This window comes from Equus przewalskii, chromosome 4 (assembly GCF_037783145.1).
Source record: "Equus przewalskii isolate Varuska chromosome 4, EquPr2, whole genome shotgun sequence".
Lineage (NCBI taxonomy): Eukaryota > Metazoa > Chordata > Mammalia > Perissodactyla > Equidae > Equus > Equus przewalskii.
This window is the reverse complement of record NC_091834.1, coordinates 96431488-96500050: the sequence shown is the minus strand read 5'-3', so window position 1 is coordinate 96500050 and position 68563 is coordinate 96431488. Positions and strand designations below refer to the sequence as shown.

Sequence of the window (68563 nt, the reverse complement as noted above, 5' to 3'; positions counted from 1 at the left end):
TTCCAACTAATGTTCTTTCCAAGAAGGCATGTGATATTTGTGCCTATCCCAGGAAGCATTTCAAGACCATAATGGAGCCGTAAGCTTTCCTGCACTCCTATTCATTTGCCAGTTTTAATGTTTTACTCTTAAATGAGGCCAGGTGGTGTCAGAGAATTTTCCTCCATGTGTCAGCCTCCTTGGTACATTCTTTGCACTTTGCCTGAACATCATCATCTGTTTTCAGCTATTCTTTCTCTGTATTTGGGAGAAACAGTCAACTATCTAGTGGAAATCTCTGGGCTCCCAGGTTTCTTGTGTCCTGCTATTCCTAGTCTCTTGCTGGCCCTTCTTTACTGCATCAGTTTACTTTCTATTGTTGTCTAAGTCCCAAGGCCAGCAAGCTCTCTGATGAGTATCGGCCTTACAGCTAATCTTCAACAGCTGCATTTATTGGAAATCCGTCGTATCTCCCCTTCATGAGATCGATCTCTGATATACTTAGTCCCTAAACCAATGTCCCTTCCTGATGTTATAACCTCACCTAATGTATGTGCCTAGCAGGCCAATAGGTAACCAGATATGGCCTTAGATGTTGACTGTTTTTGCTGATGAAAGTAGCACACCCTGTCCCTTCTTTCAAGACTACTTCACTCCTATGTTCTATATTCCTTCAAAGCTTTTGGACCCCTGCTTTGCTTCCATTTTGAAAAGGATTTCCTTCTTTGACCCACATCATTGGGGTCAGTCTTCCAAGTGTGGTAGAGAAGGTGTGGTGGGTGATCCTTAACTTTTCAGAGATCTTCTAACTACACACACACACAAAAAACTCCACTAATTCAAGTGAGCTAATAGAAATGCTACTTATGCATTTGGATTCTTGTGCATTTGAATGCTATAAAGAAGAAGCATTTCTTTGGTTGGAAAGCTTGGGTGGTTTAAGTTATTGTCAATGTTCTGTCTTCTTGTTTGGTGGTTCATTATATTAGAAATAAATACAATAAATGAATGAGTAAATTAAAAACAAGGTATATACATTGACCAGTGATGACAGTATTAGGAGCCAAGGATTATGTTAATACAAATGTATGTAACTGAGGGCCATTAAAGTGTTCTATTCATCTGAACTAAAGAAACTCAAACATATATAACTATTTAAGAAATATGTACGTGTAAGTACTAAAAATTTCTTTCCATGAACTACCTAAATTTTGACATATAACTCACTTTCACAGATTGCCAAAATTATTTAGTATAATTTGAGATCTGAGATAGTGCCGAAAGGGTGGGAGGACAAAAAAAGAGGGCAAAATGATCAAACGTACAATGTAAAAACAGATCAAGGGGTCCAGCAAAGGCCCCACAGGGCAAAGACATGTGCCTTTCCTCAACACAACCTGTGTCCAGGGCCCAAGTACACACAGTAGGCTGTACCTGTGCCTGGTCCTGATCTGTGAAGTGTTGCGTTAAACAGGAGCCAAGAACCTGAAAAGAGGTCATAAACTCTTCCCTACCCGCCATCAAGGTAATAGGGATGGGAGAGGCAACTCTCCCAAACTGTTAAAAAGGAAACAATAATAAGCCTTAATTAAGGCTGTTGACATTTAATCACAGGACAGTTGGCACTATGAGCTTGTTTATTGGTAACAAACTTAAAGCAGGCTTAAATCTCAGGTCCTCATAAGAAACTCTGAGATCAACTATCAAGGGGCAAACAGCTGACTCAATGTCACTGATGTTGGAATGAGTTTAGGATAAAGCCCAGTGGATCTCTGGTACTGGATAAAGGAGGGCTTTTAATGGGATGAGGAGGAGAGGATATCCTCAGGGATAACAGATGATGTTATTAATGCCCTCCAGCCAAAGACCGCCAGGAACATCCTGTAGTAGAACAAGTTGGATTTATTTCTCATTTCAGCTCAGGGAAAAACCTCACACCCCAGGCAGCTGAGAGCATGCAGTAAAAGGGTGTTAAAAAGAACCTATTATAGGATTTGGGCTTTGGGTGGATAAATTTGGGGAGGGTCTGAGGAAATAAGGCTTTGTTCTGGATTGGATGCTGTCAAGACGCAAAGGCAATTCTATGATTATCTCAGTAAATCTCATCTATAAGGAGGGCTGACTAAAGGTGTAATGGTTTTTCTAAAAAAAGCAGCAGTTACCTTAGACAAGAGAGAGGGATGTTTGGTAATTTGTGGCTGCCCAGAGACCTTGTTTTTGTCTCACTTTATCGTGGTCTCAGAGTCACTTTGTCTGAGGTTGGTGTTCTGTGAAATTATGTACAAGAGGAGAACAACATGGCCCAGCAGAGAGTATCAGACAAGTTTCTGGATCGCAGGGGCTGCTTTTTTTCCTTTCTCATTCTGAAAGAATAGAGGAAGAGCCATTGTTCCTCTCACAGAAGATTAAAATCTGCACTTCTCTTGACTGAGCATAATGGAAAAATTGAGGAAAAAAGTGAATATTGCAAGGTACACAAGAGGTACCCAGGGAAAGGATGGGTCCCTAATGATCCCCTAGACTTGGTAGACGTCTTGGTTGTAATCCAAAATGAAGACGAGACCTTGTATCAATACTTATGTGTCACTTCGTTATTGTCTGAAAGTCCCCAAATCCTTCTGAAACGTACATTCCCTGAGCCATTCCTAGGAGGAAGAGGAAGTAGGAATTAGGGTAACAGGTTGCTTTTACCTAGGAGGAGTAACTATATACCTCCACAATCTGTGTAAGTGCACTTGCTAACTGCTATAATTGGGCCACACAGATGGAATTAAAATTTAAAACGGAAACTGAGAGATGCCTCCATTAGATATATAGTTCTTTGATGAAAGGGATAGCATAAACCATTTTTGCCAGTGCTCAAACTTCCCCCATTGAATTTATGATCTCTGTGAGATAGGAGATTAAGGTAGTAAAGTTCTGTGGCCTCACCCAGATTTTAAATATTTTTTTCTTAGCACAAAACTAGATGAAGCCCCTAGAAAATACTTTCCCAAGTTAAGTTAAAGTCCTTCCTGTTTTATCTGCCCTCTTTTAAAAATCTTTCATAACATGTTTCTTAAGTATTCATAAAATCATAAAATTTTGGCTTCTGTAAGATGCATATCCCACATTTGGGCATCATCTTCCAGTCTAGTTATCAAGTCACTAAAAAGTTTACTTAATAAGAATTTCTTGAAAACCACCTACAACACTAGTTACTGTTATAGGATCTGGAAATATAAGATAAACATAATAAAGCTCCTACCATCAAAGTGTTTATGTTCCAGTTTGAACATAAATGAAAAACAAACATATATCAGGTATGATAAGTACCTTGAAGGTGTATAAAACTAAGAAGTGATGGGGAAGAGAGAGTTCTGGAGTAGGGGACTAGACAAGGGGTATATTTGCTATTTTATGTAGGGAGGAAAGCTGCTCTGATAAAGTGACGTTTGAGCAAGTTCTTGAAGAAAATGATGGAGCCAACCAGGCAGATAATTTAAGGCAAAGAGTAAAATGATACCCAGCCTGTTGAGAGCAGCATGACAGACATGAGTTTCATCCCTGTAATAGTCAGTAGCTACTTTCTCAGATGTAACTCTAGATCACAGATTTCTGACCTTAACCTTCTGATAGGAGCCATTGACCTAACAGAAACTCACAACTTGTGGATCTCTCTCCTCAAACTTCAAAGTGAAGGCACATTTCACAGTAAATTTTGCAGCTTCTCCCCCCTTGAAATTTTTCTATAAAAAGTAAGGGGGGCTCTTCTCAGTGGCTGCTGTGGCCTCTACCAAAGGTACTGAATGGAGATATGACTATTCTTTTATATACTCATTTCTGGGCCTCTGATAGATCCAGTAACAAATGAAATTTGGAACCGAATTCATAAGGAGAAAATTGATCTGGAAACAACTGACTAAATTTGGACAGCAATGAAAGTTTTAGTCTCATATATTGATGTCCATCAGGACAAATGTGTAGAGAGTAGTGGGAAACTTAGACTCAGTTATTCTTGGCTTCCCACTCCACATCCTCCTTTCCCCCATTAAGCTGAATGATGTCCATTCGACCTCAACACTAAAAAACCCTTTAGATCACAAGTCTCAATATAAAACGGAAAGCCTTGAGAAGGAAGACCTTGATGTCACAGGAACTTTGGAATAAATCAGTTTGGAAATAATTGTTTACATTTGCAGAAAACAATAAAAAATAATGTTACTGGCCCCATAGGACTAGGAACTTTGACAAACTCTTTCTCTATAGGAATGTTGTAGAGACACTGGCCTTCCATGACTCCCAATTGCCATATGTTAGCCCCTCTGGCATCTTGATATCTGCAACCCTTGTGAGTTTGTGCCTGAAGATACATAAACCACACTGGTGTGGGTGCAATTATAGGAAATTGGATCTGTTCTGTGCCTACCGAGGGGTCTGATATTTCAGAGCCAGAGGAAAGACATCCACTCTAAGACTTGGGCTGTCAGCTCCACTTGCTCCTGGTGACTGAAGTCTTCAGTACAAAACCAAAGTCTGTATCTGACTTGGAGATGGGAGGAATTTAGAAATGTAAGAAGACCCCTATCGTTCCTTACTGGAGGAAGAAAGTTTCAGCATGGATCACCCTGGAGTGGTAATGCTATGTTCCAAGACGTCCCCTGTGATTGGAATATTACTGGCTCCTACCACATATGCTCCACACACTTAGGATCCAAAAAGAAAATATAGACCCAGGTTAATTTCACAGGTACACCAAAAGAGAATTTAAAAGCTTGTATAACTCTGAGTTGGGGCTGGCCACACGTCAAGAGAACAGCAAACTCCAGCTTCACTGCTTTAAATAAATAGGCAGGCAGGAACTTGCCCTTGGAGATAGACCATGCTATAATTTGAATAAAGGTTATCATACATGCACTAAAGAATGAAAAATGTAGGGGCCAGCCTGGGACATAGTGGTTAAGTTTGCACACTCTGCTTCGGGGGCCTGGGGTTCGCAAGTTCAGATCCCAGGCCTGGACCGACACACCACTCATCAAGCCATGCTGGTGGTGTCCCACACACAGAAAAATAAAGATTGGCACAGATGTTAGCTCAGGGCCAATCTGCCTCACCAAAAAAAGAAAGAATAAAAAATGTAGCTGATGAGGCTTTCACAAATACTCTCAAGTTAATTACTTTGCCCTTTACTCCCACTACAACACAATTTCAATAAATACATTTGAGCATTTTAACGTAAGGAGATAAAATTATAATAGTACTTGTGTTGACCCAAATCCTCCAAGAGGCAGAAGCCAAGATGTGATCAGATGTAAAGAGACTAAGGGAAACACCTATGAGAGAAAATGGAGAGGGACCCAGAGGAGGGTGGGAGAGCCATCAGACTGTGATGTAGGTTTAACCTTGTGAAGCAGAGAGTGGAGGAAGGAAAGGCTTACACTGCAATGTTGGGTTCAGAAAGTTGGCCAAGGCCAAGAGAGAGTCCTTGAGCCAAAGTCACTCATCAGAAGAGTCCTGTGTCTTCCAAGAATGGGGCTGCCTTAGTACCTCTGCCATTCTTAATCACGGGCCAGGAGAAGCCCCTGGGCAGCATGGCCTTGGCACCAAGGATTCCATAGGGCACCACCTGGGGCCGTCTGTCAATTACATACCCACTCCCTGAGTTGGAGATCTAAGCGGAGCATTTTCACGGCCACCAGAGCACTTATTCTTAAAACAGCTGTAGACACCTGTTCTGGATCATCTTAAATAGTGACTTAGTAAACCTCCCCAGTGACTCATACCAGTAAATGCACATAGCTGGATTCATCCACCTCTATTCCTAAATTAGAAGGTGCTTAATCCTTTCTAGATTCTTGAGGCCCCTCAAGGAAAGGATATATAGGACCACATTAAATTTAACTCGTAACTAAAAATAATTGAAGGAGGCCTGTGACTGTTGATGCTCGCAGATAACTGGAAAGCATATGTATGAAGTAACCCTTGCATTTTGCTTCATGAAAAACTGGAATTACTGCAGGGATTTCCCTTTATTTGACAAAAATGGATGATGTACCACTGGTAACAATCACAATTCTGTTATTCTGCATATGCCTCTTGCATATGCTGGACAATTATCCATCATAGTGTTTACATTTATTATGTATAACTCAGAAAGTTGCTGTGCAAAAGGTATGGATTAGCATGCTTGCCTTAAGCTAATACATATCTATCCTTGGAACTGAAGATGACTTCATTGTCCCCTGAAAATGGGGAAAGGTGGATTATCGGAGCAAAATTTGGATTTGGTTAGAAAGGACAGCGGAGGTGGGGTAGGACATAAATGTTGAGGAGGTAATCTCAGTGTTTCCCACATGGCATTTCTTAAAAACCTTCCTCCAGACTATAGACTACAATCCAAACTCCTTAGTATGACAGCTAAACTCCTTCAAAACCTGGCCCAAATGCCTCTTTCAGAGCCAGCACTGTGCAAGTCCTGTTAACAAGTTTCAGGCACAATCAACATTTAGTCTTTCTCTAATCAAGCTTTTCACATTCACGTCCCCATGCTGTAGACTATGATAGAGCCTCATCTTCTGTGCCCTCCACTCTTCTCTGCCCACAAAGATCACATATATTTTTCAGAGCTGTTTTACTGTCATTTTCTCTGTAAGTTCATCTCTGATATCTTGATTAGAAATAATTGCTTCCTCCTTTCTGTTCCCTCGCACTTAATTTGCAGTCAATTTTGGCACTTACATAAATCCATCTGATGCTACAGTTGTCTCACATTTCCTCTCCTCTGTAGACTTACTGACAGTAGTATCATCTCCATGTCCTGGAGTGCCTCATAGGACATGTGCCCAGTGAGAACGTGCTGACTCTCATGGAGTAGTCTGTTTTCTCCTAGGTGGAAGGAAGGGTCTGAGGTCTGCACAGGAGCAATGACCCTTTAGTCAGTCCCATGTGGGTCACCATCTGTCACTTCCTAGGTTTTTAATGGACCTTTACACTGTGCCCTTGGTTGTTTGGTTTCCATTCTTCAGTCAACTCCTGCTCCCAAATGCAGGTACCTTCGTGATGGCAGGTCTGCTTCTGCTCTCTGACCCAGGAAAAATCACTTTTGTGGGAAGCCCTTTCTTCTATCAACACCAAAGTACTCTCAGGAGTGTTCTAGAACAATAGTAGTACTTTACATAAAGAGTGAGATTGCCATAGGTAAAGACTCATTAAAACCCAAGAGCACAAACACACAAAAGAGACTCTGAATTCAGCATTTGACATGGAACTTTCCTGACCACTTCATCAGTGTCTCTCTTCCATTTTGCTTCCCGAAGTTCTGTTGTTTCCTAGTATGAAATTCTGATAGGTCTTATCCAAAGTACCTCCCTTGTGTAGGCTTCTCCTTGCTCTTTCTTTCTGAAACCTGACTGCATTTGGTCCTCTGCCAAACAGGTTTCCAGTAGGCCCCGAAAGACTCAGTTATCTACTCACTAATTCAACGGACATCTCTTGAACATTCACTATATACATGTTAATTTATTTAATATATATTTATGTATTTATTAAGAAACTAAAGCTTACTGCATGCCACTAATGAAACCAGGAGGAGGACCAAATGGTGGGCAAGGGGGAGAGACTCTACACTCATAGCATGAGAGCCTATGAGAGAGACCAACATCAATCAAATGATCACACAAATACATGTAAAATTACCTCTTGGATAAGAACTAAGCAGCAGAGGGATTTGGTGTAGTCAGGAGGAGGATTTGGTGTAGCCTGGAGACTAGGAAAGTCTTTTCTAGGGAAGCAATGACTGAGCTAAGATAAGAAAAAAGAGTCATTTTCTAGGAGAAGGAAATTTCCCTTTGGTAGCAAGGAGTGTTGCACATTGAGTAAACTTAAAGAAAATCCATGGAGCTAGAGTCCTGGGAGAAAAGAGGAACCACAGTGTTAAATAAGGCTGGAGACCTAAGTGGGCTGGAGACATCAGAATGAACACTAACTGCAGCGTCAAGAGTGGACTAGAAATGGTATGGGGCGGGTGCAGTGAGCTCAGTGGGGGCCATTGCAGTAGGAGAGATGCCCAAGGTTTGATATAGGGCAGAGGTGTGGAAATGGGACAAAAGATTTTCAAGAGATAGATAGTAGGACCTGGTGAGAGTTCAGTTCTAAGAAGGATGGATTGAGGAATGGACAGCACAGCCCATGGCGGGTAGGACATGGGACTTCCCGAGGGTGTGGATTGACTCTGTGCTGGAGCCGCCAATGCCCTGCTTCTTAGTTATGGGGTATCACCTAGAATAAAATTTTAGTGATTTTAACCTGCGATATTATTAACTTCTCCTAGCCAAAATGGTATGTGACTATTTCTTCCCAGAAACATTTATGTTTTCCTTTGTTTTTAATGATACAAACAGTACAAGTTAGGAACTACAGAAGATGAAAAGGAAAAGTGCTTTTTTCCATTCACAAACGCCCTGGAATCAGTTATCAGAGGCAACTCCAGTTACCAAGTTCTTCTGACATCCTTCAAGACATTTTCTATGCCTTTACACACACACACACAGAGGCTATGTGTCTGCATATTAACTATATTAATGAGATAATATGCACACTAACCAACACATTTTAAACGTTAAACTTGAACTTTTCCACACTAGGACTTACAAATTTACTTCATTTCTTTTAACAATTGGAAAGTATTCCATTGTATGATGTATCTTAATTTAACCACTAACTTACTGGTAGTTAGAACTTATTCATTAGGTAATTTTGAGTTGCCTTTGGCTTAAATAACAGAAATTTATTTTCTCATAGCTCAAGAGGCTGGACATCCAAGATCAAGGTGTCAGCAGGGTTGATGTCTCCTGCGGCCTCTCCTTGGCTTGTGGACACTCACCTTCTTGCTGTGTCCTCACGTGACTTTTCCTCTGCGTGCAGGGGCATCCCTGGTGTCTCTTCCTCTTCCTACAGGGACCAGTAATAGTGGATTAGGACCCCACCTCATTGGCCTCATTTTAATTTAACCACTTCTTTAAAGATCTTCTCTCCAAATACGGTCACATTCTGAAGTGCTGAGGATTGGGACTTCAACATACGAATTTTGGGGGTGGCATAATTCAAGAAGCGTTTCACAACGTATTAAAATAAATATCAGCACTTCATTCCTGGTTCCCCCATTCTCAAAGAAAAAAACAAACTGCTTTAAAATGCTGATAGTCTATTTTGGTAAAGTTCCAAAGAGAAATATAGCAACAATATCTCATTATGTTAGTTTAAGAGAAAGGAGTGAAAATGAAGGATCAGTCAGCACTGCCAACTCTGCGCTTACGGTAAGGAGGTAAGAATGGAGTCTGGACTCGGGAAGGAGTCCACTGGTGACCTTGGGGAGGAAAGGAAGGGGAAGAAGCAGAAGCTGGACTGCCAAGGTTTGGACCTCATTCTTGGCAAAGGACAGGGTGAATTGCAGGGAAGAAATGACCTGTTCTATACAAAGAGGCAAGAAACAGAGTGTAACCACAGTATATTTTTAGTCTAGAAAAGAAATCAGAAGGAAATAAAAAACAAAAATACAAAAGCAGCAGGCTGGCCCTGTGGCCTAGTGGTTAAGTTCCCTGCTCAGCTGTGGCGCCCCGGAGGGGTTCACAGGCTCAGATCCCGGGCAGGGACCTAGCACCGCCAGTCAAGCCACAGTGTGGCAGCATCCCACGTAAAGTGGAGGAAGATTCGCACAGATGTTAGCTAAGAGGCAGTCTTCCTCAGGCAAAAAGAGGAGGATTGGCAACAGATGTTAGGTCAAGGCCAATCTTCCTTACAAAAAAGAAAAGAAAAATACAAAAAGAGAGGGAACTGGACAGCAAGATCCTGGAGGAGGTGCTTGTTATTTTGATAAAGAGAATGGGCTGGAGTCCTGGTGAAGAGCCTGGCCTTGACAATCCCCCGTCCCCCAGGCAAGAGAGAATGAAGAGTCTGCTCCGTGTTAAAGTTCAGTAAGGCTGTGACAATAAATGCTGCTTTTAAATAATGCTTATAAAGGGAAAGTCATGAACTTTTTAAAACAATAGATACATCGGATAACTTCATAAACAGTGTGATAACTCACATGCATAAACAGCGGCAGTCCCAAAGGTGGCTTTAGAAAAAAGGGATTTAAAACCCCCTTCTCCATAATCACGCTCAAGTCCTAACACTCATCTCCCTACGCTTTCCTGTATCCTCTCTCTCCTCCTAAAACCAAAAAACAAAACAAAACTCTATCCATGTAAAAACAGCGTTTCTGCTGTGCAAAGCTGTGCAAAATCAGATTCGCGGCAAATCTCGTACTCCTCCACCTTGATTTTCACCAACCCACCTCTCTTCGGGAGAAATTCAAGCAGCAGCTACCCTATCGCTTTAGCTGTAACTTCACCAGCCTGCATGGTCGCGTCTGTCCGGTGATGTACCCGGCCAGACCCAGTTCTCTGGCTTGAGCTCCACCCACCTCGGCGCATCTTCCCCGGCACGGGGTGCATGGTCTGGCGCTGACCACCAGGGGGCAGTCCCTCAACGCAGCAGCCGCCGGGCGGCGGTGACGCGGCAGCGGCCGTTCCCGGGCGCCGCACCCCAAGGCCGGAGGGGAGGGAGCCTGATTCCACGCGGGGCCGCCGCAACCCCTCGACCTTGAGTTACGTTGTTGTTGGGGGTTTGTCTGCCCCGAATCTGGTTTACTGGAGACTTGTCACCAAGTGTGACAGCAACTTTGCCGAGCTCCCTCTCGCAGGTTCTTCCAGGAAACGTTGGAGAGTCTGGGAGAACCGGTTTCGGCCCCGAGCTCCGCAGACCGATGGATTTCCTCCCGGGAGCGCGGGCCGCCCAAGGCCCCAGGTGCTGCCGACCGGGGTGGGGCCGCAGGGAGGAGGCTCCGGGGCGCGGTCACCCCGGGACCGCCCCGCCCCGCCCCCGGCGCTCAGCGGAAGCCCCAGTGCAGCAGGCAGCCCCGCGGACCCCGGCGGCCCGAGCGTGAGTTTTCCAATCCCGGCGCGTCCGTGGGGTGAGGGTGGGGGTGAGGGTGGGGGTGAGGGTGGGGGTGGGGGTGGGGGTGGGGGTCGAGCACCTGGTGACACTGGTGCGCCCCGAGGTGTCAGACGCGTGTTCGGGAACGTTCCCGGAATCGGGGTGTTTGTCTCTTCTTGAGAGAGATGTCCAGGTTTTTGTTTCTTTTCATTTCGCCAGTTTGGCGCTGTTTGCTATTTGTCTGAAAACCCTTTTCTGTCGCCTCCTTGAACTTCGTGAATCAGGAATTTGACAAAGATGTGTGCGTGTGTCTGCGCGCGCACTCCTGTTTATAGAAAGTTGGGAGTCAGCGTTCCAAGAACATGTTACTCATCTCCTGGGTTTTTGGTTGTTTTTCCTGTAAAACTAGGGAGACCCAGATTAGCCAAAGACTTCCCTTGTCATCTCAGATAGTTAGCAGGTCTTGGCCCCAGGCTTCCTGACCTCTCGCCTGCTCCTTCTGCTTTCCTAAATCCTAAGGCTGGGATCATTCACCCACAAGCTCCATGCTCCAGCTGGGGTTGGCTCATTTTTGTGAATTCACCTTCCTGGGGGCAATATTAAGAAAGAGGTGTTAGATCGGAAGGGAAGTTAAAGAGAAAAAAAACGGGAGTTGGAATTTTCCAGGAAGTACAAGGCATGCTCCGGCATACCAAGCCTACTAGAGATTTTGTGGAGAATGTAGCAGGAAAAAAGTCTAGAAAACAATGGCGAGTGCAGACCCTGGAGGCCTTCAAATCCAGAGTAAGGCGCTCAGCTTTTACCTTATGGGGGGGTGGATGAAGTTTGAGGAAAGAGAAGTGAGTAGGATGGCTTGAGGAAGATTGGAGATGAGAATGCATCCTGGCGACTAAAGCCAGATTGTTTTCCTCAAGGGATGAATGTAAACTGAAGGTGCAGATGTTTGAGAGCTTAGGTGAAAGAAAGTGGACAAAATGAGGTGGCTGACCGGGTGTGCAAACAGGAGAGAGGAAGGAAGGAGGCGATTGTAGCCAACACTTCAGTATCTGTTTGGGTTGAGATTCTTCCCCAAAGAAAAGCCTGGTAGAAGGACGTGAGTGTGGGCAGTTGTTCTAATGGGAACTGCGCCCAGAAACCAGAGTGAGGAAGTGGAGAGGACTAGACAGGAATGAGGGAAAGTCCCTGGTCCCTGAAGGAAGGGCATGTTGCCGAGCTGTTTACCGCTGTGGGCAACTGGAGCTCAGTTTCTCCAAGGACCCCCTGAGGAGCTCTAGGATGCACCTCAGGACAGCCGTGTGGCGTTTAGCCCTGTCACCTCCACTGGGTGAAACTTATCCAGGCATCAGTTCACGGCCACCTGGGCTGCCCCTCTGCACCTGCGGAGGTAAGAAGGTGTCCAGGGCTCGGAAAGTCCTCCACAGCAGCCACTAAAGTCAGAGGTGGGCCAAGGGGGAGTGGCACAGGCACCCAGAGCATCTACTGCCTGGCCCTTGTCACTTGGGGAAGCTAGAAAGAGCAGCAAAGGGACAGGCACTTGCATTTTCTTAGTGATCACTGTGTACCCAGCCCAGGGCAGGGTGCTCTTACATGCATTCTCTTAATCTTGAAAAACAATCGTCCAAGGGATATATTGGTCTCTTTTTATAAATGGGGAAACTGCGGCTTAAGGAATTTATCCAAGAGGAGCTGCTTTGAAACAGTGAGCTTCCTTTTAGGCACACCAAATTTTAGAAGACCCCGGGAAACCACAGAATGCTACTCAGGTAGAGGTGGGAAACTCCCCAGTTAGGCAGATGTGATAAACTGGGAGGCATTGCCAGCTCATTTAGTCAAAGCTGTCAGAACAAATGCTGTTTTTGAAAGGTCACCTGACCTTTTTGTCCAAAGAAATAAAATACTAAGTCAACTCCGCCACGGCAGCTCTCACCTTGATCTACCCAGCCCTGCAGACCCCGGCCTCCCTCACCCCTTCCAGGTCCTGCTCTTCCTGCTCCGTTCTCCCAGGCACCCTGGCGCTTCTCTCTGTTGGAGCACTCTTCTCCCGTAGCGTTTCAGGGCTCAACTTCAATGTCCGGTTTCAGCTTCAATGTCGCTTTCTCAAAGAGGCCTTTTCTGTCACCCCGTCTGAGGTAATTTTCCAGTGACTCGATAGCACATCACTATGTTTTCTTTTTATCATAACAATTATTAATTGCTGTATTTTACTTATCTTTTTATCTTCCTATTTATTTATTGTCCTTCCCTTTCTAAAATATTAGATTCCTATAACCGAGGACCTTGTCTGTTCTGTTCCTTGCTGTACCCCCAGTGCTTGGCACACAGTGGGCCCAATAAGTGGTTTTTGTCTGAATGCATTTAGCTGTTTGTGTTTTCACTCATTGCTTCATCTGTTGTGACCAAGCTGTTCTTTGCTTTCCTCTACAGCAGGTGATTGAACCATGGCGACAACTCCCGCTACTGCTTTCGAGGCCCTCATGAATGGAGTGACAAGCTGGGATGTCCCCAAAGGCCCCATCCCTAGTGAACTCCTTCTTATTGGAGAGGCTGCCTTCCCAGTGATGGTGAATGACAAGGGCCAGGTCCTCATTGCTGCCTCCTCCTATGGCCAAGGCCGCCTGGTGGTTGTGTCCCATGAGGGCTACCTACTGGATGCTGGCTTGGCCCCATTTCTTCTCAATGCAGTGGGCTGGCTCTGTCCCTCCCCTGGGGCTCCCGTTGGAGTGCACCCATCCTTGGCATCACTAGTAAACATCCTGCAGGCCTCTGGGGTTGAGGCACAGAGTCAGCCAGAACTGGGAGATGCCCTGGGGGTTTACTGCATCAGTGCCTACAATGACAGCATGACTCCAGAGCTGATCCAGTTTGTGAAACGTGGAGGGGGCTTGCTCATTGGGGGCCAGGCCTGGTATTGGGCCAGTCAGCACGGCCGTGACAAGGTGTTGTCCAGGTTCCCCGGGAACCAGGTGACCAGCGTGGCTGGAGTGTACTTCACCGACACCTATGGGGACAGAGGCCGGTTCAAGGTCTCTAAGAAGGTGCCCAAGATCCCACTCCACATCAGGTGAGTGGTGTTTCCCTACCAGGAATCTGACCCATGTCACCAATACATTTGATCCCCCCTTCAGTGAGCTGCTATTTTAATACACATGATTTTCCACTCCCTTTTGGAACCAGCGCAAATCAAAAATAAGATAATTAAAATGCACCGAGGCCCAAGAGGGGCTGGGTCCTCAGAGTACAAATAAGGTACCCAGACCAAAAAGCTTGACTCCTCTTTTCTCCTCTACGCCATACTCAGTGGATCAGCCAAGCCTGTTGGGTCCAGAATCTAACCTCCAGCTCTACTGCTGTCAGCCTAGTCTGAACCATCGGCATCTCTCATTTCTCATGTCAGTAGCCCCCTGATTCGTCTCTTGCCTCCTACAGTCTGTTCTTCGCCATCAGTCAAAGAATTTCTTTTGAAATAGAAGTACCTCATGTCAATCCTCTGTAGAGAATCCAAAATGCCTTCTCATCTCACGATGAATTAGATTTAAAGCTCCACCCATGGATTACCAGTCAGTTATATTCCAGTGGAGAACTGGGCAGTTATGGAAACAAATAGGCACATCCTCTAGCAAATATTGATAGAGCTGTAAGGAAAGTAAAGCAGGATGAGCTGATAGATTGATGGGAGGGATGGAGGACATTTTATTTAGGACCATCAGGGAAAGCTTATCAATCAGGCCTAGTCAGGATGAGTTGGTGTTTCAAATAGAAGGGGTTTAATATACAGAATTGACTAAACAGGCGGTGCAAGGGCTGAAAACCCACACAGGACACAGCACGGTAACTGAGGGGTTAGCAACAGCAGGATGGACAGAAGGAGGTGGTGGTGTTACTGGAGCCCAGGTGCTGCAGCTGTCTGGTGGAAGCTGGTGCCATGCTAGGCCTGTCCAGCAGGAGTTGGGACCAGATGGAGGGGCTGTCTGGTGGGACCTGGAGTCTCAGAGAAGACACAGTGATTGCCAGAGATATAGCTTGAAGAGAGAAAGACACATATCGGCTCCTCCTTCCTTCTTGCCTTCAGTCTTGTACCTCTGCCTGCCATGAGCCGAGCCCACCAGAAGCCAGGGGGCCAGGGAGCCTGGGAAATACACAGAGTGTGACAGACAAGAGGAGGGAGTAGATATTTGTACAAACAAACAAATGGCCTTCTCTGGTCAGGTGTCATTTGGAAAGAGAGCTGAAAGAGAGGGGATGAGCCAGCTGGACATCTGTGGAAAGAGGATTCCAGGCAGACCAAGGAGGAAGGGTGAACGCCTGAAGCAGAAGCCCGCTTGGTCCTTTCCAGGAATGTCAGTGATGCCCATGTGGTTGGAGCTGAGTGGATGAGGGCTGGGGTGGTAGGAGGTGAGGTCCTTTAAGAGCTGGTCGTCCGTGGGTGGAGCTTATTTGTAGTGGAGAGCAGGAGTTTAATTTTGGATATTTGGGGTTTGAGATAACTTGTTAAATCAGTGACTAGTTGTGTCTGGCCACACGTAACAAGCCTTACTATGGTGGCCTGACCATGTAGGAGTTTCCTTTTCTCGTGTAACCTAAGTCCAGGTGGGTAGTCAGGCCTGTGGCAGTGACTCCCTGATGTCCCAGGTTCATTCATTCATTCTCTGTCCTTATCTCGCTCTTTGTCTCTCTACCACCTCACACCCCCCCCCCCCCCATCGTGGCGTGTCACTTTTATCTTTATAGTTACAAGATTGCCACTACTACTTCAAGCACTGTAATTACACCTAGGCCAGAATAAGCTAGAATGGATAACACCTGCTGAATATGTCCCTTTTAACTCAGAAAATAATATATTTTCTGGAAGCCCTGATCATTAGATTTCCTAGTATATTTCGGTGGCCATAACTAGCTCACCTGGTCAACTTGAGCTGCCAGAGGGTCTGAGAGGCTGACTAGTTTTCATGGCAGTGGCGTCTCGGAGGAAATCAAGAGTCTGCTACAAGGAAGGGTATACCCATATTAAGTGAGCCCTGAGCCCCAAGCCCTGGCGCGCTTGGACTTCCTTCCCTCTGAGCGGGGTTGGGAGGTGAGGCGGGCTCAGAGACATCACCGTGGATCTCATTCACTCTAGCTTGTCTTTGATTCTAATTCTCAGGACAAACAGGTTAAGTCCCATCAGCCTAATTCCTCTTAATTGTTTGAAAGGACTCCTGTCAGCAAACTAAACCTGTTTTTCTTCCTGTGCACCTACATTTTTCACCTCTGTCACTGAATCTGAGGTACATTTTGTGTTTGTTTTAACTTTTTTTTTTTTTTTTGAGGAAGATTAGCCCTGAGCTAACTGCTGCCAATCCTCCTCTTTTTTTTTTTTTTTTGCTGAGGAAGACTGGCCCTGAGCTAACATCCATGCCCATCTTCCTCTACTTTATATGTGGGATGCCTACCACAGCATGGCTTTTGCCAAACCATACCATGTCCACACCCAGGATCTGAACTGGAGGACCCTGGGCTTCTGAGAAGTGGAATGTGTGCACTTAACTGCTGCGCCACTGGGCCGGCCCCTGTTTTAACTTTTAATTATAGAAAACTTCAAACATACACAAAAGTAGAGAGAATAGTACAGTGAGCCCCCATGCAGCCATTACCCAACCTCATTCATAGCCAGCCCATAGTCAGTCTAATTTCATCTGTAGCCCCACCCCTGCATCGCCCCAGGTTATTTTGAAGCAAATCACAGACATCATATCATTCTATCTGTAAGTATTTCAATATGTGTCTCTAAAGATATAAACTCCTTTGAAAATGTAACTGCAAGACACTATTATCACACCTAAAATAATTAATAATTCCTTAATGTCATCATTCATTTACATGATTGTCTTATTTTTCTTCAAAGTTTGTTGGAATTTGTATTTATTAAAGCCCAAATATTTTGATTGCTTGATATGACTTTTATGTCTCATATAATATGTGAGTTTCCTTTCCAACTCTTTCTATCTCTTGCTGGTTTTTTGTGGAAGAAAACAGGTACTTTGTCCTGAACAGTTACCTTCAGTCTGAATTTTGCTGATTGCATCCCTGTGGTATCATTGAATATATTCCTTTGTTCCCTATATTTCTTGTAAATTGGAAGTTGGGTCTAGATTCTGTGACAGGGATTGGCAAACTGTGGCCTATGCACCAACCCCCTGTTTTTGTAAATAAAGTTTTATTGGAACAAAAATGTGCACATATTGTCTGTGGCTACTTCTGAGCTTCAATGGTAGAGTTGAGTAGTTTTTGCAGAGAACATGTGGCCCGCAGGCCTAAGATGCTTATCATCTGGCCCGCTAAGAAAGAGTTTCCCACCCCCTGATTTAGAGGCTGGATCAGATTCATGTTTGCATTTTTCGCCTCCTTTATAGGTGGTAGTGTGTACTTCCACAGGATAGAACATAACGTTTCCTTTTCTCTGACTGTGATGTTAGCCGTCATTAATAATCTTTGCCTACCCCTAGATCCATTCATTCATTCGTGGTTATAAAATGGTGGATTTAAGATTCTAGCATTCCTTTTATTTATCATTTGGAATACTTCTTTATATAAAGCAAACTTCCCCTCATCAACTATTTGCTTACCCTGTAGTATAGTTTATATCAGGAAGGCAGGAGAAATTCTTGATTTTCCCTCTCCCTACTCCTTTTTTAACCAGTTTTCAAAATATTCAGTTGGATCCCTGGTATCTTCCAAAGGTCACCATAGTGTTTTAAAATTTTTTTTTAGTATCATTATGAACTCATGGATTGAGGCACTCACATAATAAATGTGTCTCATTTATTATCTTTATCAATGCTAAAATCATCTTATGTTTGGTTATCATGAGCCTATTCAAGTTGAATCCTGAATCTTTTTGACCCAACCTTAATAGGCTTCCTTGTTTTTTGGTATAACAAGGAGTTTCAGTCTCATGTTACACATTTCCTGCCCCAGACCCAGGACCAACCATTTCCCCAAGGAGCCCTTATTTCTTTTAGTGGGAAATGGTATTTAGAAACCACAATCTGGGTGTTAGGGGTGCTCATACAGGATTGATCATTGTTTTTAGGTCTGTTGAGTTGGCAGAGCTAAGAAGCAGGTATCTTTAAAGATAAATACATTAAGAGTTCATGCTGATACTTCAAATTCAAATTCCGGACTACAAGGTTTTATTTAATTTCAACAATCTTACATCTGTGTCTCTTCTTTTCCTATGATGAAAAATCCTAGTTCTGTAAGAAAGCAACATAATAACTCATTTGCTTTATCCTGCAATACACACATAACCGTTGTAAAATAACAGTACTACTACCAGCACAAAGATTAATTTCTGTTCTTTTTGTCCTTATGACATGTTTTATTAGATATGTAAAGTCAAATTGTCATCCTTTAAGGTCACTTAGAATAGTTCTTCTCTTTGTGGTTATACCATTAAGTGCATACACCTGTAGATTCATTTGGTTGTTTTACTTTTGCTGTGTGGAATTGCTTTTGTAAATTAATTTTATTTTATAATTATGTAAAATAGTTATGTGGATCCAAAGTAAAATCTTAAGAAGCCTATGTTCTATCCCTGTCCCCTTCATACAATTTCCTTCCTCTATCCCTTTTTTAAACATTTATTTTTACTCCATTTTTTGTTTATATATAAACACACACACACTAGTGTCCTTCTCTTTCTTGGATAAGGCAGTAGTATACTATACATATTTTTCTCCACCTTACTTTTTCTACCTAACGTTATTTCCTAGATACGGCTCTGTAATAGTGTGTAGATTATGCACTATATATTCTATTATACTACAATGTATAGATGCACTAAAGTTTATTCAGTTAGTTCTTTACTGACAGACATTTGAGGTTCTAGTATTTTTTTATTTTTCTAATAGTCTTACTATTACATATACACTGCAGTGAATACCTTTGTGCATATGTCTTCATGTTTTTTGCCATATCACTGAACATGGAATTGCTGAGTCAAAGGAGAAATGCAAATGTAATTTTGCTGATGATCACCAAATTCTGCAGAATTGGGCTCCCCAGGAAGCCAACTCAGACACAGAGATTGTTGTGCAGGACGTTCTTAGGGAGTGTTCTCTGGATTAGCACCTGTGGGCAAGGGAAGGAAGAAGGACTGGACAGAAGGAGAACCTGGGCTGTGAGGCACACATTTAGTAGCAAATATTTTAAATAGTATTTTCACTGAGTAAAACACTGGGAGAACTGTAAGTGTCTATAAATGGAACACTGCTTAAATTATTATGGTATGTCCTCCAGCTATAGAGTGAATACTTATGCAGCCATTAAAATCATGTGTTCAAAGACTACTTAAAGGAATAAGAATATATTCATGGTATAATAGACAAAATTAAGATAGAAAACTATCTTCCAATGATGCCAAATCTGTTAAAACATGTATGCATGTATACGTGGAATATAAAACACTGGAAGAAAGTAAAGTATTTATATGTGTCTCTAGTGATAGTTTGATATATAGGATTACATATACACTGGGTTACATATCCATATACATATATATAGGATTACATATACATATACATTTCATCTTTAAGCATTTCTGTAATTTCCAAATTGTCTATGATTATAACCTGAAAAAAAAGTTTTACATTACTTCTCTACCTTTTTATAAACCCTTAAACAATAGAAAAATGCTCCTCAAATCACATTAAGATGTCTTTCTTTGATTTCACGTCGCTTATATTGTTTTATTAATTCAGCTACAAAAAGGATAAAGAAAGAAATTTCCTTGACATATCGATTTTCTTTCACTCTTTCTAGTACATGTCTATATATCCATTCTTTCATTCGTCTAAAATTTATTGGGTGCCTGTTAAGTTCTAGAAACTATTTTGGTATTGAGATTACAGTGGTGTTTAACTTAAGTCTATGATCGTGTGACTGAAAGAAGTGTTGTGAATGTCCAGGTAATGTATGAAAATAATTTTTCCATGTTACCCGTTTTTCTGATTTGTAAAAATTTTCCTGAAATAGTAATATGACATTAAAGTTATTTGAATATTTTTAATTTCTCATAATGCCCCCAAAATCTTTACCTTTACGTGTCTTTCTTCATTAAACATTATTTTTGCTAGTTGTGCTTACCTACTGCTATTTTGTATTTACTTAAAAACATTTTTCTGTTTTTAAACATAATCTTCTTGATGAGAATTTTTGGTACAATAGATGTTCCATAATTTGACTATTTTCTTTTGTTGAGTCCTTGGGTATTTTCTAGTTTGGGTATTTTGAGAAGTGGGCATAACTGATAGGTAAGCTATTCACATCTTTGAAGTATTTCAGAAATCTCCCTTAGTCCAAAGACTACAAGGTGTAACATTGGGTTTCTTGTCTTACAAAATATTAAGATACTTGGAAATCTAGTTATTAAAAAAAATAAAATAACTCTGGCAGCTCAATGGCAAAGTTTAAGACTCGGTTTTCAAATTTCTCTTCTTATTCTGGATCTTCCCTCGGCTCTTGAAAAGCCAGTTCATTCTCCACGTTCAGTTTCAGCTCCAACACCCTCCTCAGAGGAGTCTTCCCCAGTGACCCTGTTGAAACTGGGACTAACCTTCCAGTTTCACTTTTCCACATTCCTCCATTTATTCCCTAAACATCAGTGATCACCATCTGTAAATACCTCACCTGTGTACTTACTAGTGCCAGTCTAGCCAACCAGAATATGAAGCCAATGAATGCATTGATCTTACCTGTCAGGTTTGCTGCTTTCTTCTTAGTGCCTGGTGTGTAAAACATAGTAGACAGCAACAAGTATTTGTAGACTATATAAATTAATCAGTAAATATGTGAATGGATACACACCCAAAACCATATCAAGAGAAAGGGCGGCCTAGTATACTAGTGTTAACCCTACAGACAACTTCATATTATGGAATACGCTGCCCAGGGAGCTGAGTCTCAGACGCTTCAACCTCAGCTGAAAACTGAGCAGGAGCTGACTGACTCCATCAACTCTAAAGTCTATGAGGCCTTTATATTGAACCCAGGTCCCTAGCTCAGATTTGTGCCTTCCTCACGGGGGCATCCCCTTTGAGGTTTTCAGTGAACTTTCTTCCCTACAAATCTTGGTCAAAGGCTCCTGGCCTTCCCAAGCAGGTTCGCTAACTTCAAATTCCTGTTGAAGGCTCTGGAGCTCAAGGGAATTGCTCTGCCTGCCAAGGGAAGGGACAGTCTAAAATCCTACAAAAGATCCTCTCATACGTGCTGTCCTCAAGGGCAAGAACTAACTGCACACCTGTGTCTATATGCCTGAGGAGGACACTGCAGTCGCTTTCCTAGGCAAAAGCAGATCCAAGCCACTTGCTGCTTTTATACGAAGACAGAGAAGAGCCTGGGGAAAACATTAATCTAAGATCAGTAGCTCATTACCCTTACACATAGTATAGCCTACAAGGTCTAGAACCTATTAGGAGCTGCTCATATGAAAGTACTGTAATACATACTAGTAGCTTAGGTTCATGTATCTTTGAAGATTGAGTTGTCTCATCAGTCCTCACCACAGTCCCGTAGGCAAGGTCTTTGTCTGAGGTCTTTGTCCCAGCTTATAAGTGGCAGCGTTCTGTTTTCATATTCAAGATCCATAAACAGAGAGAGTTTCCAGGTAGAGATCGTGTGAAATGAGGCTAGATCCCAGAATTGCCTTCTGTGCTAAATCAGACCCCATGAATGAAAAATAGTAAGTAAACAGCTGACTGTGGAGGTTCCGATGCCGATACTGTCCATGCTGAGCACCGGCCTGTGGGAGAGACAGGGGACTGATGTGTGGAGCATCACCTGACACTCCCCAACCCCAGACCCACAACTGAAAGACAAGAGTTGAAACCACAATTCCAAGAATTACCATTAATGCCTTCCCATGTTGTGGAATAATGAACAACTGGGCAAGTAGACATTTAAGGAAAACAACTCTCAAGTGTAAAAGCGTGAGCACTGCTTCAGGATTTGGTGGAGGCAGGAAGAGACACCAGAGTTTGCCATCTTGCAAGCGTGATGGGTTGGATCCCTCAAGTGCGTTCCATGCCTGGTTGGGTGCAGTAGGCCTGGCTTTAAGTCCCCTAAGAGTGGAGGGACCAGCCCCAGCAAGGACAGTAGTAGGCCCCAGCTGATCTTTGCCCTTCAGGAAGTGCTACGAACCTCAGACAATAAGAAAGTGGAAAGAAGCAATATACAGACCTCAGTATAATTTAAGAAGGTGGATGGATGTGGTGTACAAACAAACTGGTCCTGGGTAACTTAGAAAGAGTATCAAGGAGAATTCACCCACACTGTATCAGAACGTGCAAAAGATCTGCCCATGCCAATTGTGAAAAAAATCTATATATTATCTACATAAAAATGCTATAATAAATTTAAAAGGGATATATAAGACAGACAGAAATTTAGTATGGTAAGACAACAGAATCAATCACATGTGGGAAAAAAGTGACCCGGTGAACAGAAGCAGATTCTCTGAGAATGCTTCCAGCTATGAAGAAACTTTCTAAAAATGCACGTTAAATAAAATGAGACACAGAATGAGATAGCGACAGAGTGAAGAAAACAAATTAAAAACTAAACAGCTCAGGTAAAATAAGTCAGTTAGCCACCACAAGGAATAGAATAGACAAGGCCAGTGCATGGTGAAATGACAGTGGCTCACTTCACACAGAACTTTCCGGCCATTGCCATCATTGCTGTGACAGTTTCTTAAGCCGCGTTTAGAAAGCTATTGCCTGTATCACCTGTCTGCTTAGGTGTGATTTGGTGTGTTAAAAAACACCACCACCTCTCCCGGCCTTTTGTTCTCAAAGTGCCTTCTCCTGCACTTTCAGCTCTGAAGGCGCACGTGCTTTTCCTTTTCCATAATGCAGTATTATTCCCATCTTGACATCTATTTAAAGGTTCTTTTGCACGAAAGATACCTGTTGATTGCTGTATACCCAGCTGTGGGCTTCATCCGAAGACTCAGTAATTAAATGAGAAATTCCTGGTGTGTGGACAACAACACTGGCTTTAGAGACGATCCAGCCTGGATTTGCTTCCTGTCCCTGCCAGTTATTAGCTAAGAAACGAGGGGCGAATTGCCTAACCCATCTAAGCCTCTCTATCACCCAAGGGAGGATAGTAACTTTCATATTTATTATAATGATTAAAAGATAATCCGTATATGTAAATACCCAGCATATATTAAACCTCATTAAATAATAGCTGCTTTCATTATATTGTTGTAAATAGATATTATACAAGACTTAAATATTGGTAGATGGATATATCAGATTATTAATATTACCCTTATAATATTGTCAAACCGTCTATTGAGAATTACTTGGCATCCCATCTACTAGGATTGCTCGTCTGTCTTCCCTCCCCGCCCTCCTTCCTTCCTTTTTCTTTTGAGAAACATTTCATCTTTTTATAAAAGTATAGCAAAAGGAATTCAAGCTTATTATGAAAAAGATACAAACAATACAGGAATATATAAAGGGGAATGGCAGATTGTCTTTCATCCCACACCACCCTCCCCAGTCTCACGCCTCTGGACTAAGGTAGCCACTCTTAAAAGTTTGATGTGGATCATCTCAGTTGCTTATCTGTGCCTGTGTGTGCATTCTGAAAACTGGGTTTTTTTTTTAACGTATCATGTTTGAGAACGTCTAAGTTTTTCTGTTATATTTATACAACAAATTGACAGAGTACAGCATTCTAGGCTCTCACTTTCTTGTCCTCAGAATCTAGGAACTATTGAACCATTGTCTTTTCGTTCTAATCAAGCTTATTAGTCATTCTGCTCAAATCGTCTCTATCCTTTTTTTTTCACTTGGTGTAATCAATCCACTGGATGCTGAGAAATCCATTACCATCTCCACATGCAATTATGAATTCATCAAATTCATCAAATTGTTTTCTTTGTAGTAGTTTTTGTTTTTGGTACTTTGTTTTTAGGACCATAAAAATGAATGAAAATTATATCTTTGGTAAAGTGTAACTTTTACCCATAGAAAATATTTGTCTGTTTATAATTCTTTCCTCTCTGAAATCAGTTGCATCTTATTTTACTAATCACACTTCTGTGTTCTTTTTGTTGTGTTTTCCACTTATAGCTTTGTTGATTTCTTCATTTTAATCCTTCTGTGTCATTTAGTTTCAAGTGTGTCTTTTACAAGCAGCTTATACCTGCAAGTTGTTAATCCAATCTAAGAGCCTGTGTCTTTTCATATAAAAATTTAACCCATTCACATCTAGTGATAATTCAAATATATTTCTTATTCTTGCCTTCTTGGTTCCATATTTTCTATTTTTATACCTTATTTGTGGTTTTTTTGGATTTTTTTCTTGCTTACTTGTTAAGTGTCCTTTATTCTTTAAATTTTCCAAATGCATTTGTAGATTATACATTTTATTTGTTTTTCCAGAAATTACCTCAACATTTTAAATTTAATTTTTAATTATCTGAGAAGTACATTTATACATTCTCCTTATTTAAAAAAAAAAAAAAGCCAATGAGGCAAAAGCCCGTTTGAACATCTCTTTTGGTACCAGCCCCTTTTCTCCATCCCACAATCCAAACGCTCTTATTTAACCAATCTCCTGTTGTTTGACATTTAGAGTATCTACAAATTGGTAAAAAAAAACAAAAAAACAAAAAAACATTTTGAAATGCAAAACCTTTTCTGAATTTGTTTTGATAAATATGTTTTAAATCCTGTTTCTATGTCTGGTTTTGTGTTTTTTATTTTTTTTGTTTTTTGGGGGGGTTTGTTTACTTTGCAAAAGTTGGCTTACATGGGGCACAGTATTTTGGAATCTGATTTAAAGATTTTTTCCATTTAACATTTTCCAATATTAACTAGTAATTATTTTAATTACCATATAGTATGCTATCTACGGCTAACCATAACTTTATTACATTTTCACCATTTCTAAATAAAAAGTAGTAAATAACGCTCATCATGTGTGAGAATTTTAGAAAAGAAAAGTGTGTTTGTATGAAATCTTCAAGTGTAGTGTTAAACAGTTTGCCTATAATGTGCTCCTAGATGAGAGCTGGCACGTAGAGAGTGCTAGTTGATGTTTTTTACAGCCTTCCTTTGCAGAAAATTAGCCTGAAAAATTTATCTGACTACTTTCTCTAGGAATAAGAGACTATTTTTTCTAACTTAATTCATTTATATATTTAATTATTTAAAAAGACATGAAATTTAAGCCAAAATATCCAACACTCAGTTGACTAACATGGGAAGAATACCTGGAAGTGTTCATTTGGTGAATGTGGATTTTAAGATGTGCGAATAAGGCCACCACCTCAGTCTCTGGTATTTCATCAAAACTATGACAACATCGATTATAAGAAGCGCTATTGTTTTATGTGTCACTCAGAGCAAACACTGCCACTTAAATGATGATATGCCGTCAGTTGTTAAAAGCTGAAAAAGTCTGCCTTAGACTCCATCAAGTTGGTGTATTACATACTAAAATCTCAAATGCTGTTAGTAAGAATGACGAGTTCGGCGTGAACTGTGTAATCTCTGTGCTCACACATGGATTTCTCTGTTCAGTGAGCTCCTTTCAGTGGTTCATAACTGACTGTAGCCCTTTGTTCCTCCTGTCACTTTCCAGGTGTGAAGAGGAGCTCAGGCAGGACCAGCAGCAGCTCCTGGAAGGGATCTCCGAGCTGGACATCCAGACGGGGGGCATCCCCTCGCAGCTGCTGGTGCACGGGGCCCTGGCCTTCCCTTTGGGCTTAGATGCCTCACTTGGCTGCTTCCTGGCAGCTGCCCGCTATGGCCAAGGCCGGGTGGTTGTGGCTGCCCATGAGGGCATGCTCTGTGCTCCCAAGATGGGGCCCTTTCTGCTCAATGCTGTGCGCTGGCTGGCCAGAGGCCAGACAGGCAAAGTTGGGGTGAACACGAAGTTAAAAAGCCTGTGTGCCCTTCTGTCGGAGCATGGCCTGAAATGCAGTCTGGAGCCCCATCTGACTGGTGACTTGTGTGTCTACTGCTGTGTGGCTTACAGTGACAAGGAGGCCAAGCAGCTACAGGAGTTTGTGGCCGAGGGTGGGGGCTTGCTGATCGGGGGCCAGGCCTGGTGGTGGGCCTCCCAGAACCCAGGCCGCTCCGCTCTGGCTGGCTTCCCTGGGAACATCATCCTCAACTGCTTTGGACTCAGCATCCTCGCTCTTACCCTTCACCCGGGCTGTTTCCCTGTCCCAACCCCCGAGACACGGAGCTACCATTTCCGCAAGGCACTGTCTGAATTCCAGGCTGTATTGAACCAGGGGGATAGGACCTTGGAAAAGAGCTGGCTGGCAAAAGTGGGAGTAGATGGTGCAGCCTTCCTGCAGATTCCTGCCGAGGGGGTCCCTGCGTACATATCTTTGCACCGACTCCTGAGGAAGATGCTGTGTCTGTCAGGCCTCCCTGCTGTGAGCCCGGAAAACCCAGTTGCAGGTGATTCCTGTGAGGCTGCAGTGCTCTGCCTGGCCACAGAGCTGGCACACTCTGGGACTGACTGCTCCCAGTTGGTGCAGGGGCTTGGAACCTGGACCTGCAGTTCTAGTCTGACCCCCTCTGAACACCCCATCACTGTGGAGATCTGTGCAAGCAACCCAGGTAAGGAGCGAGGAGAGAGTGCCCAGGGCATTGGAACCTGGGGGAAGCGAGCTCCAAGGGACACTGCAGGCACTGAAGCTCAGCCAGGCCAGCTCCATTCTCCATCAGGCACCTCCAGGAAGATGGGGCTTGAGGTTCTGCTTATGGTTTAGAAGGGATGAGTGCAAGAAGCATGGATGACGGGCCAGCCCCGCGGCGCAGTGGTTAAGTGCCCCGTTCCGCGTCTCAGTGGCCCGGGGTTCGTCGGTTCAAATCCCAGATGCCGACATGGCACCACTTGGCAAAAGCCATGCTGTGGTAGGCGTCCCACATATAAAGTAGAGGAAGATGGGCATGGATGTTAGCTCAGGGCCAGTCTTCCTCAGCAAAAAGAGGAGGATTGGCAGTAGTTAGCTCAGGGCTAATCTTCCTCAAAAAAAAGCATGGATGAGTTGAGGTGTGCAGGGGAGGGGCTGTCCCTCTGGGAGGGGCTGCAAGGCTCCTGGTGGAGTGGAGTCAGGTGGGGGAAGAACTTAGCCCTTCCTCTGGCTTTTCTCAGGCAACAAGGATTCCTGGGTGAGTACCGGGCTCTACCTCATAAATGGACACAATGCAGAAGTCTCACTGTCTGAAGCTGCGGCCTCTGCTGGCCTGAAGGTAAGGCCAGAACCCCCACTGCCAACATCCCAAGACCATAGGGCTACTTTGTCCTCATCCAGCTCATGCATGGCAGAGCTACCACGAGTACAGGGAGGGATCGCTGTGCACGTTTCACAGATGTCACGGATAAGCGGCTAGATTTCAGGGATCCTAAGCCAGGGACCGAAGGTCCCAGAGCTCCTAATATCAGATCCAGTACTCAAACCTGAGCCTTCAGATTTCCACGCGTGGTGGTGTTTACTTCCCGACAGGGATGTGGAGAGATACCACATGTGAGGAGAGGAGTGCCTAGTACACATTCAGACCCTCACCCCTGTCCCCAGTAGCACACAGCCTTTCTGGGTTTTTCCTCTTCCCCTTGACACCTGAAGGTGTGCTTGGTCCAATCACCCAATTCTCAATTCTGAGAGTCACTCCTGATCACAGTTAGGGTCTCTCTCGTGTCAGCCTCCTTTCTGGAGCCTGCTTAAATGAAGCCTAAGAAAAGCAAGCCCAGGACTCCAGACGAAACATCCTTCTGACCTGACGGGAGCCCTGGGCAAAGGGGGAAGAGAGGATCAGTCTCTCCCCATCAGGCCAGATCCCGCTGCCTCTGCGTGGGCCTCCTGTCTGTGCACAAAGAGTAGACCAGCATCCTCTCTGGCTCCTTCCCAGCGTCAGAATCACCGCATGGCTTAGTCCCTGGTAGAAGAGCCCAGGGTTCTGCCTGGTACAGAGCCACCATGGGGCCCTAGTCAGTATCAGCCTCAGGGTCATGCCTGGTATGTCTGACGGTGATCCATTGTGGAGCTGTGTAAATCCCTGGAAAAGTGAGTCTACGTACCTTTCAATCCGTATGACTTGCGGTGCTAAAATTTCATAGGTTTCCTTGCATAGCTCATAGAAGGGGGAAGCTGGAGTTTTCCTAATACCCTCCATCCACACAGCACCACACACAACCCCACACACACACCTCAGGGACCCAGTTCCTCTGACACATGGTGGAATCACCTCACAGGTACAGATCGGCTGCCACACCGATGACTTGACCATGGCCAGCAAGCTGTCTCGAGCTCCTGTGGTGACTCACCAGTACTGTATGGACAAGCCCATACGGTCGGTATCCTGCCTCTGGGGTGGCCTTCTCTACATCATTGTGCCCAAGGGCAGTAAACTGGGCCCCATGTCTGTCACCATCAAGGGGGCTATACCTGCCCCATATTACAAGCTAGGTAAGTGGCCGGAGCGCTGAGGGACGAGAGAGAGCTGGGAATGCCGTGGTAGTTGTGGGCTGGTTGGCAAGGAGGGAGGTAACAGTGGAAGCAGGAGATATGGAGCACCCTGTGTCCATGGAGCCTTCAGGGCAGAAGAGACGGAAGGTTCTGGAGGCCTGTCCTTCAGATCATAGCATGAAGACCCACATGATAATGGCTCATTGTTTCAGTGTCCTCCTCCTGGAGTTCAAGTTGTATTTTTCAGTTCAAGAGTTGTTGGGAAGTGGGTGAGTGGACTTTGATGTTTATTCCCAGGTAAGACGTCTCTGGAGGAGTGGAGAAGCTGTATCCGGGAGAGCTCAGCTCCCTGGGGAGAGCTGGCAACAGACAACATCATCTTGACGGTGCCCACTGCAAACCTCCGGGCCCTGGAGGACCCGCAGCCCGTCCTCCGGCTCTGGGATGAGATGATGCAGGCTATAGCCAGGCTGGCGGCCCAGCCTTTCCCTCTCCACTGTCCCGAGAGGATTGTTGCTGACGTGCAGATCTCAGCTGGTGAGTGCTCCAAGGGAAGGCTCCTAGTCATGGACACCGTTTATTTATGATTTTGCCTTTTTTTAAATGTCCAGTATGTGTAAGGCATAATTTCACCAGTAAGGGAAAAAAGATATAAAAGATATGGGCCTGGATGGGGATGCAAAGATGTTTACATGTGAAAAGGTAAGTCATTTACATCTACAGGTGAGATTTCACAGGATGGTAGAGAAATCTCAGAAAAGTTGGGCTAGGAGTTCACAGATGGCAATGAGGGTTGTTTCAAGAAGAGGTTAAAATAGAAATGTTTCCTTTGAACCTAAGTCAGAGTTGGCAATGAAAAGAGGGAGTACAGAGGTTTATGTTAAGTATTGAGTGGTTTGGAGGAAGGAAGGACATCTAAAGAAAAATAAGGGTCTGACATGGAGAAAATTTCTCAGGACCTTAGTTTTCTTATCTTCAAAAAAGGACTGGATTATCGCTGTTCAAGAGCATAAATCTCGACAACAGTGGTTTACATAGGAGAACAAGGAATGACACCATCTTAGCCTCAAGGATCTCAAACCCAGGAACAGGACGTAATGTCACAGACTCGCAAGCAAGGGAAACTCACACACAAAAAAGGAATCATTGAATTATAGTGAGAATGACCACATAAAACGTATTTATGTTCTTCAGGACCCGAGTGAGGAGATGGCGTAACTCCAGGGTGAGAGCTTGGAAGGGGGCTAGGGACTGTGAGTTTCTGACCCAATGGAGGAAAGCCACCTACTTTCTAGTCAACATAGAGATTCTGGAATTATTGGGGGCAACCAGGATGGTGAGGAAAAGTTCACAGGGTGGGGAATGAAGGGAGATGGGTTTGGGTGGACCCTCCCCCACGCATCATCTCTTCCCTCTGCTTTCCAGGCTGGATGCACTCAGGGTACCCCATCATGTGCCACCTGGAGTCAGTGCAGGAGCTCATCAGTGAGACAGGCATGAGAAGCAGAGGTCTGTGGGGCCCCATCCACGAGCTGGGCCACAACCAGCAGCAGCATGGTTGGGAGTTCCCTCCACACACCACTGAGGCCACTTGCAACCTCTGGTCAGTCTATGTTCATGAGACGGTCCTGGGCATCCCCAGGGCTCAGGCCCACCCTGCTCTGAATCCTGCTAAACGAGAGAAGAGGATCACAACACACCTGGGAAAGGGAGCCCCCCTGCATAATTGGAATGTGTGGACAGCTCTGGAAACATATCTACAGGTACTGAGTAGGAATTCAGGGCGATGGGGGCCCCAGACCCCTCTTGTCATGTAGCATTCTGGATCCCAGGAGCTCTCCAGCTCCTTCACTGCCCCCACCAGCCTCGGCCCACCCCTTCCCTGGACATGGGAAGCTGGGCTGCGTAGTGGTACTTCTCAGGTTATACATCTCTAAGATGAAGATGTGACACATGTGCCACTCGCCTCCTCTGATTTTGTGGTGATAAGTGAGAAGAAATGAAAAGTACTATGAAAAAAAATAACAGAGAGAAATATAGGCTGTTGGTGTATTGGTCAAGAACAGCAGACACTCCTGAGGTTGATCACAGCTCTTCCTCTCACTCGTTTTGTCCTTGGTCCCCTAATCCGGGCTCCAGGAATGGTCACTGTTTTGTTTTGTTTTTCCTCACCTGCTTGTCATGGGCCAAGTGAGTGTTCCGCCCCTTTGTACTAACAGTGACATGTCTACCACAACTGCATTATAAGAAGGCATCGTAGGTGATAAGTCCATTAATGAGCTTCTCAGACTTCCATCATCCCCTTGAACCCAAAGTGTTTTTAAAACGAATAAATGAATAACTGAGAACCAAATGGGAAACCGCCAAAGCCCTGAAGCACGTCTGCTTCCTGGGAAATAAGCACAATCCGGGTCCCCTCCCCAATCCTGCTCTGAATGTTAATGTTTTCTGCTGTCAAAGCTGTTCTCCTTATCTGGTATCCTGTGACGTCCACCACAACCCTGTAGGCGGGAGTGGTATGGCCCCCTTTTCACAGAGGCATGAAAGTTAAAGAGTTAAGCAGCCTGTCAATATCACACATTTAAATGTTGGACCCAGAAGCTAAAATCAGGAGTTAATGACAGGCCCCTGGCTTTTGCACTTCCATACCCTCTCTTTGGTTTTATTGTCTTTCGTTCATTTTCTAAAGAGTGAATGTGAGACAGCGCCAGTTGATGAGATAACCTTGCGTTACATCAGTTCTGTATTCTTATACAGTCAGCCTGAGGGGCTACAGGGAAACAGAGCTTAAGTGGTGGGTTGCCACTAAAGTGTAAGTTAACACCTTAATTCTGCCCTACCCACCTCCCCACTTACCCACTCCCCACGGAGCCTTGAATACCATTTTGTAAAAGCTATGGAGACACCCCTCATCTTGAGTCTGAGACTTGGTCTCAGGACAGGCAGACACCTGCTTGTACTACCTGACGAGGTCTGCTCTCCATCATTCCTCCCGCTGTTGCCTAAAGTCCTCACTCTTCTTCTCTTGTCTGTTCCAAAAGCTTCCTCAGTTGTTCCAGCACCTTGCCTCAACCCTCCATGATCCTTCTTCCACACCTAATATTCCATGTTTAAATCTCTCACAATGTTCTCTTTTACATGCAGGATACAATCAAACCTGCTCAGCAGGATGTAGAAGGTCCCTCATCCTCAGACTTTCACTAACACTTTCATTGTCTTCCAATTTCCTCACCTCCATAATTTTCCTCCAGTGTGCCAAGCTGCTTCCTGCTGTGAAGACATCTTGCTCTTTCAGCTTCTGTGCCTCCCCATGTGTCCTTCCTGCAGCTGAAACTTGCTTGAACATCATGTCTGTTATCTGTCAAGCTACCTATCAAAATTCAGCTCTATCGTCCTCTTCTCCCAACATCAGCTCAAAATGCAAGATGGAAGCATTTCTCATCTCAGTAAGGATCAAACGTGTCTGATGCCCAGGAAAACTCTTAGGATCTGGGGATACATTTTTTTAAAATAAAGATAAAAATAGCTATCATTTATTGACTATTTGCCTCTTTTCAGACCTGAGGTTCCTCATGAAGTCCCCTACTAGATTCAGGGGGTGGCCAAGGCCTGGAATGAGCCAATGGGGTTGTATATATGTGCAGGGGTTGGGTGGGGAGATAGCGGCAAATAAGAGGAGTGAAGCTACTGAATGATTAAGGGGAAGAAATCACTGTAGATGAAATATGCCTATGAACATGTGTGTTACAGTTACTTTCATGAACTGGGTACCTCATTCTGCCCTTTCTTTCTCTTCCCAGCTCCAGGAGGCGTTTGGGTGGGAGCCCTTCACCCAGCTCTTTGCTGAGTATCAGACCCTCTCTGGCATCCCCAATGACAAGACGAGCAAGATGAATCTATGGGTCAAGAAGTTCTCTGAAAAGGTGCAGAAGAATCTGGCTCCGTTCTTTGAGGCCTGGGGCTGGCCTGTCCAGAAGGAAGTGGCTGGTAGCCTGGCCTGTCTGCCTCAGTGGCAGGAAAACCCTATACAGGCATATGTCCATACTAAGGAGTAGAAAATGAGCAGCAAGGGGCGGGGGTGGAGAGAGGAATGACCACTCACCAACTCCACCACCCGTGTTTCTGGCCTAGTATGCCTTGAGCTGAACCCTCCCTCCTAACCTGTCTTCAGGAAGGCAGTCAAGGTCATAAGACAAAATGAAACCAACTTTCTCAGGGAAATGCCCTTGTACTTCTTTGTATTGTTTCTGTGCCTTTACTATTGTGCTCACCAAGAGGCTTGCTCACCATCCTAGTCCTCTAGTGGAGGATTTTTCATGTTGGCGTCATGAGGTCCTGCAGGCTCTTGGCTTCTATTGATGACCAGTAGTTCTAAATACCGTGGATTACCATTATCATCTAAAATCAGTCCCTCACCCCTGCTGGCCCTGAGCAAGGCTCTGAATTTCTTCTGCTTTGAGAGCTTTTCTAATAGCAAGAGAGACAGGCTGGTATAATGGAGAGAGCCCTGAACCCGCTTTGGTTCTATGGGAAAATCATGTAACCTCTCTTTGTGTCTGTATTCTTACCCATGATATTGGGGTAGAAAATCTATTGTTTGGTGATGGTGAACATGTCGTGCACCAGGCGTGCATACACATGGAAGGGTCGTCTTTAGCTTTTGCCTGTCTCATAGTGGTCTGTCTGTCCAGTTTAGTGTGGACAACGTGAAAACTGAATCTCACTTCGGAGTTGACTACCTTCAGGTTTGTGTTCAGTCCTTGTGTAAGAGTATTTAATGAATATCAGTGTTGCTCCCATTCATGGTATCAGTGATAGTTGTGGGGCTCCTGGCCAATCTTATATCCTTTCTCCCACCTCTGGAAGGATTGTTGGGTTTAACCTAACCTAAGGAATGGTGTCAACTCAAAAGAGATAGTATAAACTCAGACTGGATGTTACAAAACTAATGAGGTTTGGTTTTCTTGGCTAGTTCCATCTTCTAGTACTTTTGTTTCAACCAAAGGTAAAAGTCACTTGAGCAACCCTTACCAAGTCCATAAACTTCTTTGTTCTTAGCACAGACAGCGATGAACTCCTCTGGTTGCCATGGAGACAAGGCACTGTCAGTTCTCGACAGCAGTTGTTCTGAGAGGTCCACAGACATGATGGGCTTCACTCTGGGACAGGATTACTGGATGCAGCAGATCAAAATAGGCCACAGTCAGTTAATTAACCTACCATCCAGCGTCCCCTGAGCTTTCTCATAATCTCATTCCAACCCCCCTCAACTCTTTGTAGAGGCAGAGTTCTAATTGGAGAGTCGTCTCTGGGATTAATGGGGTGTACACCTAGTCATTTTTCTCCAGCTTGCTTTTAAACCATATTTTTGTTGTTTTGAATATCATCCCATGAGCTTTGTTGAGAGCCGAGTGGCTTCTCAGAGGAGAACTGACCCAGGGAATGTCTTTTTCTGAATCCCATCGGCACATCCTCCCCTCAACTCTAGGATAATTTCCTTTTATTTCACTGGTGTCCTTTGCCAGGTGCTTTTCACATAAACTGTGAGCAATGAGTATTTGTTGATTGAGAGAACAGTAATGATACCTAGCACATAGCAAGCGGTGCATATGTCCCAGGCATTGTGTGAGGTATTTTCTGTGCATTATCTCATAGAATCTTCACAACAGACCTCTGAGGTAGGGGCTATTATCATCCTCATTCCATAGTTGAGGAAACGAACATGTTAGGGATATTTAACTTCTGAAGTCAAAGGACTAATAAGAGGAAGCATCACGGGGTGACAGAAGCCCATAGCAATGAAAAACTTGTGGAGCTTATCCTCTCTGAATGATGTACAATTTAGAAAGAAATTCACCTAGAAAATGGGAGTTCAGCAAAGTTCTGATTCAGCCCATGTTCACTATTGAATTTTTATTAAATATCAAATTTAACCTCCAAAAAGGTATGGTACCTGATTTCCTAGTTGTCGCAGAATGTGATTAGCCTCCCTCGAGGCAGAGAAAGGATTTGACCCCAGGAGATTCAACTCCAGACCTGCTGTCCTTACCAGGATGTTAGGGAGGGGTAACTGGAGGGATACTGCTGGGTGTAGTAGGTTATCATAGAGTCAAAGACAGAGACCTGACTCTTCCCACCCTCTCTACAGGGGGAGCTGGAGCCCATCTCTCGAGGAGAAACTGTGGCTCTGCCGCTTGTTTCTGGGTTCACAGTTAATTGTAACTGGGACACTCAAAGTATTCTATATTCCAGAGAACATTTGCTTCCAATGATCTCAATGCTGGTCTGGTGCATCATCAATAAATGCTGTCTGCTGGGAACTTTTATGTGTTTTTATTTATGGTCACGACAGGATAAGTACTGTTAACTATCTCCGTTTTGCAGAGAAGGAAGCAGAGATACAGAGGTAGCAAGTAGTGAAGCCACATTTCCAACCTTGGAGGTTGGACTCTGGAGCCCACACTCTCCGCCAGCACACCCGACTCTGCGGTTACTGGGTCTCCCACAGCCTGCAGCTCTGCTTGCCTGAAACTTTGTGTCTGGCTACTGAGTCACAAAATGACCCGATCCAAACTGCTGAAAACCAAGCAGGTTATTTCTAGTTAGTCACAGCAGACTTACTTAATGAGAAGAGTCATTCCTCCAAGCACACATCCTTCAAACCCAAGCCCCTGGCCTGCCTAGTCTGGAGGTTTTCAAGATCCCATGCTTCAAGATAACAGCTGGGTGGAGTCCTAGAAGCTTGTCCTAAACACGGGGTTTGCTCATTCTTAAGGACACCCCGACTTCCATCCTCATGTCTGAGAGCACTGGACAAGGGCCCACATACATTCTTACAGGTTACTAGATCCAGTTTCTGAAATACCCAAATTCCTAGAAAATTGGATAAATTTGAAAGGAATGGAATCACCCTCAGATACTTTAGAGAAGCAGTAATGGCTACTTGAGAGTTTTAAAGAAGATAAAAAGGAACTTCCCTCTAACTTCTCCCCTGAGAACAATATAGCCACTGACTTATTAGGAGAATGGGCAATTAATTTCAAACAAATTAAAGCATTAGTGTTTGATCACACAAAATGGAACTATGAAACCTCCTACTTCTGGCAAATATTGCTAAAATGAAATAACAAGCGCTGCTAAAGGGAATTATAGTAATTTCTATCTTGAATGAACCTTACACACTAGATTTTGTGGTCACCTATGTTACTCTTTGTCTCCCTCCTGTGGCCACTTTGGAAACCTTACAGCTCCCGGCCATCAACTGTAACCCTGAAATTGTTCCCGTTGTGGCAAACTCAGTTCCTGCCCTAGTTTTAGTTTAAAAGAGAGATCTGTGTGACTCTTCCCAAAAAGCAGCTGATTGGTCAATATGTGCTTCACTTTTACTATCTCCCAAATCAATTTGCTTTTACTGGAGTGGAAACAAATCCATCTGTTTAGCTCACAGTATTGGTAAGATAGATTTAGATTCTTAGTATACAACAGATTTATTGCCTTTGTCAATTACGCATATGAAGTTTTATTAACGCCTCTTAGTAAATTTGTGACTTTTATAAAATAGATGATTGTTACAACAAGCCCAAGAGCCTTCCCAAGGCTTTTGGCCATAGAGATATCTTAACCACAGAGAAATATCCTCCCAAAGTAAACACTACCTTCCTCTCACTTAAACCCCGTTGTCTAAGAAAGAAGTCTAGAGGTTAGTAGCTTTTTAACAACTGAAGTAGCCCATTCAATCTTTGGGCAGGCTTCTCCAGCCTAATCATTTGGGACATGCATAAATTAGTGACCTCCCACTGGGGAAAAGGAGTAAGGAGGTATCCAGAGGCTCTTCAGGTCACAGCACAGGCTGCCTTTCCATTTGGCTCATAGCACACAGAGAAGGAAAGTCTGCCACTTGGTACTTCTGAGCTCTGGTTAAATAAAAAAAAATCTACAAACATAAGGACATCAAGTGCTACAAACTCTTGTCAAAAATTGAGTCACAACAGGCTCTCCAGCCACAAGATGGTTACAGCTAATAAGAGTTCTGCCAAAAAAATGTAAGAAGTATATTAGGAAATAAAACTCAACTTATCAGGGATTTCATCCATACCCGGGTCAATAATCACCTCACCAAATGGGAGCCATGGTCAGGGAATTCTGATTGTTCCTCTTAAGACCCGAGTCTCTGACCTCAAGGGTTTTTACTTCATTTGAATCTCTGTTCTGAAACTTCTGGTCAAGGACCTCGGCCCTGCTTTAGGGCTATAAGATGAAGGCCTTCATTGAAGTTGGCAGCACTAACAGCAGCATCTATATTGGGCCCAAAGATGTTGAAAGGCTGAGGAATCAAATACGTGCACAGAGAATTCCATATCACATCCAATGATATGGGACCTGGGATCAAGCCCTAGAATGTGGGACATCTGGTGTGCTGGACCCAAACTAATATAGAGCAAATCAATCTGAAAACAACTGGCCAAATATAGAGATAAAGTAAAAATGTAGTCTCATATATTGGTACCAACCAAATATATGCGTGTGTGTGTGTGTGTGTGCGTGTGTGTGTGTACATGCATATGTAGTATGAGAGATTCTGAACAGAATGAGGCAGTCCTTCATTAGAGTTGATGTTCTTTTGGGAGCTCTAGCTACTTCTTCAGCGGCAGGAAATTGGTTTCTGAATGTGGTTAGGTGGTTGCCCTTAGAAGGATCAAAGCCAATGAAGCCCTTCAATTATATCCAAATCCTTTGTTCAGCTGGAAAAGGACAAAGAAAAACAGACAGTGTTTAGGGAGGTTCTATCCTGTTTTTCTTTACCTTTAGTTGAAGCAAGACTCCTTGGTGTAGGCAGTTCTGAGTTGAAAGCAGTAAGTGATTCAAATTAACTTTACTGGGAAATTACAATTTTCTATCAAAAATATTCCAACCTCTTAGGGCCCCTCCAGAAATAATGAGATCTTGAGGTAGGAGTTGGGCATTAGGACATAGTCTTAAGCCTTTTAAAGATCAAATTCAAAGGAAAAATGGAAATTTGTTTGAATCTGCACTAGGGCCAGACAATTGAAGGAAGAAGCAGTAAGATACACCTCAGAAGCAGGCAGAATTTTGACCTGTACTTGCCATAATCCATTTGTTATAATGTAGACTTTAAAACTTGAAAAGAAAATGTATTTTTTAGGAACATTGTCATGGTTCCTATACAAGTTATAATGTGTTCTAGTAACTAAACGTGGGCTTTTTGAAGTCAGAACGTAAAACCCAACCATATTCTTGTTATTATGCAATACATCACAGTCACAAAAAGTGTACATAAAACATAAGTACAATTTAAATATTAATTGTAAAGTAAACCATTAGACTACCACAAGGTTAAGGAATAGAATATTGCAATAATTGAAAACCCCCAAATGGCCCTCCAAGATCCTAGCCCTTCTCTTACCTCCGGGTGGACGTTGACCTGACTTTTCAACCTGATCATTCCTTCACTTTCCTTTATGGTTTTACTACCCTGTGTACACAACCTGAAACAACATAGTTTAGTTTTAACTGACTTTGAACTTTATATAAATGCAATAAAATCCGATTTTATGTAATCTTTTCTGACTTCCTTCCTTTGTGCAATATTAAGTTTGTGAAATTCATCTGTGTTGATGCAGCTAGCTATAGTTCATTTTTATTTCTGCCTAACGTTCAAGCGTATCAATATGCTATACTCCATTCATCTATTTTGCTGTTGATAGATATTCGATTGTTTCATTCAGGGCCTATTTGCTGCTATGAACATCCTTATACCTGTCTCCTGCTGCACATGTGCTAGGGTGTCTCTGGGATACCCTAGGAGCGGAAGCGCTATGTCATGGAGTGTGCACAGCTTCAACTTTACCAGGTAAATACTAGCTGTAGACAAAGGCAAGTTAAAGATGAAGTTGTGCCACTTTGAATGTATGAGGAGATTCTATTGCTCTAGATCCTTGTGAACACTTAATATTGTCAGTCCCTATTTTTTTGCCAAAGTGGTGAGTACATAATAGCATATTATTGTGGTTTTAATTTACATTGTCCTAGTTACTAATGAGGGTGAGCAGTTTTGCATATATTCACTAAACAGTTAGATTTTGTTATTTGTTTTTTTCTTGAGCATTTTTCTACTGCATTTCCTATCTGTCATGGTATTTTGTATGTATGACCATGGTTAGTTACGTGTGTTGCCCATAGCTTCTCCCACTCTGGGTTGACCTTTCATTCTTCTTCTGATATTTTTGATAAACATTACAAGTCAAAGTTATTAATCTTTTCCTCATGGTTAATGCTATTTGTATCTTTAAAAAAAGTTTTTTGGAGCCAGCCCTGTGGCTGAGTAACCAGTAGCCAGGTGTTCTGCTTCGGCGGCCCAGCGTTTTGCTGGTTTGGATCCCGGGCGCGGACATGGCACTGCTTCTCAGGTCATATTAAGGCAGCGTCCCTCAGAGCACAAACAGAGACACTCACAACTAGAATATACAACTAGGTACTAGAGGGCTTTGGGGAAAAAAAAAGGGTTTTTTAAATTGTAGTAATATTGGTTTGTAATGTTATATAAATTTCAGGTGCACATCGTCATATATTTTGATTTTTGTGTAGATTACAATGTGTTCACCACCGAAAGACTAATTACCATCCATCACCACACACATGTGCCTCATCACTGCTTGCTATTTGTCTCTCGATTTAAATTTTTTATTTACCCAAATGCCATAGATATTTTTCTACATTAGCTTCTAAGAGTTTTATAATTTTCCTTTCAGGTTTAGGTATTTAAACGAGCTTTGTGTCTGGTGTGAATTAGGAACACAGTTTCAGTTTTTGCACACATGGGCTCCTGGTTGTCACAGCACGGTTCATGGAGTTCACCCTTCTCATCATCTGCAGGGCCACTGTCTGCGTCTGGGGGTCTTCTTGGAGGCTCTCTATTTTTTTCCTATTGATTTATTTTTCTATCTCTTTGCCAATGCTACAATATTGTAATATTTTAAGAATAAATCTTTATGTTTGCTCTTCCTTGTTTTTCTTCATGAACACTCAACTATTGTCTCTTTGTTGCTTCCATTTAAATTTTTTAAAGATTGGCACCTGGGCTAACAACTGTTGCCAATCTTTTTTTTTTTTTTTTTCTGCTTTATCTCCCCAAACTCCCCCTGTACACAGTTGTATATCTTAGTTGCAGGTCCTTCTAGTTGTGGGATGTGGGATGCCGCCTCTACGTGGCCTGACGAGCGGTGCCATGTCGGCGCCCAGGATCCAAACCCTGGGCTCCTGCAGCGGAGCGCGGGAACTTGACCACTGGGCCACAGAGCCAGCCCCTCCATTTAAATTTTAAGATCAGCTCATTGTGTTCCATTGAAACAAGTAGGCAAACAATGACGACAACAAGAAGCCCTGGTGGGATTTGATTTGAAGTGATTTTTAAGAATATAAATCAATTTATGGAGAATTGACATCTTCTAAAAAGTTAGTTTTGCAGTCTGTGATAACATCATACCTCTACATCTAGTTTGGTACTCTCCAGTGGTTCTTTGTACACGTTTGTAATTTCTCCCATAATATGTAGAACATCTTCTAGATATGTTACTTTATTCTTGAATCATTCATATTTTTTAATATAAGTGGATTTTTCCATTATTCCAAAGAAATAATATATCCATTTCACAACTGGTAAATTGTTAGTACAGGATTGCAGTTAACTTTGTATATTAACTCCAGCAATATTGCTAAATATTAATATTTTTATATTAATTTCAGCCATACTGCTAAACCCTGTAGTTCTCAAACTTTGAGAACTTTTTCATTTTTCCCGCATACATACTCATATCACCAGTGAATGCTAAATTTTTAGAAATTTATTTCCAACCCTTATAACACTTTTTTATTTGCTTCTTTGTTTATTTATTTGTTATTGCATTTATTTTTTTCTTATTGTTCTCTGCTGGCAAGGACCTTTAATACAATGCTGAATAAAAATGGTAACAGTGTACCCTTATTTTATCCTTATCGCAAAGGGAAATATTTCAATGTTTCATCATTTCACTGTAATGTTTAACATAGGTTTTTGTACATATCCGTTATCAGGTTAGGAAAGTTTGTTCTTATTCCTTATTTTCTATGAGATTTTATTGAATGACCTTTGAGTTTAATAAAAAGTATTTGTTCAACTGCTGAAATAATCACATATTTTCTTTTTTTCATCTGTTAACACAGGTGGATTCATTAATTGATTTTCTAATGTTAAACCAATGTTGCATCCTGGTGTTAAACCAACTAGTCACATGCATTATGATATGTGTAAGTTATTATTTATAAGCTTAATATTGTTCTTAAGATTCTTACATCTATATTTACAGCTTAGATTAGCATACAATTTTCCTTTTTTAGTGTCCCTGACATGTTTTCATATTAAAGTTACATCCTTCTTCATAAAATAAGTTACTGAATGTTCCCCTCTTTTGCTTATTTTGGAAGGGTTTCATAAGATTAAAATTATGTGTTCCTTAAATATGTGAAAGAACTCACCAGACATTGTGTCCGGAATTTCCTTTACAGGAAGTTTTTATCTACTGATAAAATTTCCTTGATGGTTACAGAATTATTGTTACCCTTTTTCTCAATTCAGTTTTGAAAGTTATGCTTTTCAATAGTTTGCTTACCGACCTTTCCCAATGTGTTGGCTTCAAGTTGTGTGTAACACCCTTGTGTGATTATTTAATCACTGCGTCATCTCTCGTCTTGTTCCTTTCTCACTCCTGACGTTTGTTATTTGTGCTTGCTCTCACTCCTCTGTTTCCCTTCATCAGTCTCACCAGAAATTTGTCTTTTCAAAAAACCAACTTTGAGTTTATTTCTTCTTTGCTTCTACTTAAATGATATCTACTCTCAGTTTTATTTTTTCTTTTCTCCTGCTTCTTGGAGGAGGCATTATTTTAGTGTGATTTTCTAACTTCCTAGGATGATGCTTAGTTCAGTTTGTGTTCATTCTTTTTTCTTATATTAACTGTTAAGGACATACATGTCTCAGTGGTCACTTTGCTCTCCATCTTTTGCCAAGCAGAGAGTTCATTCTCTCTGTCCCGTCTCCCTCCGGCTACAGTAGCAAGACTTTGGCAAAAAGGAGAATTAAAAATTCTTTCAGACGCAGTCATAAAATAAAATAAAAACTAGCCCAAACTTTTTTTTTGAGGAAGATTAGCCCTGAGCTAACTGCTGTCAATCCTCTTCTTTTCGCTGAGGAAGACTGGCCCTGAGCTAACATCCATGCCCATCTTCCTCTACTTTATATGTGGGACGCCTACCACAGCATGGCATGCCAAGCGGTGCCATGTCTACACCTGGATCCAAACCAGTGAACTCATGGCCGCCGAAGCAGAACATGTGCACTTAACCTCTGTGCCACCTGGCCGGCCCCAAAACTAGGTAAAACTTAAACAAGACAGGCTTCTTCATGATCTATTAAAACCCACCCTCATTTGGCATGAAATGCTCCACCCTATACAAATAGCAAAAAGGAACAAATAAATTCAGCAAATTAGTGATGAGGCACCCTAGCTTCCAGTGAATGGAGGTTCAAAGATGAGCCCCTGGTGAATGGGCTTTCAGCACTGTGGCTCTTCCCAAGTCATCAACGCTGATCCCAGGTGGCCTGCGAGGCTTCTCAGCAGGGATTGACCATGCCAAGCACCAGAGTGCATTGCCTTTGCCTCTCACTAGAGGGCAGTCGCCCAACGCAGAATGTCTAGTCTGGCCCCGTCTGGTCAGTAGTGCCATTCCAATTTCCTAACCAGGGTCCAAAGAGCAAATAATAAAAAAATAAAATTCTTGAAAACTCAAGAATGAGCCTCCTTCAAGGAAACTCTCTAACGGGACACTCCCAGAACGGTTGCTGGCCTCATTGCTTTCACTCATTTTGTTAAAATCTTTCCTCAGCCTGCCTCCACGTCCTGTCATTTTTTGGTCCATGTTTCTTATAACCAGTACAGAAGCTTTGCAGAGCCCTCCTTGCTTACCACAGGGAACTATTATCATACAGAGCATGATGGTGACATCTAGAGGGCACTTTGAAGAGGCTAGGACAATCTCAGCGCCTACATTATTTCAGTTGCCTTTACAAACCCAGACCCAGAGAGAAGTGACCCAGAGACTGGCAAGGAGAACCACTTAAATGTCACTCAGGTATTCAGTGAAGGTGCCCAGCCAAGCACCACTCTCCCAAAAGGAAGCAGGAAGAAAGATATTCTGGAAGATAATCACACCTTCTTCCCTATATATAGCATCTCCAGACTATCCACTCATCACTTCTACACAGACGACTCTTCTCCTTCACGCTAGGCCTGAGCTACAGTCGCAAAATGACCAGGTGAGCTTCTCTGACGGTCTCTGCAATGTGAATGTTCCCGCTATGCAGGCACGTGGGGAGGGAGGGGTTACTGAGGTTCTTTCCTGTGTATTGGACCTGGACGTTGTGTGCCTAGGGCTTGTGGTACCACTGAGAGGAGGGGAGCTATTGGACTTTTGTATAAGTGAAAGACGCAAATGTGTGGGTTTGAACTGGAGCCCCCAGGTGTCCAAAGCTCATGAGAGGAGTTTCCTTGCTCTTGGTCTGTTTTCTGTTTCTGATTTTCTTTGTGCCCTGATTCTCCTTCTTTTGTTCATGCCATATTTATCCTTCTTGGGTCTTAGCAGACAAGAGTCCAATTTTCTGTTTGGCTGCCATAGGCAGGCAGAGCATCAGGGCTGACAAGGATTTAGAGACCCTGCCATGTTACACTGTGGGTGAGCAACTATGGCTGGAGAGGTGAAAGGACATGCTCTCTGTCGCCAGCACTGTGGGATCCAGTGGGTGGGCTGTGGCAGCCGCAAAGAAGAGGCATCGAAAAACAAAAAATGTTGCAAATGTGAAAGAATTGTCACATTTAATTTGGGAAAAACATTTGAAGTGGTCACCCAAGGGAAAATCAGAGTTTTGTTTGCTTTTCTTTTATATTTTAGTGTGTGGTTTGGTTTTTTATTACATGTGGAGTGTGCAAAGGCCGCACCACCATCCAGCCAGTGCTTTAGGCTCTAACATTCTTCATCTGGTTCAGAGTGTCACGCAGGTAGTGGCAGGTCACAATCTGTTCTTGTTCACATGATCCTTACTCTGCAATCTCAAAAGGAGAAGAAATGTCAGATACTGTATCTTCTTTTAATCAAATTAGATTCTACTCCAAGCCTACTTTCTCCTAGACTAGTAGGAAATTCACTGTCTGTTAAGCACTGGGGATCTCTCAATTCTAGCTCAGTACTTAAGCAAAAACATTCAGGAAGGCACCTCTGGTCCTTGGTCTGCAATGGCCACAGCTGAGATGTACACTCTTTAAAACTCCATGGTCTCTGCAGTGGTTCTGGGGCTTCATTGAGCTAAGACATCTTCACAGAGACTGGGATCCCCAGTGAATGTGTCCATTTTCTCTAGACATAGCACCCAAACCCTTCCTCTCTTGTCCCCTGAACCCCCTGGCCCCAGATCCTTCCACCTCCCTGGAGGTCCTTCCCAAAGGCTGTCCACAGGCTCCTATTCCCATGGGACCCACAGAGCCCCTTTATCTTCTCAGTCTCAGGTCATCTCCCTCTTCAGTCTCACTGCTTCCATCATCCACCCTCTTTTAAAGTCACTCATGTCTCTCCCTCCCCCAACCACTGGTGACCTCAAACTTTCAGAAAATACCCGGGATGGGGGCTGTCTGTAGACAATATCATTTTTTGGCTTTGTAACAAAATCTTCTACTTGGCTTTAAGACACTCACATTATGATTTACTTTTGAACAGGAATATATGCTGTTCCTCCAACCTGAATCTCCAGTTGTGCCCGTTCATGTTGAGAGTCCTTGCCCCTGCTCCCCTAATCTCATGAGCTCAGGCTAGTATATTGAGTGGGAGGATAGGACCAGGAGTAGTGGTCCTGTCCCCACCTGGTATCCATCACCAGATTGGTGATATAGCATCTTTCTCTCTCCCTTTCTGGATCCTGGTCTTCTGGGATGAAAGGGAAGTAGATGCCAATTTTACCTAAAATCTCTGATGAAATCACAATGTCTCTTTTACTCTGTACCTCTCTGTTTTCCCAAGACCTCCTCCAGCCAAGCACAACTCAGCTTATTCTCAAGCTGTCTAAAGACTTAACTATTGTCTCTGAAATATTTCTTTTTGAGGCTGAACTCTTCCAGGATTTGTTAGGCAAAAAAATTGATTACCTCATCCAAATAAAAGTATCTTTGCACATGCCTCTGGCTGCCTCATTGGTAACGCATCAAAGGATGCATCGCTTGGGCAGGGTATTCACTAATCTAGATGCCAGGCACTCAAGGATCCCATGGAAAACTCCTGGTTTTCCTTAAACTTGCAAAGGAGCAACCAGATCTTTTAACTTTGAAAAGCAATCACCTACTGTCACTCACAGATTCCAGGCTAGTGTTGAAACTGAAACACTTTGCCAAACTTACTGGCTTCTCAAAATGATCAAAATTTTCCTCCGCAACTCGCTTCACCAGTCTCAGTACTTGGAAGAAGCTGGGGGAAGGGTGGCATTTAGTCAGGCTGGGCAGTCAGCAGAGCCTGCTCCTCAACCATGCCCTTGCTCGTATCCAGCCTTCAAAATGGACCAAACCATGTCTCATGGGTCTAAAGACCCCCTGGCAAGTGCCTTCTGTGAAAAAGCCTTTATTCTCAGAAAAAATACAGAAACTTTTTCACTTGCCTTCTTCCGGTAATTTAAATTCTTATAATGAGTGTTGGCGAAAGAGAAGGGAAAGGAGGGAGGGAATGAGATTCTACAGGACAGAGACTAGAAATCACAGGCCATGTTCACATTTTCCATGTGCACCAGAGTCTTTATTGGGGAAAGTAGTGGAAGATAAAGCTGAAAAAACATGAGGAGGCGAGATTCCGGCAGCCTTCTCTACCAGTTTGAAAGAAGCGATCATAGTTTACCTGTGGTGAAGACTTGAGAATTTCTTATCACGGGAGTGGATGAGAATCAAAGATTCCAGATCAGTTTGACCAAAGCCTGAAGTACTAAGAACCTGAAGCAGGTTAGTGGCAATATGAATGGAGACCAAAGTGATAGACACTTGACAAAGCTTGGTGACTAACTGGATGGTCAAGGAGGAGGGAGGAAGAAGGTGATCATGATTGAGGCTGCGGTGTCTCCCATCATTTTCAGAAGCCAGAAAGAGTGATAAAATCACAGAAATTTACTGTTAGTTGCATAATGTGCCAGGCTCTCAGCAAACCATTGACATCGATCTTCAGATCAAAACCCCTCAAGGTCCATATTATCTTCCCTATGCAGATGGGAGAGACAATCTTACGCATTTGATCTAAAGGTAACTGTTGAGAAGATAGAGATGAATTAAATTTCCTGTATACAGACTTTGGGGAGATGACTGTAATGTTCCATATGCTGATTAAAAATAAAGATTTATGTTCATTACAGAAATGCAGGCCAAGGATAAACGATAGGGATCATTTATAGCTGTCATAATGAAGAATTACTGTAAACGTAATTTCTGATGGGCAAAATGGGCCTGGAAGAGAGGAGACTGGGCCAGCAGGGGACAGAGCCAAGAGAACATCTGGGAGATAAGGAGGGATAGATAATGTCTGACTAATGAAAATAAATCAAGAGAGTGAAGCTCCTTAGAAATGTCTGGGTAATGAAAATAAATTGAGAGAGCGGAGCTCCTTAGAAATCATATATATGAAGAGTTGTAGAGCCTGGGAAATCAACAGAGAGGTAGCTACTTGAAAGTACCTGAGTACAGCTATAGGTTCTGTTGAACAGGACACTATGAGAAAGAAGGTAACTGTTGCCTTTATCTTTTTCTATTTTTCATAATAATACTAAGATTTTATTTTCCTTTTTTGACTGTGCTAACATTTGCACAGATGGAACTATAGATTTCTTTTTTTGTTCATTCATTTACTATACTGAATCTTTGCTTTCCTCTGCAGCAGCTAATAGAACTATGGGGACAACTCCCACTGCTGCTTTCAAGGCCCTCATGGATGGAGTAACAAGCTGGGATGTCCCCAAAGGCCCCATCCCCAGTGAACTCCTTCTTACTGGAGAGGCTGCCTTCCCAGTGATGGTGACTGTCAAGGGCCAGGTCCTCATTGTTCCCTCCTCCTATGGCCAAGGCCGCCTCGTGGTTGTGTCCCGTGAGGGCTACCTGCTGGATTCTGGCTTGGCCCCATTTCTTCTTTTTTTTTTTTTTTTTTTTTTTTTAAAGATTTTATTTTTTCCTTTTTCTCCCCAAAGCCCCCCGGTACATAGTTGTGTATTCTTCGTTGTGGTTCTTCTAGTTGTGGCATGTGGGACGCTGCCTCAGCGTGGTCTGATGAGCAGTGCCATGTCCGCGCCCAGGATTCGAACCAACGAAACACTGGGCCGCCTGTAGCGGAGCGCGCGAACTTAACCACTCGGCCACGGGGCCAGCCCCCCCATTTCTTCTTAATGCAGTAGGCTGGCTCTTTCCCTCCCCTGGGGCTCCCATTGGAGTGAACCGTCCTTGGCATCACTAGTAAACATCCTGCAGGGCTCTGGGGTTGAGGCACAGAGTCAGCCAGAACTGGGAGATGCCCTGGGGGTTTACTGCATCAGTGCCTACAATGACAGCATGACTCCAGAGCTGACCCAGTTTGTGAAACGTGGAGGGGGCTTGCTCACTGGGGGCCAGGCCTGGTATTGGGCCAGTCAGCACGGCCGTGACAAGGTGTTGTCCAGGTTCCCCGGGAACCAGGTGACCAGCGTGGCTGGAGTGTACTTCACCAACACCTGTGGAGAAAGAGGCCAGTTCAAGGTCTCTGAGAACGTGCCCAAGATCCCACTCCACATGAGGTAAGTGTCCCTATGTGGAGTCTGATCTGTGTTAAATAGCAGCCCCATTTCCCCCTTTTTTCAGTCTAGCAGAGGAGAAATTTGTTGGTATGGAAGAGAATCATTGCAAATTACTAGTGTAACTATACAAATGACCTTTGGTGGATAAGGGACAATATCCTTGTAGCCGCCCCTGACGCAGGAAGGGTTAATAATCACCGGAAAAGGCTTGCCAACAAACTGTGACCCAGAGGTGAGAAGGCCAGTCAGCCAATGAAGGGTAAGACCCCCCAGGGCGGGGCAACCTAAGACAGGCACAGTCGCCTGGGGGCACAGATGGAGACACGATATTGATATTGGGAGCACGAGGAGCTGTTGCCTTGGAGAACTTGCCTGCTCCGAGATAAAAATATACAAGCACAGCAATAACATGATAATATCAAAACAGAGGCCGAGGGAGGGCTCCTTGAGAAATCACTAAGAATTCTTGGCATTCGCTAATTACTTCATCCAGAACACCTGTGTATGTTTAACAGATGTAAGTTATGTATATATTGAAACGCTGGTTATAATAAACTCAGAGTGGCCATCAGCCCTCTTAGCATCTATCCTGATGTGTACATTGGATTGCGACACCAACAATCCTCTCTGTTCTCTCCTATGGACTGGGTATTAAATGTCTTGAAGCCAGGATGTTTTTCTGTTTTATTTACTATTGTGCCCCCGAATTTTGACCAGTTAGAAAGAGATGGCTGTAAGTAGAGAAAACATCTATAAAGTTCAAGAGAGAGAAGAATCATGCCTGTTTGAGTTATATCACTAGCACATAGTACCCTACCTGGCATATAGTAGGTACTAAATAAACATTGAATGAAGGAATGAATGAAATTGAGGGTCAATGTACTTCAGGGACAGCAGGGAGAACATGTCACAGTCTAATCCTTGCATTAAGATACTTCTTTCCCCAGGAGTGGAATGGGGCAATGCAATTATCTCTGAGTTGATGAAAGTAGAGTAGCAGCGTGGTTATGAAACCAGGGGCAGCCCTGTGACACCTCCTTCTACAGTGGAGTAGGATTCTTTCTATCTTTTAGAAATTGAACAAGTGATGTGGTTTCTCATAATCATAAGGTTGACTCGAACGAGCTATAATGGTCCTATGATTTGAATCCCAAGAAGTAGATAGGTCAAAGTTCTTCCTCAGTTGCCTACATCCCCTGGATATATAAATCTACCTCATTCTTTGGCACAGATGAGTAGTATTCCATGTGGTGGCCATAGTGTAACTTATATACCCATGGAAATATTGATGGGATCTAATATCTGCTATTATTCAAAGTTTCAAGATGAATATCCTTATATGTCATTGTATACAACTGCAAGTGTTTTTTGGTATACAGTCCAAAAAAGGTGAATAGCTAATTAAAAAATATTTGTATTTGAGATGTTAATAGAAACTGACAAATTGCCATTTTAAAAGGCTATATCAATTTACACATATAACAAAAATAGTGTCCCAGACGATCGCTACTACTGGGTGTTATTAATTTTTGTTTGACATTCTTACCAGTATGGAATGTGACAAATGTTCTTATTTTAATTTGTATTTCTCTGATTACAAATGGAGAGGATTCTTTTTATGTTTATGGTCATTTGTATTTCTTCTTTGAATTGTCTGTTCACAACTTTTATTTTTTTCTATTTGGTTTTTGTCTTTGTCTTATTGATTACTAAGTGTTTTTTTCTATAGTACACATGGTAAGTTTTTGTCTATGTTACATGCTGCAAATACTTCTTTCTAACATTTGTTTTTTAATTTGTTTTGGGAGTTATATGCATGTTTTATATTTGTATGTGGTCACATCTATCAGTCTTTTTCCTTCATAGCACCTTTTATTGTTAAAAAGTCTTTTCCCATTATAAATGTGTGAAAATACCTCCCTCTATTTTCTTCTAGTACTTTTATGGTTTTATATTTTACATTTAGATCTTTAATCCATATAGATTTTTTTGTATTATATCATACATATTTTTTCTCAACATATGGCCAATTCTGACAGTACAATTTGTTGAAAAGTCAGGATTTTGTTCACTGATTTTAAAGGTTACTTTTTTGTATAATATGCTTCCATATGAGTATGAATCTGTTCTTCAGCTATCTCCCCTGGACCTCTGACCTATTTGTCTGACTCTGCACCAACCATATTGCTTTTGTTACTCCAGCTCTGAAGTGAATTTTGACATCTAGGAAAACAAACTCTTCTCCATATCCCCATATTACATTGCTCAGCAATTTCAAAAATTTCCTGTTTGCTTTTGGACATTTATTCTTGCAAATTAAACTATAGAACCAATTTATCAAGTTCCTTTAAAATATATTGAGACTTTGGGCAAGATTAGACTCAATTTAGAGATTATTTAGGGATAATTAACATCTTGAAAAATTGGAACTATTCATCTAGCATCAAAGTATGTCTCTTCAGTCATTCAGGTGTTCCTGTATATTCTTTGTCAAGTTTTATAGATTTCACTAGAAAGTCTTTTCACATTTCTTAGTAGTAGGATTATTCTTGGTACTTTTATATTTTTTTGGCCATTATGAATTATGAAATTATCCATTGTATAATTATCTGTTCCTGATTTAATTATTGAGTTTTGTGTCTATATTGAATTCAAACACTCTTTCATTAGTTATAATAGTTTGTCAGTTGATTCTCCTAAATCTTCTGGTAGATGGAATCTAGTAGCAAATAATGGAATTTTTTACTCATTTCATTATAATATTTCTTTCTTTCATTCATTAGCTAGGACATCCCTTAAAATTATGAATAGCAGCAGTAATAGAGGGAAACCTTGGTTTTTTTTTCCTGGTTTAACAGAAGTGCTTCTAATGTTTTGATGTTGCATATTCTAATGGCTACATTTTATTCAGACAAGCAAGTTTTCCTCAACTTACAACTTAGTTTTTAATTTTGTTTTATTTTTTAAAATCAGGAATAAATTTTATCAAAAGCTTTCTTGACATCAATAGGAATGAGAAAGTTGACCTCTAATTTATTAGTGCTCTGCTCCACATTTGTTCAGAGTCAGAGTCAGAACTCCTAACCATTGAGCTATATTATCTATTTTGGAAGCCTCTCCCTCTCCCGAAAAATCAAGAGTTGAAATGAAAGGGATAGTTTGGTTTGAGCATCATTTAGACTTAATATTTTGTTAACTACAACACCCCTTCCTCTTGATAATGTCACTTGATCTGTTTTTTCATAGTATCAGTAGTAATGTGTGTTTACTCACAGAAAATCTCAACTATAAGGAGTTTTTGTAAGTTTTCTATTTCAAAGACACCAACCTGAAAATCAGTTGTGAAACGTCTGCACAGATAGAGAAATCTATAGGCAGAATGAATACTTTAACTAAAATGCTACATGTTGATTTGAGAACAAGACAAAAAACTGTCGAAGTATTTTCTCAATTTTATGTGGAAAATGAATTAAGAAATAACTTACAGCAGTTATTTCACAGTATTTGATAAAATCAGTAAATGAACATTTAAAAATATATAGAAATTATTTTTTTCTGATTATGAAGATAAATTCAGAACATGTGAAAAAGTATAAAAGGAAACAAAAATCATCCAAAGTGATCCTACCTAGAGCTAACTGCAATAACATTCTAATATATACCCTTCTAGTAATTTTTCTGTACTTTCAATAATATTTTCAATATTATTTTGGATCTTCCTGTACACACTGTTTTTGTAAGTTCAGTTTTTTCACTCATTTTTAATTGCTGCCTTTTATCGTAACTATACCTATGCCAAAATCTATTTACTCAACCTCCAAGTTTTGGACAGCTAAGTAGAATACAATTTAATACAACATTGAAATATTTTATCTGCTAGTTTAAAAAAATGGTGATGTTTTCTTACCTGATTTAATTGATAAAAAATGATGGAATAAATGTTTTCCTCTATGTAATAATTCCAGAGGTTTTATTTAAAAACTACAAAAAGTAAGCAGAACAAAAGACAGCCTAGAGCTCTGATAAAGATAATTTGAGAATTTGGGGAATTTCACGGCCTTTTTTATTTATGCATGTGTATGTGAGCACATTTTGTAGAATATAAGCCTTCCAAATTTATAAGCAGGTCTTCTCTCTATGGGAATGATAGGCTGTTTTCTAAACTATTTTTATTCAAATAAACAATGTATAATTCAGAATAGTCAATGGATTGTTGACTGAGACAGCAGTTCATGCTGGAAAATTTCACTGGGAGAATTTATATTTTTATTTCAAGATATATTAAGTCTTTAAAGTAGAATCTCACAGTTTTATGATGCTAATTACTCATAATCAAAACTGATTTGAAGACCGCAAGATTAAAATAGCAGTCCCCTCTCTTTCCTCTTAAAGGTTTTGTTCCCAAAGGCCTCAGGTCTTGGGTGTTGTCTTCTGACCTATTTTTACGCTCACCTGTCTTGCAGGTGCTAATGGGGGGGAGGGTGGGAAATGCCCCTTCTCCAGGTGTGGGGAGGCCCACAGTCAGGATCAGCAGCAGCTCCCGGAAGGGATCTCAGAGCTGGACATCAGTGGAGAGAGAAAACACACCCAACTGCTGGTTCATGGAGCCCTGGCCTTTCCCCTGGGACTAGACAGCTCATTAGGCTGCTTTCTTGCAGCTGCCCATTATGGCTGTGGTCGTGTGGTGCTTGGTGGCCATAAGAGTTTGATCCTTGATCACAGGATGGGCCCATTTGTAGTCAATGCTCTGCACTGGCTAGTGAGGAACCAGAAAGAGATAATTGGATTGAGCTAAAAAATGCAAGCACTGGGCACTATGTTATCAAAAAATAACCTGGAGTGGAGAAGGGCAGACCTTCTGACCAGTGACTTGAGTGTCTTTTGCTGTGAATCACTCGGCAACATGGATGTCAAGAAGGTGGAGGAATTTATTGCAGAAGGCGGAGGGTTGCAGATTGGTGGCCAGGCCTGGTGGCAGGGCTACAAACACCCAAATTCTAACTGTATGTCTTAGTGTCCGAAGAACAAGCTCCTTACACGCTTTGGCCTTGGCATCTCAGATCAGCAAAGCAGTACAGGTTGCTTCCCAGTCCACAATCCCGGGGTGATAACCTACCGCATCCGCAGAGCTCTCTCTCAATTCAAGTCCATGCTGTGCAATGAAAGAAGAGGCATAGACCAGAGCTGGCTAGAAAGGCTAATGAAAGACTGTGCCTACATGTTTCAAATCCCATATAAGGGAATTCCCATCTATGAGTCTGTGCACAAAACCATCCCGGAAATGATCCGACAAAAGGGCTTACCACTCGTGAATAAGGAAAACCCAATTACTAGGGGCAGCTCTGAGGCCGTCCCGATATCCTTGGCCAGAGACCTGGCCAAATTGGGAACTGACTGCTTTCTGTTGCTCTGTGATCAGACTCTGTCCTTTCTATGTCCCACAGAATCTCCCATCACCATTGAGATCAGTTCAGGTATGGAATGAAGAGAGGGGTTAGGATGGTGCAGGAATAGGGAGATGGTGGACTGGGTGACTTCAGCAGCATTCAAAGGACCTTCCCCCTCAGGAAGGCCACCTCCATTCTTTCCATGAACCTTTAAGAAGGTAGGGTTTAGGGATTCTAAGTGAGATATGGGACACATGAGTCATGGCAGCATAGGCGAGTTCAGGTGTGCGCAGGAGGTGCAAAATCTTTGGGAGGGACTGTGGGGATCCTGTGTGAAGCTGGAGCCATGGTGATGGGAAGACCTCAACCTTCTCCACAGTTCTTCTCCGACAACAGTAGTTCCTGGGTGGGTACTGGACTCTACTTACCTCAAGGACAAATTGCGGAAGTTACGCTGTCTGATGATGCTGTCTCTGCTGACTTGAAGGTAGAGCATTCTGAGCCCACCTCCACACGAAGTGAACTTCTGACACTTCCTTAGCACTTTTACTTCTTCTCTCAGTAATGTTTTAGATTCTCTCAACAACCCCACCGGGCGTACAGGGCAGGTACCACCCTCACTTTACAAACGAGGAAAGCCATCATGGAAAAGCCCAAGGTTCTGGTGAGAACAAGGAATCACAAAAGGTTCTTTATCTCCTCCTCCTCTTTTGCCCGGTATCAAACACTTTCTGACCTTTATTCTTTCCCCTAACATCTCAAACCTTATGGGCTGTCCAAGCTCCAGCCCCATCCTAAATAAAGGGATCACTTCCATAGACACTTACATGGGTGCAGATCCTGCCCTCTCCTAGCTGAGACCCACAGGAAATACCAGAGAGAGTCACTGTCTTCTCTGAGTCAGTATTTAACATGGGGCTGGATTTGCTTAAACAAAAGAAAAAAAATCCCCAAACTCCATAGAGAGCAAAGAATCATTATGACCAGAAAGGGGTGCCCTGAAGAAAGAGGCTAAATAGAAGCCATCCTGCCCTTATCCAGGTGAGACCTACCACTCAGGCATGCTCCTCTTCTCACTCCTGCTCAGGACAAGGAAGGTCGGAATCCTGTCTGCACTCAAACCCACACACACAGCTATTCAAACATCCCCATAATGACTCCCTTGTCTCCCCTGATGGATGCTTACTCTGACAGGTACTGATCAACTGCTGCTCCAATAACCTAAGTCTAGCAGAGACTTACTACCGGTACCCTGTGATGATGCACCAGTGCAGCTGGGAAACAACAAAGATGTCCATCTCCTGGCTCTGGGGGGGGGGCCTCCTCTACATCATTGTGCCCAGCGGTTTTAAACTGGGCTCTGTGCCTGTAACCATCAGTGGAGCTGTGTCTGCTCCATACTTCAAGCTGGGTGAGCGGGGGATTTGGATTCAGCTTAGGTCCCAGAATAGAGGCGAGTCTGGAGGTGGAGAGTGGGCTGGCTGTAAGAGAGAACAGGGGCCTGAGTGATGGAAAAAAGGGGAGTGAGTCTTGAGGGCAGAAAGTGGGCTGGACAATATGGACACATGATCCTTGGAGACCTGAGAGAGGGATGGGGAAAGGGACAGGGGTTTGTGTTTCCTTTTATGGCAAGGAAAGACTTTATTAATTACCAGGTTGTCTCTCTCTGTGGTCAAAGTTCTGTAATATAAAACCAGGAAAAGTGATGTGGGCAGACTTATTTCTTAGGTAAGACATCCCTGGAGGAGTGGAGAGGCTGTATCCAGGAGACCTGGCAACCTGGGAGAGTTGGCAACAGAGAACATCATCTTGACAGTGCCAACTGCAAACCTCTGGGCTGTGGAGGACCCAGAACCTTTACTCTGCCTCTGGGATGAGATGATGCAGGCTCTAGCCAAGCTGGGAGCTAGACAATTTCCTCTTCTTCATCCTGAAAGGATAGCTGCTGACGTAAAGATCTCAGCTGTTGGGTGCTCTGGGGGAATTCTCTGAAAATTTATTTTCCAATTGAACAAATGTAATTTAAATTACAAAGCAAAATTTTGCTGGGATCAGTAGAGGAAATGATGCATAACACTTAGTGTCCTGCAAACCACGTTCTCGTGAAAAAGATAAATTATTTAAATCTTCAAGACAAGGAGTCACAGGCTAGTAAGAATGGAGAAAAAATAAGTCACATATGGCTTCATGAAACATGTAAGAAATGAGTGGAGACAGAGCTGGCAATGAAAAGAAGCAGAGGACGGTACTTAGAGCAGAGTAAAGGAGGCCTTGTTGAGTCTTGAGAAACCTGGAGAAAATGTAGGTATTTATAGAAAAATGAGGAAGCCTGATTGCCATCCTCAGGCTCTCAAAATGATTCCACAAAATGGATTAAGACTAATTTCTAGAAGGGAGAAACATACTGTTTTCTCTCAGAGTCCCAAATCCAGACACTGCACACCACCCACATAAAAACAGGTGCCAACAGTCACCCACACAAAAATGAAAAAATAAAAAAAGACTGATGACATGAATAGTCACATTCCATATACATGTAACTTTCAGGTCAAGTAGGGAGGAGAATGTAAAACTCTAAGAAACTGGGAAGGATGCCAGCTAGGTTGCAAAGAAACTTGGACAGGGAGGTAAAGTCAGATGCTTTTCTGTTTAATCTGGGATTACTCAAAATGTTCTGGGTCTTCTGGGATCGTGGGGGAGATATGATCTGCAAAGAATATCATACATCACCTCGTCTCTTCTTCCTTATCGCTTTCTTCAGGTTGGATGCCTTCTGGGTACCCCACCACATGCCATGTGCAACCAGTGCCTGAGTTCCTTGATGAGGGGATCATAAGGTCCAAAGGCATTTAAGCTCCCTTCCACGAGCTGGGCCACAACCAGCAGCTATCCGGATGGACTATCCATCCCCATACCACTGAGGCCATGTGCAACCTCTGGCCAGCCTACGTGAATGAGATGGTCCTGAACTAATTCCCAGGGCTCAGGCCCACTCTGCTCTGGGACCTCAAAATCGGGAGCAGAGGATCAAAATGCACATGGACAAGGGAACCCCCCTGAATGCCTGGAAGATGTGGATGGCTCTGGAAACATATCCTCAGGTATTGAGCAGAAATGGAGGGAGGTAGGGACCCACAGCTGTGACCCCAGGAGCCCTACAATTCCTTCCTCACCCGCACCAGCCATGGGCCCATGATTTCCCCTGGACCTGGTGGACTGGTGGTTTCTCTCTGTGGCTCAGGTTTTACACGTCTACAGTGGGTAACGATACAAGTCTCACTCCAATCCTCGGCCTCAGAATTTTTGGGAAATAAATGAAAGTGGGTGGAGTCATTGCGAAAAGTAATTATAACACAGCTCTGGCCAGACAACCTTGAAGCAGAACCTCAGCTTTGTCAAATACAAGATCCAATTGTTTCTTCTGAGTCATCTTTATAGCTCAAAAGACGATGACATTACTTCACTTTATCAATGCATTACAGGGATATATTTTGGGGGGAGTGACCTGGTAGCAAGTTTCTCAAGACGGTATCTTCCTCCTCAAACCCCTAATGTGGAAGACTTCTGGTTTCATTATAAAAGAATACCACATGTGCAGTGTTTTGTAGCTTTTCAAAAACCTCTCCCATTTTTCTCATCTTATCCTTGCCAGCTGCATGAAATACACTGCAGAAGTCTTGTCGTGATCTTCATTTTACAGGGGCAGAAACTGAAGTTTAAAGAGCATAAGCAGTTTGCCATTGACCTTATAATTAATAGGAAGGGACAGACCTAGAACTCAAGTTCGGTGTCCTGACTCCAGTTGCCCATTCTGGGCACTACAGCACTCTGTCTCTGGATTTTCAGTCTCCATAATTCCAAAGAGTGTGAGATTACTTCAGGCAGCAAAATAGCTTTGGATTATACCATTGTCCTTAATAGTAACTAATCTGTTTGCCCATCTGCATGAAAGAGTCATAGTCTTAGCCAGAAGCTTGACATACAAATTCACTTCAAAGCCTCTGGGGGCAGACTCCCTTCACTGCTCTCCTCCTAGACTTCTGTGGCTCTGGGGTCTGAGACTCAAGTCCAGGCCAGGCAGCCACTCCCTGACTCCCCACCTTTCATTCCCACCACTATGGTCAAAACCCAAGGCCCAAGCATCTCTCATCTGAACTATTCCAGCAGCCTCTTCACTAGTCTCTCTACTTCTAGCTACAATCCCAACAGACTTACGTCTGCACTGCTGAATAAACTGCACATTTCAGCTAAAAACCCTTTAGTGACTCCCTATTGCCTTCAGGTAGAACGCCAAACTCTTCATTATCTGGCTCTGCCTTATCTTCCTGCCTTGAGTTCCAGGCTCACACCCTCTTACTCATTCGCCAGCAAATCCAAACTGTTTATAGTTTTCAGAACACATCACTGTATTCCATGTTTCTGTGCATTTACAAACACTGCTCTGTCTCCCTAAAATGGTTTTGTCTTCTTTATATACCAGGAAAACTCCTGTTCATCTTTCAAAATCAACTCATTTGTCACCCTTTCCAGGAAACCTTCCCTGAATACATTCCTTTGAGACATTATTTACTTGCTCTCCTGCATTACTTTTTGTGTTCTAATGACACGACGTTGTCAGTTATTTGCTTAAGCACTTGTCTCTCTTATCGGAGGCCAGTATAGGAGAGTTTTCTCCTTTTTCATCTTTGTGACCCTAGTGTTCAGCACAGCTCCTGGTACACTGTAGATGTTCAATAAATGGTTGATTATAATTACTATTAGATATCTCCTAATGATCTAATGGATACATGATATCGCAGCTGAGCAATGATGAAAGAATGACAGTGGTGCTGGCTGAGACATTCTACTTCAACTTGTCTTCAAGGCTGTGATCCTCCAGGGTCATAGATTCTTACGTGATGAACCAGGAGTATGTCCTTTGTAGCTCTAAAGTTCTACAATCCTGATGATCCATTGGAGGGGCCTTCCAGGACCTGCCTCTGAGCACCCATCTCTCCCTACTGTCTGAGTCTCTCCTAGCTCTACCCACAAAGAATGCATTCTTCTTACATATCTGCCCGTCTCCAGAAGGCAATTTGGCAGAATTACTAGGAGTCAAATCTTCAACAAAGAATAAAAATTTCATTACATCTGGATGGTGTGGGTATTTTCAAATGGTAGGCTTCCACTTTTGAGATGAGAGGATATCCTCACTAGATCAGATTGAAATCTTTATCTACCACTAAGCTTAGGAGTGAGAGAAATAATAATACCAAAGTAAATACCATTTCTTGAGAACCTATTATGGACCAAATAATGTGTAAGCATAGATTCCATCTCTGAGACTAGAGTGAGGCAGAGTAAGGTATGACACCAGTCACTGGAATGAAGATTATAAGGGAATGGAGAAGGAGAGAACCACTGATGAGAATTAAATGTGTTAAAAAGTGCCTTATAACTAAACATTAGCAAGCAATTTATTGTGTGTGTGAATGGGTGGATTTTGTAGACTAAATACCTCATTCTGTCCCTACTTTCCCTCTCAAGCTCCAAGAGGTCTTTGGGTGGGAGCCATTCATGCAGCTCTTTGCTGAGTACCAGACCCTGTCTGGCATCCCCAAAGACAACAGTGGCAAGATGAATTTATGGGTGAAGAAATTCTCTGAAAAGGTGCAGAAGAATCTGATTCCTTTCTTTGAGGCCTGGGGCTGGCCTGTCCAGAAGGAAGTGGCTGATAGCCTGGCCTGTCTGCCTGAGTGGCAGGAAAATCCCATGAAATCATATACACTTTACAGAAAGGAGTGAAGAATTGTAGAAACGTTCACTGTGAAACAAATCACTGGGTTCAACAGGTCTAATCCTTACTTAATCAACCCAAATTTCAACTTTATTTTTTTCTCAATCTTATTCAGAATATCCTAATACTTTTGAAAAGTGGAGATTAAATTGAACAGTCATTTTCAAAATTGGTAATATGTATAACTCAGGTTTTCTCTAGTTTTATTTATTTATTTTAATTGCAATAACATTGGATTATAATATTATATAGCTTTCAGTTGTACATCGTAATATATTTCCAATTCTGTGTAGATTACAACATGTTCACCACCCAAAAACTAGTTACAGTCCATCCCCTCACATGTGAGCCTAATCACCCCTTTTATCCTCCCCTCTTCCCTTGTGGTAACCACCAATCCAATCTCCATTGCTATGTGTTTGTTTGTCTTTATTTTTATCTTCTACTTATGAGTGAGATCATATGGTATTTGACTTTTTCCCTCCGACTAATTTCACTCATCATAATACCCTCAAGGACCATCCATGTTGTCTCAAATGGCTGGATTTCATCATTTCTTATGGCTGAGTAGTACTCCATTGTGTATATATACCACATCTTCTTTATCCATTAGTCCCTGGATGGGCACCTGGGTTGCTTCCAAGTCTAGGCTATTGTGTATAATGCTGCAGTGAACATAGATGTGCATGTATCTTTATGCCTTTGTGTTTTCAAGATCTTTGGAAATATACCCAGCAGTGGTATAGCTGGATTGTATGGTAGATCTATTCTTAATTTTCTGAGGATACTCCATACTGCTTTCCATAATGGCTGCACCTGTTTGCACTCCCACCAGCAGTGTACAGGGGTTCCCTTCTCTCCCTATCCTCTCCAACGTTTGTTGTTTCCTGTCTTGTTAATTATAGCCGTTCTGACAGGAGTGAGGTGATACCTCATGGTAGTTTTGATTTGCATTTCCCTGATAGTTAATGATATTGAGCAACTTTTCATATGCCTGTTGGCCATCTGTATATCTTCTTTGGAGAAATCTCTGTTCAGATCTTTTGCCCAGTTTTATTTTTTAAACCAAAGGGATTTGTTTCTTGATTTGTTTAGCATTTTACATTTGCTTCATTGGGTGACAAGAGTTGCTCCACCCAAAGACTTAACCCCAAGAATGTCTTTCTTTGGATCCCTATAGAGCACCTTTCTCCAAATCCTAAAATTATTTCATATATTTTACAGATATCTTTTGTCTGGGTGGTTTGAGCACAGTATGTAGTCAACAGATACTTGCTGAAAATGAATAGTAACACCTGCATGATGGAGAACTCACTGTGTGCCAGCTGGGATGGTAAGTGCTTTACCTGGACTACGTCATTTCCTGATTGTAACCACCCTACAAGTTAGGCACTATTGCCGGCAGACCCTGTTCCAAGTAGGAGAATGTGTTCCTGGAAATTAAAGCTCTAATGTAATAATAGGTTAAACTTCATGGACATATATTCCATATGCTTTGGGAGTTATTGATTCGTATATTCACCTTCTGAGTGTTCTTTAGAATTATTCCCATGGAATTATTCCCAGACAGGAGCTGCTACATCGTCTACCAAACACCCTGTGTTTTCCCTTGGGGAAAGAATTGAACAATTTGCTGACAATTAAAAGTCTGTTATCCAAGAAAATGTGATGTTGGTGTTAGAAAGATAGACCAAAGTAAGCAAACAAAAGAAATATTGGCTTGTTTCATGCAAACCAAGGAAAGCTTTGCAAGACACATGGCTGCTTTTTGGTCAGGATCTTCTGTGCTGGAGGATCAATGTTGTTGCAAATCCATGCTGAATGGAGCGCTGCTAAGCCATGTATGCATAGATAATCTTTACTGGCACACAAGGAAACCTAAATTTCAAAGTGAAACACTAACAAATTGTAGAGCAAGAATTCGAAACTGAGCATTAGAGTCCAGATCCAGCTCCTGTAACTGAAAGAACATACGATCGTAGCTATCCTTCCTCTAGTTACAAGAGCCCAATATATGCTCAAAGAGAAAAGAAATATATAAATGTGCTTTTCTTTAGTGGACTTCCTGCCTTTTTCATCTGTTCTATGATGAACTCTCCTCCTGAGAGTTACTTCTGCCTTCTCTATGATTGGAATGGGCTGGCAATCAAGGGACCACAGCAGTCTCATCATAAGAGTAGGCACAAGACCATGAACAGCCAGAGTAAGCCATCCCCTAGACTAGTGGCTGGACCGTGGATTTTCACATGACTTAAGTAGAATCAGGCAGTGTCCCTTTTTTGATGACTAATAAAGTCATTGGTGAAGGAAGAATGATTTTTTCCCTGAGATCATGGTTTCTATGAGCCATTTAAGCCAGGTGCAGCCTTGCAATTATGTTCACACAAAGAGCCTTGTGGACAATGAAACCTATATAAAGGAAAACGATGAGAAATCAAAGATCTATCTCCCTAAATCTATTGCTCAGGAATCTAGATCTAGCAGTGCTTCAAGCTCCATGTCAACTCCCAGAATTTTGTTTCCTGAATCAATAAATTTCTTCCTTCCTCTTCTACCAGTTTGAGTTGAGTTTCTATCACCTGTCATCAGAAAATTCCAACTAAAATATTTTCCCCTTCCTCAAGTCCTCTCCAGTTTGCTGTTAGTACAGTGTGACTCCTGTCTTTTCTCACAAAAGATTTGCCCTGAAATAGACCTTTCTGGTTTCACAGCTCTTTCCTGTACATATAGTGGGTGAGCTCCAGCAACATGAGTCAGGACACTGATAACACAAGCCAGTTTTCCTCTGATAGTAAAGGTAGCCAGTGGTCATGAAAGACTCCACCTCTAGAATTCCATGATTCTGAAACCATAAACCATGTTTTTAAAGGTACCTTTGGATAAAGAGGATAGACGAGAATTTGATTTTTTCCAGCTTTGGAAAGATGGGAGTCTGCTTGGAAAGGCTGACTAATGGTTCTTTGTCTCCTCTTTTAGGTCCCAATTTAAAGATTATTTCTTAGAGGAAACACTATACCAGCTGTTCCCTGACTCTGCACACTGTGTACCTGCAGTCACACCACCCATGCTTCATTGAATACTTCTCATCACATTTGCAGTTAGTTTGTTTAATGTTTTGTTCCCTTACTAGACTGTACATTTCATGGAGGCAGGGCTGAGGTCCATATTTCTCAGAATTTTATTCCCAATATGTAGCACAGTGCTTGGAACATCAAAAATTCTTGATGGATAGGTATTTGTGGACTGAATAAGGTATACAAGACTTATTAAGGATTTCTAACTCCTTTCCAATTGAATATCCTATAGAGGTCTACAACATTTATTGAAATTCAAAGAACTCCTTCCATTACTCTAGAAAAAAACTGCCATATGACTTTAGTCTTTTCTGTATTTTTTTCTACTTCATACCTGGCTCCATAAATTTTGGTCATATTGGTGGTCAGATTGGATCAGAGGGAACTTTCCATTTGTCTCCTCACTACCCCTTTTATATATTCAAGATTAAATACTTATGAGAATGTTTTCTGCAAAATTTCTGTGGGGGATGATGATGGAAACTTTCAAGGGAAATAATCAGCTTTTAATTAAATTCCTTAGGCCTGGACATTATATGGTCTCTGTCTTTGCTTCTTCCCACACCTGTTTCTTTTCTTTCCTCACTTGAACTTCAGCCAACATTCATTGTGGAAAGGCTCTTCTTTTCTCTGAATTATCACTTCCCCCAGTGTTGCTATACGTCATTAAATTTGGGATCAAGGGCATTCCTCTAAGTCAGGATGAATCACAAATCTCTTTAATATCATCAACCAAAATAACTCCAATCCTTTCCTGTCTGTCCTCAAGATGGCACACTAAGCACAGGCTCCAGCCTCTTCAACCCTCTCCCTAAACTACTAGAAAGAGGAGCTCTTTTCTAAAACTCTAACACAGCATTGGAAAGGCAGAAGGCAGGCTCCCCCTAAAAGACCCAGGGAGATGTTATCACATAGTGAAAGAAAACCAACAACCTGCCCAGTACGAAGTGTGCTACAGAGCAGGAGTGGCACGGGTGTGCTCCAAGTCCAGTGGGTGTGGACTGGGGGAACAGATAAGTCTCAAGAATGCAAGGATGATGCAATTTTAGTATATCTAATATATTCACTGAATTCACAGATTACAAGAGAAAAACTTTATGATCATGCCAAAAACATAATTTAAAAAATCCAAGACCCAATCATGATTAAACATGATCAAATATTTGCAGCATAGTAAAGTAGAAACTTCCTAAATCAGATAGTATATCTACCAGAAAGTTTCAGCAAGCATTATACTCAGTAGTAAAAGTTTAGAAGCATTCACATTAAATTCAAGAACATGAAAAGAATGTTCACTCTTAAGTGCTACCTTCAGCAGATCCTTAGAGGCCCTTATAAATGCATTAAGACAAGAAAAATAGACGAATTGGAAAGAAAGAAACAAAATTGTCATTATTTTCAGAAAACACAAGCCTCTATTTTGGGGGGTGTACCTGGTAGACTTAGCTGATGAATTGGATGTGATGCGGACAGGTAATGAGAAATCCAGGGTGACACTGAGGCTCTCACCTTGAGCCCTCAGTATTTTTTATACATTAATTGAGAGAGTGGGAAATGAGTGTGTGGGATGAAGAGAAAATATCAAATAGTTTAATATAGGAGTCTAGATGTTAGAGGTTTGGAGAACAGAATTAAGAGGAGATATTAGATAGGCAGTTTGACAGATGAGTGTAGACTTCAGAACAGAGGTCAGGCCGGAAAATACAAATTTAGAATTCATCAGAATATAGATGGTATTCAAAGCTTTAGGTCACATTAAATTCCTTAAGAGGAAGAACGTTGGGAATGCTGCAAACCAACATTTTTGGACAAGCAAATGAGACTGGGAAAGACCAGCCCGGTGAGATAAGAGAAAGCAGAAACTTATTATAGTATCACAGAACTGTGGGAAAGGAAATATATATTTTTTTAAAGTGGAGGAGGAGGGAGAAGTCAACAGTCATATGTTGTTGAATGTTCATGAAAAAGTCACGTAAAATGAGGGTGGAGAGGTAACTTTGGGATCAGTCTTCATGGAGGCTGTTGGTGCTCTCATCAAGGTAGGTGGTGGCTCAGTCAGAAACCCAGCTGGGGTAGGTTGAGGAGAATGGGAGATGAGGAATTTGAGACAACCCATTTCAAACTGCGTTTTATACATTTTTCTTGGTAAGGAAGCAAAGAAATAGAGTGATAACTAGAGGAATAAAAGCTGAGGGGAGAGTTTATTTTTTAAAATAATCAAATATTAGAGATTATTTTTATATAGATGTGAATAATCCACTATAGAGGGAGCAATTGTGACTTATGCATTTGAAAGAGGAAAAAAGTAAATTAAGTTTAGTTTTATATGAAATTATAAAGTAGTTTTCAAGTAAAGGGAAAGAGATTCGATAGAACATAGATTCACAGGTCAGCCAGACAAACCGATTTTCTTTCAACACAATTAGATTTGAAATTTGTTATATGCTTGACACTTAAGAGGTTAATGTGTAAAAGATATTTTTTAGTTTAAAAAATATATTATTTTCATAATACTAAAATAACTGAGTTTCCCCCCCTACTAATAACACCTTACTTCTCAATATATCTTTGAGTTTCCAGGATGAACCTATATTGACAAAAGACTTGTTAATTCATATCTAAAAGCTTTTTGTGGATGAAAAAGTGGAGATTTGACTGGAATCATACAGATTGCCTATCTGCTCTCAACTCACTCAGTTCTGTTGAGTTTTAGACAGACATGGAGACTTTTTTAGTTTTCTTTTTCTTTTTTTGGCTGCTGAGCATTTGGATCGTGATTCTGTTTGGGGTCTTCTTCAAATAATCTGAGTCTGAGTGGAAGTCAAGGTCCTTCTTCACAGCACATTAGCTAAAAATGCCAAATATATGCATTTCTCCCTCTCAACCCTTATAACTAGAGAGTAGACAGTTATGTCTGCTGGGACATTGAATCCCAAGCAGATGACACAAGAGGAGTGTAAAAGTATGGAATTAATTCTGTTGGTGGTATCCAGTAGCCAGTGGCCACAGCAGCTGCATCCTAACCAAACTCTTCTTGTGCAATAATTTTGCTGTACTCCTGAACATCTATATCCTGGTTCCTAATGTAATCAGGCCTGGTTCTCCATACACATTGTCAATTATGAGAGCTATCTAAATTACTTCTGGAAATTTCCTTTTCTGCAGAAGTTAACCAAGGCTTTCTTTTCTGTTGCTTGCCAACCGTGATCCCTGAGTGCTACACTAGATATATTCACAACCGGAGAGTCCTTGGGCCAACCTGACAGGCTCTTCCTCCAAGAATTCTACCCAATTCTTGGGATCTTTAGAAGCCCAAATAGTACCTACATTTCTCCTTTGCATTCGTTCCTATTTGGCTCTTGAAGGTCTAAATCTTGGCCACCTAAAGTTGGTTTTAGAATCAGGTAGAGGAAAGAGAGAAAAAGAACGGCTATGAGAATATTTATATCCAAAGTGTACATCTCTAGAAAATAGAATTCATTCCCATTTAATCTTTGTGTGCTGCTTTTCTCAATGGCTAATCAGTGCATTGCATACAAGTTTTCATTAAGTATTTCTTGAATAAATACATCCAAAAAAAAAAAAAAAAACAGTACAGAAGAGTGGAGAGGATGCCAAAATGGGGGTCAGGAAATAAAACTTTCTCTCTTTCTCTACTACCTTGAGGTACTCTCTGGGCAGTATTTTCCCTATTTGTAAAATGAAAAGAAAAAATGGCTCTAACTTTCAGCTCAGAAATTCTTTGATTTGGGAATAAAAATGCTTAAGACTGGGTACTAGGACTCAGAGCTACATTGTGCTAGTTGAAAAAAAGAGTTGTTCTTCTGGTGAGGGAAAAAATGGGATTATATCTTGTTTATTTTCCCCAGCACTCAGGAGAATAAATGTAGGTTTTGTTAATTAGTAAAATTTTAAATGCCAATGTGTTCACATTTGCGCACACAAGCATTAGTTCCCACAGGAAGGTGCTGAGTATCTGCCATGAGTGGTACTGCAATGTCTACTGAAAATGTTACCTCTGAGAGGCCACACACATCCATATTCCCACAGCATTTCCTAAGGCTACCTTCTCCTTCTCAGGGTTAAACTCACTGATGCAAATTGCCCAGCTGGGTTTTAATTAAATGTCTGCTCCCAAGTTCCTTTGGGTTTTTCTATCATATACACTTCTCTTCCCTCTCTCTTCCTTAGTCACTTTTCTCCTTTCCCTTAACTCCCTCCACATAGGCCCACGGTGAGGAGAGAAGACAATAATGAGGTCCCAGAAACTAGTTCAAAGCCTTTTGTAAAACTTTTTAAATTAAACCCTTGAGATTTTAAGACTGGTAATTAGAATGCATGATTTGAAGTGAACTAACATAACCCTATTGTCTAGCTGGCAAGATCCTGTGCCCATGGGTCTGCTGGGTCCTGGGTGTTAAAGCCCCAGCACAGAGACCCATTTCCAGTCATTGACCATCTGCCCTGAAAGTGGGCAAAGTCTTCCTTGAACCTTTTGGGAAGTGTCCCCAATTCTCCTCTTGTTGAGCAGTTGGGATGAGTGTTTAATTTTCCACTATTAGATTCAGTTGCTTTGATGAATATCTATGGAGACAAGTCTTTATATTTGTGAAAATTTCCTCAAAATAGATTCCCAGAATAGAATTAGAGAGTGAAAGTTCAGAAATGCATTAAGGACTCAATATAGATGCCAAATTCTTTCCTTTCACTCATTCATACGAGCAAATATTTATTGGGCCTCTATACGTGCCAGGCAGTCTTCTACATGTCGGAATACAAGCTGGACAAGGCTTCTGCTCTCTTGAAGTGCGTATTCTAGCAGCTAGGGAAGAAAATAAACAAGTGAGAAAAAAATATATAATATAATTATAAATGCTAACAAGTGCCATAAAAATATACAACATGGAATGATAAATGTGGTGTTGGCTTCCTCCCTTCTTCATACTCTCATACAGTTATCAGGGGAGTTGGTCAGCTTTGTTGTCCGTACATGTGCAGCATTCAATCACTTCTCACCACCTTTGTTGCTATCTCCCTAATCCAAGTCACACCACGTTTTGCCTGGACTTCTCTAGTACCTTCCTTTGCCTCCATCTTGCCTCCCTATGCTTTACTCTCTCCACAGCAGTCTGATCAAGTCTTTTAAAGTATAAGTCAGATCATATAACTCAACTGAAAAAAACACTTCAAATAGCTTCCCCTGTCTCTCAGAGTAAAATCCAGTCATTGCCCTGGTCTATAGAGCAATCCATGGCCTGAACTCTGCTATGTCTCTGCTCTGCTCTCCACCTGGTCCCTCCCCTGACATGTTCCTCTCCAGTTCCAACCATGATCTTGCCTCAGGACTTTGCCTGGCTCTTTCCTCTGTTTGGAATACTCTTTCCCCGTCCATCTCATTTCTCCAGCTCCTTGCTGAAATATTACCTTTTCAGAGAAAACAGTCACTGACAATCCCAAGTAAAATAGAATGGTATCCCCATGTCTTCTTCATCTTGCTTTACTTTTTGTCATTGCACTTATCATCACTTTACCTATTTATTTGTGTATTTTGTTGATTTACTGTTTTTATGCATTAAAATAGAAATTTCATAGGTAAAGGACTTTATCTGTTTTATTCACTGCTGTATCCACAATGCCTACATTGATACCTGGGTTCAATATTCATCCAATGAATGAATAAAACACCACATGCAAAGTATTTTCATTAAAAGCTATATTTCAACCTGGTGAGAGATTTCTAAGGATGTGCTGTAGGACTAGATGCGCCCTATCTTGTTTTTTATTTTTATCAATGACTCAGATCAAGAAGCAGTAGAAGGTTTCACAAAGTGTTGTATATATGACCTGTTTCAGAATCATCTTCAGCAGTGTTTTTCAAACTGCAGATCACTAACCATTAGTAGGCAGTAAATATAGTTTAGCAGGTTATGAACAGCTTTTTCTTGCTAGGCTGGAACAGAATGGAATTGAATTGGGGAAAAAAATTATCACATGTAATACAGTAATTTTGTGAAAGTTTGTTTCAATGATATATATGTGAGCTTTTTGTGCACTTATCAAGATACGATATAAAAAGTATTCATTATGTCATAGTTTTGAAAAAATTTAAAACACAATGACCTAGAGTGTTGATTGCTGGAAATTGATCCAGAATTCCCAGGAAATAGTAAAACTAACAGCAGAAAACAATGAAATGGAAAAGCATTAAAAGAGAGACAGAGAGAAAGAATCAATGAACCAAAGAATAGTCCTTCAAAAAAATTAATGAATTAATAATTGATTAGCCATATGGCCAAGGTAAAAAGACAGAAGATGTAAATTACCAATTTCAGGAATGAAGGAAGGGACTTCATTGCAGATTCCAGAGATATTTATAATCACAAAGATGAAACACGTTTTTTGAAAGACACACTAGCAAAACTCACTGAAGAAGAAGGAGTTATTTTAAATAATCTTATATATATTTTAAAAATTGAATTTGTGGTTAAAAACCATCCCCCTCTAAAAATCTTCACATCCAGATGGCTGCGCTGGTAAGTTTTCTCAAACATTTCCGAAAAGTAGTACCAATTGTACAAAAATTTTTCCAGCAAATAGAAGAGGAAAGAATGCTACCCAATGTATTTTACAAAGCCATCATTACCTGATATTAAAATCAAAGACATTGGGGCTGGCCCAGTGGTACAGCAGTTAAGTTCTCACATTCTGCTTTGGTGGCCAGGGTTTGCTGGTTTGGATCCCAGGTGTGGACCTACACAACTCTTGTCAAGCCATGCTGTGGCAGGCGTCCCACATAAAATAGAGGAAGATGGTCACGGATGTTAGCTCAGGGCCAGTCTTCCTCAGCAAAAAGAGGAGGATTGGTGACAGATGTTAGCTCAGAGCTAATCTTCCTCAAAAAAAAAAAAAACCCACAAAGATGTTACAGGAAACTATAGACCAAATATCTCTCATGAGCATAGATACAAAACTCTTCAATAAAATTCTACCAAGTGCAATCCAACAATATGTAAAAGAAAAGAACAC

General features: G+C 42.2%; 2 protein-coding genes across 4 annotated transcripts; both read left to right on the top strand.

The window, feature by feature from the left end:
* Positions 1-10798: 10798 nt before the first annotated feature.
* LOC103556930 (TRPM8 channel-associated factor 2-like) lies at positions 10799-34731 on the top strand. 3 transcript variants are annotated; one of them, XR_011539297.1, is made up of 8 exons: positions 10799-10938; positions 13357-13993; positions 25570-26561; positions 27100-27197; positions 28198-28411; positions 28709-28948; positions 29837-31857; positions 32212-34731. XR_011539297.1 is itself a non-coding variant. In XM_070616662.1 (8 exons), the coding sequence occupies exons 2-8, from the start codon at positions 13371-13373 to the stop codon at positions 32464-32466; spliced, it is 2760 nt and encodes a 919-aa protein (XP_070472763.1). In that variant the 5' UTR covers positions 10799-10938; positions 13357-13370; the 3' UTR covers positions 32467-34731. The 3 variants fall into 3 exon arrangements, 2 of the variants coding, with proteins under 2 accessions (XP_070472763.1, XP_070472764.1); XM_070616662.1 differs by having other exon boundaries at positions 29837-30174; XM_070616663.1 differs by having other exon boundaries at positions 10804-10938; positions 13360-13993; positions 29837-30174.
* An 11586-nt stretch (positions 34732-46317) lies between these two features.
* On the top strand, positions 46318-55815 carry LOC103556941 (TRPM8 channel-associated factor 2). The gene is given in 10 exon segments (XM_070616664.1): positions 46318-46651; positions 46902-46964; positions 46967-47300; positions 51804-52776; positions 53079-53174; positions 53882-54098; positions 54416-54467; positions 54469-54650; positions 55446-55657; positions 55660-55815. Coding segments are annotated over 10 exon segments (2508 nt in total). The 5' UTR covers positions 46318-46428.
* The last annotated feature ends 12748 nt before the right edge of the window (positions 55816-68563 follow it).

What these genes read in the sequence shown, in the direction of transcription:
- LOC103556930 (XM_070616662.1), top strand. Translation starts at nt 13,371, where the DNA reads ATGGCGACAACTCCCGCTACTGCTTTCGAGGCCCTCATGAATGGAGTG. An exon ending in AAGATCCCACTCCACATCAG is followed by an intron (nt 13,994 to 25,569) that starts GTGAGTGGTGTT and finishes GTCACTTTCCAG; the next exon opens with GTGTGAAGAGGAGCTCAGGC. An exon ending in GATCTGTGCAAGCAACCCAG is followed by an intron (nt 26,562 to 27,099) that starts GTAAGGAGCGAG and finishes GGCTTTTCTCAG; the next exon opens with GCAACAAGGATTCCTGGGTG.